This window comes from Lygodium microphyllum, chromosome 4, assembly GCF_053477565.2.
Source record: "Lygodium microphyllum isolate KBCC chromosome 4, Lygodium_microphyllum_v1.1.10, whole genome shotgun sequence".
Taxonomy (NCBI): domain Eukaryota; kingdom Viridiplantae; phylum Streptophyta; class Polypodiopsida; order Schizaeales; family Lygodiaceae; genus Lygodium; species Lygodium microphyllum.
Window position 1 is genome coordinate 146,752,475 of NC_141138.1, and position 72,089 is coordinate 146,824,563.

Genomic DNA, 72,089 nt, shown 5'->3' on the forward strand with positions numbered 1-72,089 from the left:
GGGTAGGGCCCTTTGTTCTTGGTGCTTGATTTCAGTAGAGCTTTCCCAGCACTTTGTGAGGCTCGAATTGCCTTCTATCCTCCTCTTGCATGTATACAAAGTGATGCTTACATCACCTCCCCCACACCCAAGGAGAGCCTCCCTTTTATAGGCTCCAAGAACTTATCTCCTTGGAGAGAGCCTTGAGTGCTAAGATTGGAAAGGTTGATCTTCATGCGAGATGTGGCTGTTCTAGGACCTACTCTGCAGCACCAACTTTGGAATATCTCTCTGTGCATTGCTTAGATGGAAAAACGTCCAACACAAAAGTCGTAGATCTCGCCATTTTTTATACCTCATGTGGGCCGTTTTTAGAGATCGACTATCTATCGCAAGATATTTTAAAAATGGATTCACCATGTCTATTTTAAGAAAAACGCCTTTTTAAACTCTATTCTTAACTTATGGTCCATGCAACCACCTTGAGCCATAGATAAGGAGAGTTTATTAGATTGCCTTAGGCCTCAACCTTAAGATTGACTTTCACACAAAAGCTTATGTCATCTTAGACCTTAGAAAGAGAAAAGCACTTCTCTCCTCACTTCTAGAGGATCACATCTCTTGTCTTTCTTAGTGAGAGAATTACCTCTCTCGTCTTTCTTAATGAAATGATTTCTTCTCCCCTTAATTGATTAAGAGAGAAATGACCTTAAACCTTAACTTGTAAGGGAGAGGATGACCCCAAATGAATGCAATGCTCATTACACACAAGTAAACGTTCCCAGGCATCCCCGGATGCACACATAAATACTTATACACAGTGCTAATGTACTTTCTCTTCTTAGAACTCAATCCATCTTCATTTATGTGTAACTCCTTGGTTCTTGTATATACTCTTATACTTGGTAGACACTTCCTTCCCTCTTCATAACTTGTACTGTATGTACCAAATATCCTCGTCATAGTGCTATCATCACCCCATTAAGTGATGCATTAGGAATACTAGTCTCATAGACATGCTAGATCATTATCAACACTTAAAGAAAAGCGAGTCATTAATTTATTGACATAAATTTACTAAATAGAGAATGCCTAATAAGCAATCAATTTAGTGACATGTATATGGTCCCATGCCTTGTCAGTCCTTCACTAGTGCAAAGGACTTTGTTACATTCATTGATAATTATTTGCATAAGGTCTAGGCATATGCTATTAAGCATAAATCAGATGTCTTATCTATCATTTAGCATTGGCTTGCTCTTATTGAGAACCACTTTAGGTATAGACTAAAATGTCTTAGGTTTGACAATGGGGGTGAGTATGTGTCTAAAAGACTTGAGCAGTTTTGTGATAAAATTGGTATTAAGCATCGGTTGACTGTCGTGTACACCCCACCTCAAAATGGTATTGGAAAGCACATAAACAAGACCATTCAAGAAAGAGTCTATAGTATGCTTAGTCAGATGGGCTTACGGCAATAGTTTTGGGTTGAAGTAGTTACTACAACTGTACATTTGATAAACAAATCCCCATGCACTGTTATTGGTTGTTAGGTTGTAGAGGAGGTATAACCTATCTTGTCCATCTTTTCCTCCTCTCTCTCTCTCTCCCCCCCCTCTCTCTCTCTCTATATATATATATCCACCCATTCTTTCTATTAACACATTTCTCTTTCTCATGCCCTATTTGTTTTTTATTTTTTGAAAATCATGTTATCACCATGTAGGCTTAGACTTACAATGTTAGGTTTGATGTTTTTAAGAGTCTTGCAATCAATATCTAAGAAATAATAGGTCTATGGATTTTTCGACAAAATCAAGCACATGTTATTTGTGTGCGTGTTCCACTCGGTGCCTGTGCTTGCTCTACCTACTTTGCCCGCCTCTTGTGCCTACTTTGCCCAAGCTGCTTCTACCCACCCCTCCTTTATTGAAGTCTCTATTGTCTACACCTCCTCCACTTGCACCTTCCTTGGTCCATTGTCATTTTCACTAACCTATTGCTTTCTACATGCAAGTGAGGCTTTTTGCAAAAGTGGGCAAAAAGTTGGGTGAGGCTTTCAGCATGCAAGTGACACACCAAAACCTTTGCTAACTTGCCCATCAACTTTGATACCCTGTCGCGACTTGGCCACTCTAAATTGAAGGGGTCTAGTGGAGAGAGAGAGAGAGAGAGTGTGTGTGTGTGTGTGCATGTGGGGGGGGGGGGGAATAGACCTCTCTCCAAAAATGTGAGGCATTGAATGGATACACCAAGTAGGATTCAACAGGTTGCAGGTAGTGGATAAACACTATCCTGTGTTCCCCCCGTCACCACTCGTTTGCCCTTTGATGGCTGCCGCCCACCATAGTCCACATGGCCATGCTAATCTTCTTTGTATCTTTCCACTTTTGTGAGATGAGAGAACCATGTATGATGTGCATATTAATAGTGAGCCTGGAAAATAATAACAACAAAACAAAAGGGAGCCCTTCAAAGGATTCTTTTTGAACAGTTATTTCCAAAGCAAAAAAGAAAAGAAAAGAAATAGCTGAATCGGCAAAATTGGCAGGCTTTGATTGATCGAACACTTGTCGAGAAAGCGGCCGCACATGCCCATGAGCGAACAGACAGGACTAGTAGGATAGAAAAAAAAGAGGCATCGAGACTCGAGAGAGAGTGAGAGATATATAGAAGGAGAGAGAGAGAGAGAGAGCGCGAGAGAGTGAAAACCCAATGGCCTGGCACGATGCCGGGCGATGCCCCACTCCATGAAAAAGGCCAGACGAGTACAGCAAGACGGCGAGCTTTGGCATTGCTGGCATAAACGATCTGCGAGCTCGGCCATCGTCGTTGTTCTCGAGGATACACACGAGTCTCATCCCCTGATCATTGAGCAAGAACCGCTGAAAATCGCTTCAATCTCCTGTAATGGATTGCTTCTGGACAAAGAAGAGACAGACATCGCTTCCCCTCAGAAGATTGCCCTTTCATCCTTACAAAAGGGGACACTGTTCCACGAGTATGCTTTTTGATCCTGTCCTCCTGCTTGCTTGTTTTTTCGATTAGTTTGCCATACAATTTTGATATCGTGTCTCGGATTCCTTTTCGCGGCAGAGCTTCATCTGCCATTTCAGTAGTGGGCAGAGGAGAATGCTCGTATTTGGAATGAATTGGTGTCATTTTATTGGTGGCTCTAGATTCGCGAGGATCCTTGCTTGGACAGACTATACGTTGTCTTCAGAACAGTGCATAGAAAAGAGAATCACCATGCAACGACAATATTCTTTATGCTTCACTCTCTACAATGGCTTGAGCAGTGTGTCGGTATCATCAGTTTAGATTGCTTTTTTTTTGCAGCTTTCACCATCCAACTGCCACTTGCATCTAGGAAAACTGTAGGACACCTTCCTTCTTGCAGTGATTAACATGATAATTTTTTTGGAGCTGCACATTGAGGATCATGTCGTTTTTGTTTGACTTTACCTACCTACAGATGAGAGCAGCTATCACAATAACTGTTGGCAGTTATTTGGTTGCAAATGATGTTTTCTAGTCATAGTTTCTCATCCTCAGTGTTCAGTCTTCAAATACTTAATGGGCAGCTTTTGAATGACTCTAGTGTCTGGCTATAGTACTTTACCAAATCCTCTAATATTCGAAAAGCTGCCACTTTCTTTAAGGGAAATGCATTGTAGTGGTGGTCCACACTTCTAATGCAAGATAGAGCACTGTCAACATGGGTATAATTTAAGCAAAATTTTCCTTCAAATTGGTTGACAAGTACTTCTAAGGTGAATATTAGGCGTTGCATTTCCTTCTTCCCCTTTTGAATGTTCAAACTGAGAAACAACATCACGGCTTAATCCCATGTCATTGTATGAAGACGTCCTTGCTGTAATTGCTTAGTTGAATAGAATTTGCACATCAAAGCAAAGCTTTTGACCTTCAAGTAGGTGCCTTGGGTCCACCAATTCAAAGAGTTTGATGGTGTCTTGTCAATGGAACCATGAAACCAATCTTCCTTGGGGGAGAAGGGTGGCAATGACCTGATTTAACACTAATTACAGCAATCACTCAAATATTTACATAAACTGAAATGTAAATGTTACCACTTAATCTTGGACATTCAATAACTGATTGGCCCCAAAACCTGGCGCCCCTTGCAATGTTTCCTAAACTTATATTGCAAATAGATGGAGTACATTGAGATTCTTTAACTTTCTCTCCTAATCCAAATGCCTCTTGCTGTGACAAACAACCAGCAAGCCAATTTACCCCTTGGTTTGCTTGGGAAATTGGCCTTCACCGTGCTCCTTGTTGGGAGACAAATTCAGCCCCAAATTCAAGGTTAGCTGGCTGGCCTCTTGAATCTCGTGAAATTCTCCAATTTTAGTTGTTGAAATTCAAGTCCTAGGCTTGTAAATCTGAGCATACTTCCCAAGGTGGCCATCAAACCCTAATCCCTATTGTAAATTAGGGTCCACAATAGAGATTCTTCAAAATCCTTCAATTGTTAGAATTGCTTGAAATTGTTTAAGAAATTTGGGATTTGGAGAATATGAGAGAATGTTGAGGAGAGAGAATTTTGAGTTTCTTTGCTAGATAATGAGGAGTTGTGGCTTTGTTGGAATAAGCTATACAATAGTCATCTACAACTAGAAGCCCTCAATTTGCTTTTGCTTGGGTTGGATCCAACTATCATTGCTTGGGTTCCAACTATTGTTGCCTGGTTCGTATGGGCCTCAAATTGTTGTCACCTAGTTTTGGGGCTGATATTGATGGTTAGAAACCTCCTTGATCAGCTGCTGCCTACTCCAACAACCTTCTCCTTAGTAGGCTAGACTCAGAATGCTCTCTCTGTCTCTCTCTTTCTTCCACACCCCCCCCAAAAAGCCTCCAATCAGCCTCCTCTTACTTGCACGGGTAAGTTTTGCCAAGTGGCAGTCTCCTACTCTATTTTCCTATAATTTCAGCATTATTAAATTAATTTTCAGAACATTAAAATTTTATTAAAAAAAAAACTGACCAGTCAATAATTAATTTGGCTAAGTTAATTCATCACCCAAGTATTCTTGAGCACTCACTAGCCTTTGGACCGGCATTAATTAATTAATTAATTCATTAATGTCAAGTCCCTAGTGTTAGCACCGATACTTAATGGCTAGTAATGTTTGCTCTGAATCTTCAATGATTTGGTAACTGAAAACAAGGGGCAAATTGGGGGTTTTGGTTGCAATGTCTTCAGCAAGCAATTCTACATCCAAAATGACTGATTTTTTGCAAACCATTGCCACATTGATAAGCCCGCACACACCCCCCCCCCCCCCCAACATTGCAAGCAATCCTGATTGCACGCTGTTAAGACCCAACACAATATACAAAATGATCAATACATTTTCCCAAATAACCAAGCATACAATCATTACAACATATATTATCAATGTACAATTGTCCATACATGTTTCCAAGTAATTGAGCACACTACTATTACTCCATGAACTGACAATGTACAATTGTCCATACATGTTTCCAAGTAATTGAGCACATTGTTATTACTCCATGAACGCAATGTACAACTGTGCAAGATGGTAGTCACTGTACCATTAAACAACCTATCACAACAAGATATCCCCATGGCTATCAAAGTGGTACTCATTGCAGTAGTGAATGACCAAGCACAGCTGTAGAAACACATGTATCTGCCACACTTATCATAGTAAGTCTCAAAGATCATTGTCTACTAAGGCAAAAGGGTACAACAGACCCAATAGCTTCATTCCGATATGCAAATTCCTTATAAAAGCATCCATCTCTTGTCTCAAAGTCAGCCAAGTCTTAATTGCTTTCTCCGTAGCATCAATACATTAATGTTGTGGTGTAGGATGTTGTTTTCCCATTTGGTATGCTTTATAGATATCCTTGGATAGTTTTAGGTTTGGAAGGCCTTCAACCATTTATTGGCAAGGCAACTTATAAAGAGAGTCATACACAAGGTGTCCAGTGGAAGGGCCAAAGGCACTCCTCATTTGTAAGATTCCTAGTGACAACTAGGCCATAAAGTGTATGGAATTTGAAGCCCTCAGCTATTGGCTGGGATAGAAATTGTGATATTAGATAGAGGCCATTAGGCTATATGCCACCAAGAGCAATCACTAAACCAGTCTTGGCATCAAGTACCTTGACTGCGGTCATTGTGTAAAGAAAACTACTCTCCCTAAGTAACAAAGTTGATAGATTGATAAAAGATTCACTTGAAGCTAGGGGACAAAGTATATATCATCCAATGGAGCGAGATTTGGGCCTTTGTTAGTGTCAAATACGATGGAATCAATATAAAGTGCTGCTAGGGTTTGCATTGAGAAAACACAAAATGTATGAACACAATTGACACAATAAATGCAAAAACACAAAACACAAATAGAGAAGAATGAGAACTTTGAAGTGAATGAATCAATGTTGTAAATGAATGAGGGAATGTATAGATGCTTAGAGGCAAAGCAATGGGAGTAGTTGGAGGGTGACGTCCATTGGAGATGAATCGTAAGGGTTGCAAGTATTAAATTAGAGCTGAGATGATGTGGAAAGTGAAAGAAGAGCAGGCTAGAAATCAAAATGCAGCAATCTAGAGGCTGAATCTAGCAAATGGAGCAGTGTAACCACCTAAAGATGACATCAACTGATCTCACTGGCAGCAATAGGAGGCTGGTGGATTGCTGCAGAAGGTAAAGTAGATGATGTCGTGGCTTGTACTATAGTAAATGCAACAAACAAGTTTTGGAAGCGGCTAATCAGTAGGGCGGCTTGCCTGATTTGCAAATAATGTAGTTTGGGAGCTATAGGATGCTTGCGAGTAGCAAGTTGTAGAGGGCAACAACAGTGAATAGGGCACCATAGGCTAGAGGGTGACATGGCATCAGGCACTAGGGCTGGACCGCCACTAAATGGGGAGCTGATGGCTGAAAACCTACAAAAAAAGAATGAACCGAGTGGCTAGACAACCTCCTGTATATAGATGTGGGTCCTCCCAAAATTAGGGTTTTGGCCTATGAGACACAAAAATTTTGGTAATCTTTGAGTTTTGGGGCTGTTTTAATGAGCTAATGAAAATTTAATGTGTAATGTATCTTTTTTAGCATAACACCCCCTCTCAGACCCAAAACTAGAACCAAGAAAGGATTGCAAGCATAGCTTAGCTTGTAATATCTTGAAGTTGTGAGTGTGTGTAACAGAAGAGAAACATGAACACACACACACACACACACACACACACACACACACACACAGAGGGAGGGAGAGAGCAAAAGATGAAGGAAGAATATTGCATTGACTGACGAAGAATGTTGATACAATGGGAATGGATTGATCAATCCCTGCACGTGGCTGAAAGCATTTGTGAGGGTACTAGATCAGGCTGATGACGATGGCAACACCAAGCACGGAGAGTCGGAGTGTGCACCTACAAAATGGAAGATTGAAGATTGAAGAGTGTGTGCGCGCGCGCCAAGTGGGGGATGCGGCTATAAATAGCCAAAACACCAAAAGTCTGGCCGACCTACTCTTGTAGGGTGCCATAAATGCTGGTCATTGAAGAGAAAAATGCTAGAAAAATAGGGGAGACCCCAGTAAAATTCCAAATGACAATGACAATGAGGTGTTGGCAGATTGTGGAAAGCAAAAACTAGCGTAGGAATGCACACATGAAGGCTGATAAATAAAGAAAATGCACCTAAACTGCCAGAGTCCCTATGTCTCCATCAGACTCTAACAGGAGCTCACAACTAGGAAATGACAGATTGATAAGACTAACTTAGGCATGCTAATGCCCCCTCGTAGATTGTGGGAGTGTTTGAAGACCCAACAACCTCATGTGATGAAGCATAGATGGCTTGGGCAAAGGCTTTGTAGAGAGATTTGCTGCATTGTTCTCCGTGGGATAGTAGGCCACTGCTAACTTGGAATCCAGGATTTGCTCGCGAACATAGTGATATTGAACCTCAATGTGCTTCATGCGAGCATGAAACATAGGGTTCTTTGCTAGAGCTAGAGCACTCAGGTTGTTGACACGTAGTTCCGTAGGTGTAGGTTCAGAAAAGCCAATCTCCCCCAACATATGGCAAAGCCAAACTGCCTCCATGGTGATAGAACATAATGCATGATACTCTGCCTTTGTAAAAGAAAGGACCATAGTAGGTTGCTTGTTGCTCCTCCACGAGATAACTCCCGATCCAAGGGAGAAGGCATAACCTGTAGTGGGCCGTCGTGAATCCACTGCACCTGCCCAGTCAGAATCACTTCAATCAGAGAGAGGAATCCCCCGATGATCGCGTAGGATCAAGTCCCCTGTAAATAATGAAGGTGCAAGGTTGCTCTCCAATGCTCTTGAGTGGGAGTCTTGAAGAAAAAAGACAACAAGGCCATAACAAAAGAAATATCCATGCGAGCGTGAATGAGCTAGATGAGGGAGGCAACAAGATATAAGAGGAGCTTTGGTTGCCAAAAGCTTGGACTTTGAATCCATGGGAAAAGAAATAGGTTGGCAATCGGCCATATCGAACTTCGAGAAGTTCGGTTATGTACCTGTGCTGCGAAACTATGCCATTTGATAGATCTTCAAGCTAAGAAAGAAATGTAGGATCCCAAGGTCCATCATGTCAACTCCTGTCACAAAATCTCCTAAGTACGATCAACCTATTGGGTTTTCTTACTTACGCCTCACTTACGCCTACTCACATAGGAGTGTCGGTGATCAATAGGACACTGGGGCATTTTTTACTCTCGGTATGAGAGGTTTTTTCCCCCTAAACTTATTGTCTTATTTTGTATGTGCTTACGCCACACACTTGCGGGCACTTATCGTGTTCGGGTGTGAACACCCCTTACAACCCTAAGGTTTAAGGGCTGTACTTTGTACTTTCAGATTACACTCTTTCAGTCTATTGCATTAGGTGTCGTGCTTCACTCTCACACTGTCTACTGATTTCTGTGCCGAGCTTCGATCCTATCCGGATCTCACATTTGGTATCAGAGCATTGGCTGTGTTTAGCTCAGCTCAGGTTCTGAACAGCTCCACTCAGCCTCCAAGAGCTTCTTGCTCAGTCCAAGCTTTAGCTTCTCAGCTCAACAGCAGGGTCCAGCCTCAACCTTCAGAAAAAGATGCCCTGCCCCTCTGCTTTGCATAGCTGCGCCCTGTCCTACAGCAACTCGACGTGCGTCTTGTTCTGCAGCAGCTCAACCTACTCCCTAGAGCTACCCTGCATTTCGCCAATCCACTTGGGAGCTTGCCCACCAGGCTGCTGCCTGCGTCGTCCCTGTTTTGGCCACGCCTGCCCTTTGGCAATGACATCCAGTACCTTTCCCCGACATTGCCCTGCAAGCCTTCAGCCACCTGCGTCAGGGAACGGCGCCCTTGCACCGCCTGTTGTTCGAAAACGCAGCCTGCACTTGAGAGAAATGTGTCCATCCGCCCTTGACGATGCCTACAGCCACTAAGCCCGCTTGCACCTCCTAACGATGCCTGCAGCCACCAACCCCACCTGCATCTCCTGACGACGCTTGCAGCCACCAAGCCCGCTTGCACCTCCTCCAGCGCTTGCACCTGTACCTGGTTGGCTGCAATTCCAAGGTATTTAAATTAAAAAAAAAAACCTTTTCACTCCAGAATACATCTGTGGACAAGAGGACTTCAGGTACTCATTCAGGACATGTGTCAGAGACACATTTGATGCAAAATTTCTGAGCAAAATTATCAGACATTTTGAGGCTTTTGTGTTCTTTGAGGACATTAGCACATGTACTGCAGTTTCAGTCATTGATAGACTGTTTTGGACAAATTTGGGGCAAGAAATTTTGGGGATTTTGTTGGTACAGGGTTGCTGAACATTGAATGCACCTTGGATTGCGTGCATCACATATAGTTTTGACAGAGTGCACCTCAGTGTACTAATTGTAGAAAGTAATTTCTTGGATTTTTTGGAAATTTTGAGATTTCCAGTTTCATCCAGCATGGACATTGCTCTTTTTTTCTTTTGGTAATTGATTATCGTGGCAAATCAGGAAGGAGATGCCTTTACCTATGTATCCAAGGAGGATAGATTGGATGGAAACAACTACTCACTTTGGTCCTTCATGATGAAGAATGTGCTTGTGGCAAAAAATCTTTGGGATTATGTCAATGGAGAAGAAGTTAGGCCTGGAGTTGTGGCTCCAGCTACTCCTCCTCCAAGAGGACGTGCACAGCGGGCACCTCAGCCTGCTCCACTTCAGCCACTTTCCCAAAGATCAGCAGCTCAAAAAGCATGGGATACATGGGATGCGCAGGCTTTGTTGCTGATTGCATTGGCAGTTCAGTGGTCAATAATCCCCCATATTCGTTTAGTAGCTTCTTCACGAGAAGCTTGGCTAACTTTGGAGCAGATGTTTGCAGGCAAGAATGAGACTCACATCTCTTTCTTAAAGAAAGAGCTAGAGACATTGAAAATGGATGAAGGTGATTCTATTCAGGATCACTTGAACAAAATTCAGGACTTGCATGAGCAACTCATGAATGTTGGTGAGTACTATTCGGATGCACAGATGATATCTACCACTTTGAACTCATTGCCTCCTTCGTACTTGGCTTTTCATACGGCCTTAAACCTCACCATAAGAATTGCCGCACAACTAATTACTGTTCTTCAGTTAGTCAATTTACTTCTAGAGGAGAAGCAAACAAGAAGAAATAGTGGTGTGGATGCCATAGCCTTTGAGCAGGCTTTTATGGCTAGAGAGAAAGGCAAAGGCAGCCAAGTAAAGAATGCTCTGCAGAGTTCTGGGACTTTTGGCACATCACAGGCAAGTAAAAAACAAGGGGGCACGCAAGCCAAAAAGGGCAAATGCCATTATTGCAAGAAGCCAGGCCACTACATCACTGAGTGCAGAAAGTGCATCGCCAAGGAGAAGAAGAAGGAATTAGGAATGTCTGTTTTTGATGCTTCTTCCACTGCTACTGAGTTTGTGTCCTTTGTTGCAGACATGGACTATTGTTTTTACACATGCAATTATGAATTTAGCATTTAGCTCTATTGAGGATGCAGACACTTGGTTTTTTGACAATGGTGGTTCTAGGCATATTACATCTCGCAGAGATTTATTTGCTTCTGTTTGTGTAGCTCCAGTTGGCAAGTTTGTACAGTGTGCCAATAATGCATCATACCCTGTTAGAGGTATTGGGGAAATTGTGCTTACAGCCATTGATGGCTCTATTCTCTGCCTACAGGATGCTTTGTTTGTGCCACGCATAAAGAAGAATCTGCTCTCTATTTCTTCTTTGGCACGTTGTGGATTGTAGGTCACATTTGATGATGACAGATGCATGGTGAGAGACAAAGAACACATGACTTTGGTCTTGACAGGCACTTTATGTCATGGGTTATATGAGTCGGATGCTATTTCAGTTGATCAGTCAGTGTACTTGGCATCCACTCTTACTCCTGCTATGTTACAGGCAGAGTTATGGCATGCTAGGATGGGGCATGTGAACTTTGGTAGCTTGATGCTCTTGCAGCGTACGCAGATGCTAGATGGATCACCTCTACTGGAGAGACCTCTTGAGCACTTGTGCGAAGGATGTATTTTGGAAAAAATGCATTGTTTTTCGTATCTCCGTGATGTTGTTTTTAGAGCAACAGCCAGGTTGCAGCTAGTGCATTTAGATATATGTGGGCTTATGTAGACAAAGTCATGGGGAGGATATTACTATTTTGTGACTTTTATTGATAACTTTACTCAATTTTGTTGGATCTACTCTTTGGTCAAAAAGTCAGAAGTGTATGATGCATTCTTGGCTTTTATTGCACTTGTTGAAAACTAGTCTGGTTGTAAAATTAAGACTCTCCATTCGAACCGAGGGGGGGAATACATGTCCTCTATGCTGAATTCATTTTTGAAGGAGAAGGGCATTGTCCATCAGTACACTACTGCTTATACTCTACAATAGAATGGGGTTGCAGAGAGGAAGAATCAGTCACTCATGGAGATGGCTAGATGTATGCTGAAAGCAAAGAGCTTGCCACATAGTTTTTGGATGGAAGCCGTCATGTGTGCTTGCCATGTTCTGAACAGATGTCCCACCAAAGCATTGAAGAAAATTACACCTTTTGAGGCTTGGAACAGTCGGAAACTTTCTGTTGGACACTTTCGTACCTTTGGGTGCCTTGCATATGCACTCATTCAACAGGTACTCAGAAAAAAGTTGGATAACAAGGCTGTCAAATGCATTTTTGTGGGATATAGTAGTGAGAGCAAAGGCTACAGACTCTATGATCCTGTCTCTAAAAAGGTGTTTATCAGTAGGGATGTACTACTTGATGAAAAATCAGAATTGTCCTTGGCTAGGGTTTGGACACATATCAGGCTGCCCGTGATGTATTTGAAGGGCTGCTGCCCATTACATTTGGTGATTCAGCTGGAGTTTCAGCAAGTGAACTCAATGTTCAACCAATTGCACCTTTGGAAAATGCAGAAAATCAGCCATTGGCTGATCTGAATATTCAGCAAAGTGCTGAAATTGAAATTCAGCAAGAGCTTATGCACAGTCAAGAGGCAAGACAAATGCCTAGATAGTATTTACAGGCTATGAAAGATAGTCATCTGGATGCACCCATGACTGGTTGTACTAGAAGGCAAGCTCGTATGCATGATACTGCGCACATACCATGGAGTTTGTTATGGCAGCAAGCACCCTTGATGATGAGGAGCCTGAATGTTTTGAGGATGCACAACAGAGTGTGCATTGGATGGCAGCAATGCAAGATGAATTGGATTCTATCACTAAGAATCAAACATGGGATTTGGTGTCTTTGCCCTTTGGGAAAAAAGCCATTGGAACAAAATGGGTCTACAAGCTGAAACGGAATGCAAATGGATCCATTGACAAATATAAGGCAAGGCTTGTAGCTAAAGGCTATGCACAGAAAAAAGGCATTGACTACGAGGAGACATTTGCTCCTACTTCTCGCATGACAACCATCAGGTATATGGTTGCTTTGGCTGCCCATTATGGATGGACTGTGCATTAGTTGGATATTAAAACTGCATTTTTACATGGGGAACTTCATGAGGAAGTATATGTACAACAGCCCATTGGTTTTGCAGTTGAGGGATCGGAACACTTGGTTTGCAAGGTGAAAAAAGCTTTATATGGTTTGAAACAAGCTCCTAGAGCTTGGTATGCAAAGATAGATGCTTTCTTGCTTAGCCAAGGATTCATAAACAGCTCATCCGAGTCTACCTTTTACGTATGTAAAGAGAGGGGATCAATGCTAATCATTTGTCTATATGTTGATGATCTCTTTCTTACAGGGACACATGTTGAACAGATTTTAGCATTCAAACAGAATTTGTAGCAAACTTTTGACATGTTAGACTTGGGGTCTTTGCATTATTACTTGGGCATTCAGTTCATACATGATGCTAGAGGTATTAGTTTATCACAGTCAAGATGCATTGGTAAACTTATTGAGAAGTTTGTCTTACAGGATTGCAAGCCAGTCTATACACCAATGGAACCTGGAGTGAAGCAATCATTACATGATGATAGTGATTTGTTTGATATACACACATATACTCTAGCAGTTGGATATCTTATTTACCTATGCAACACTAGGCCAGACATACAATTTGCAGTTTCAGCCCTAAGCAGATATATGCATCAGCCACACATGTCACATTGGCAAGCTGTTAAGCGTGTCTTCTGTTACTTGTAGGGTACTAGATCTCTTGGATTGCTTTATGCCAAGGGAGGACCACTGCAGTTACATGCTTACAGTGATTCTGATTGGGCTGGTGATTATGATTTACATCACTCCACTAGTGGCAATTGTTTCTTTCTTGGCTCGTCTTGCATATCTTGGCTTAGCAAGAAACAGTCCACTGTTGCCATATCGTCATGTGAAGTTGAATACAAGGCAGCTTTCACTACCACAATTGAATGCGTATGGATTAGACGCTTGCTAGCTGATCTGGATGTATCTGTTATGGAGCCTACTCCTTTGTTCGTTGACAGTCAGAGTGCCATTGCAGTGGCATGGAACCCAGTGTTTCATGCACGCACGAAACACATTGAGATACATTATCATTTTGTCAGAGAGAGGCTACATGCAGGTGATATCAGCCTTGTCTATTGTCCTACCACATGTAATGTGGTAGACATCTTTACCAAAGCTCTTCCTCGTGACAAGTTTGAAGCATTTTGCAATGCTTTAAATTTGATCTTCTTTGGTGGCGGAAGATCCTTGTACTCTTGATCACTCTTCACTCCAGGGGGGTTTGTTGGGTTTTCTCACTTACGCCTCACTTACGCCTACACTTACATAGGAGTGTCGGTGATCAGGACATTGGGGCATTTTTTACTCTCGGTATGAGAGGTTTTTTCCCCCCAAACTTATTGTCTTATTTCGCATGTGCTTATGTCACACACTTACGGGCACTTATCGTGTTCGGGTGTGTGCACCCCTTACAATCCTAAGGTTTAAGGGTTGTACTTTGTACTTTTAGATTACACTCTTTCAATCTATTGCATTGGGTGTCATGCTTTACTCTCACATTATCTACTAATTTCTGTGTTGAGCTTCGATCTTGTCTCGATCTCACACAACCTCTTGAGTAGAGCTTCCTGTAATGATAAGACCATCCACATACAAGATGAGCAAAACACACTACCTTGAAGTATAGGTTGGGGTCATGAGTTAATAGATGGAAGTGACTTTGTAGAAAGAAGCGATCAATCCTCTGGTACCAAGCACGAGGAGCTTGCTTCAGGCCATAGAGGGTCTTCCATAATTTGCAGATATGGTCCTCCTTCCCGTGCACAAGAAAACCTGGAGGTTGTGAAACATAAATCTCCTTCTCAAGAACACCATTTAAGAAGAGAGACTTGATGTCCATTTGATAAACAGGCCAGTGTTGGTGGGTTGCAAGAGCCAAGATAGCCTGAATAGTAGACATTCGAGCCGTAGGTGCAAAAGTCTCAAAATAGTCCAAACTTGTCCTTTGAGCAAAACCCTTGGCTACAAACAAGCCTAGCTTTGTGCTTGTCCAAGGAACCATTTGCAAGGTACTTGGTCTTATAGACACACTTCACATCTATCACCTTCCGCTTCAAGGGATGCGGAACCAACTCCTAAGTCAGATTATGCTTGATAGAATTGAGCTCCTCTTGTATGGCCTGATGCCAAATATCTTGTGCAAGAGCCTTCTCAATTGTAGCAGGCTCACTGGCGTGAAAAATCTGTGACATAAGAGCATAGTTCACACAAAGTGAACTACTCTGTTGGGCCTGTAAACAAGCTGATTTGCATGGACTTGTAGGAGTAGGAAAGTGAGAAACACCTAAATTGTGCATGAGCTCTCGGTACCAATGAGGAATTCAAATAGGTTCATCTTGTTGTGAGGGAGATTGAGTAGTCTCCGATACCTGTAATTCACCTATCTGTGGTAGGGACTTTCCCTCACCAAGGAAATGCAAATTCTCCTTATCTGAAGAAGGCTCCCCAACGGCTGATCAGCCCTAGATGACTTTGGAGGGGAGGTTGAAAGGGTGGAAGTATGCGATGAAGTAGTAGCCGCATCTATCAAAGGTAGTAGGGAAGTTGGAGTAGAGGGTGGAGAAGGAGGGGGAGGAGCCCAAGATGAAGGGGTGCTAAGAGGCATCTTGGAAGGAAGGAGAGAAATTGAGGGTGGGGGAGGGTCAGCTATTGAAAATAAAGAACCGCCTATAAGAGAACCATCAATAGGATTCTTGAAGGCCGCAGCCTCATCGAAGATCACATCCTTGCTTACCTCAAGCTTCCATGTCTGTGGGTTGTAGAGTCAATAGCCTTCGTTGTGGTAGTGCTGTAGCCCACGAAAATGAGCTTCCTAGACTCGAGTCAAGCTTGGTCTTCCTCTTCTTCTTGTCCACATGGACAAATGCATCACATCCAAAGATGTGGAAGTGAGACAGGGAGGGATTTTGACCAAAGAAAGCCTCATTGAGAGTCATGTCCTGTAATGTAGAAGTCGGGGAATGGTTGCAGATGTGAAGCGTAGTAGCTACCACCTCACCCCAATGGGTATGAGGTAGACCCCGATACTCCAACATTGATCAAGCCATCTCTAGCATGGTCCGGTTCGCATGCTCCACACCATGCTTTGAAGGTATGTTTGGATGGGTATACTCCACCCGAATGCTACGATCCCTGCAAAACTGAGAAAAGAGGAGGAGTAAACTCTGCACCATGATTTGCTCAGACGCTATGAACTTTGGAAGTAGTCTGTCTCCACAAACACCTTCCACTTGTAGAAATGGGAATATGCCTCCCTTTTGTACTCTAGAAAATAAGGTCACACATAACGATTGAAGTCGTCTATAATCAACATCAAATACTTGGCCTTCCCAAGGGAGGCCATGCTTATTGGTACGCAAAGGTTAGTATGAACCAACTCAAGCGGGGTAAAAGCCCTTCTAGTGGCAATTTGGGGATGAGGCTGCCTATGCTGCTTGCCACTCAAACAACTAGGGCACAATGTGTGAATAGGAGGTAAATCGAGAAGTCCTTTTTGAGAAACCACATCATTCTGTAGAGTTTCCCTTCATTCCTTTTTGGGTTTTAGTTTTCAGCCCCAAAAAGGATTTCTAGGATCTTTTGAGAGTGTCAAAGTGCCGTACAAGAGACTTCAATGGGCGAGGCTCAAGATAGTTCGTGCTTATATATACGGCACATCCCCTATTCTCAGCATTTCACCATAATCACTTCTACTTTCACTCACTTCGTGAGACCGTCATCGCTCTGTCCTCTCCTTCCACCTTCTCCATCCTTGTTGCCAAGTGCCAGTCTCGAGCTTCCTTGGGCTACGTTCATGGTGGTAGTTGCTTCTTCCTCTCCAGCTCGCGACCATCCTCTCATCGTGGCGACAACGCCTTGAGGGTGGATTTCTTGCGTTTGACATTTTCTGCCCTCCTCTCGTTGGCATCTACTGCCATCATCCAAGCCTCAAATTTTCAGTCTCTGTCCTTTGCATTTGCCGATTAGGAGGCTATATCCATTTGCATTTGCTGAATTTGGTGTCTCCAACATAGTTAATGACCTTCATCTCCACCCGGCGCTAGCATTTGGGCGGTTCTCTCATGTGTTCAGCAGCTCACACCCTCTAGCCATTTGCGTTTTGGTTTCTGGCTACTTTCTAGCCATCAGGCGTCACTCTTCCAGTTGGTGCTTCCATCTTCAGAGATTGCCTACATTTGCATTTTTTGGTTTCTTGCTCTTTCGTATTCTCTGGCGTCACCCCCCAACACAACTGGCGTCAATCTTTAGGTGTGCGTTTGTAGACTTAGAGGCTCCTCATTCTCTGACAATGGTCTCCCTGCTCTAGGTATCACCAGTCATCTTCCGTGAGTTTGTAGATTCAAAGGCTTCTTTGGCAGTCTCCTTGCTCCAGGGCATCCTTTGTGCTATGACACTCTTGTATCAGATTTACTTCATTATTTCATTTCATTCATTTGAGTTTCTCTTCTCTCCTCTTCTCAGTGTTTGTCATACACACTCTGTGTTCCTCCTTGCAAACCCTACTAACTTTTTGGTTGCCGAGTCATTTCTTGATAGTCTCTCCACCATCTTTTGCTGAGAAGCTTGTTGTATAGCGTCAAAATTTAGATGACCATAATGAGCATGCAAAGCAGCCCAAGCTCGTGGGAAGACATTGTGGCTAAGGCTGTGAGCGTGTAAAGCCCACCCTCTTGGGAGCATGTCCAAAGAATGACACTTGTAGAAGCATCCTCCATTGTTACTGCATCCTGGGTAAATATCACGTAGGTACCAAGCTTTCTAAGACCATGAGCAGATAAAAGGTTAAAACTTAAATCTGGTATATAGAGAACTATGGCCGAGGGAATGGAAACGGTAGAATTGTCACTAATGGTGATGGTGCCCCTTGTGGCACTTAGGTCCTGAAGCTAATCCTGTTTGTAGGTCATGTGAGAAGGCCCCATTGTCAATGAGTTAAGGCTTCTCTCGGGGGAAAGAAGCGAGAGCTGTATCCTCCTTGGCAAATACATGCATAAAGATAGACTTTGTCATTGGGGGGAAGCCTTCTTATCCTTCAAATCCTTCTCCTTTGGCTTCAAATGGGAGTACTTTTACCAACACTTGTCCTCGAGATGAGTGCCCTTCCCACAATGTGGGCATTTGGGCTTCTTCTCTTGCTCATCCTTCTTGTCCTTGGCCTGTGTCTTCTTCTTCTTCCCTCCACTTGCACTTGCAGTAAATGCCTTGGTGGTGTCAAAACCACTAGCCCCAACCTCTTTGAGTCACTTGTCATGCTCCAAGACAAGCGGTGAAAGCTCCTCTTGTAAGAGTGTCTCATGGGTCCTCGATGTGATAAGGCTAGTGTAGAAGACATTGAATGGAGAAGATGGCAGCCAAGTCAAAAGGATCATAGCCATATCTTTGGAGGATATCATTTGACCAAGAGAGGCAAGCTCACCCCTCATGTCCTCCATCTTCATGATGCGCTCCTTTAGAGAGGAGGAGTTATCAATTGAGCATCTGCAACTTCTCCTCAAGGGAAATCTTGTGGATAAATGTCTTATGCTGATACAAAGATACAAGCTTTTTCCACACTTCCATCACGGTCTTCAACCTATGAACACACACGAGGGCAAAATTCTACAAACTCATAAAGATAAAGGATCGGGCTCGAGAGTTGAGCCAATCCCACAAGGTTGCTGGTCCATAGAAGTCCCATTAGTTGAATCCTCCTTAGGACGGGGGATAGAATTAGAAACAAGAGCTCAAAGATCGAAGGTGTCAAGTATGCACTTCACCTTACACGACCACAATGAATAGTTGGAACCATCGAGTTTGTCTTATTTTGGTAATGGAGGTAAGATAGGCACCTGCACTGAGGGTATCAAGGACGACATCTTTAGTGAGGATGAAGCCTTCTGTGATACATGAATAGAAGGGGGACGTGTACGAACGGGGGACTCCTCTTGCTGACTATAATTGGGATAATCGCATCTTTGTTTAGAAGTGTGTCTAGAAAGAAGCTCCTCCTTTGAGTCATCAAAGCATGTGAATAGGTAAGACATCTTCAATCCTGCAATCATCCACAAAGCTATGTTTGCCAAAGAAAGGCTGTCACCTACCACTAGAAGAGGGTCGCATGCATCAGGAAGCTATCGCCTATAAAGCATAAATTTATGTTTGTTGCAAAACGTAGAATATAGGGGTCACCTTATGACTGGATATTGTCACCCAGTCTTCAGGATAAGTCGCCTGGTTGCAAGAAAGGTTGTCCTATTGAGTCACTGTGCTCCGAAGTACAGGAAAATAAGGATGGACTGCCCCACTACCTTTATATAACAAGCAAAATGATCCCACACTACTAGAATAAGTGCCTAGGGATTCCTAAGAGAGTGTGTGTGTGTGTGACAATCATATGGAGAATATGTGGAGAGAGAGAGAAGATAAGTAAGCAAGCAAGACAAGCAAAACCAACATGCAAGCATAGGGAAAGAGTGCCTTCAGAGATTGCCATGTGCAATGTCATGATTATGATGGATCCAAAATTGACCACTCCAAGGATGAGTGAAAAGGGATAAATGCACATAGATGCATGTTTACATGAACATAATGTCGATGCATGGGTTAATGCAAAGGAGAATACAAATATTCATGCTCATGCAAAATGCGATGCAACGGTGCCACTAAATAGTGCTCTCGTAGAGGAATTGTTCACTTGCCCAGGTGCCCTTTTACAACCACGTTATCTTGACAGTGCGGATGAAGTTACAAAACATAATACATAATAAATAAATGTTTGAAAGTAAAAAATTGTAAACATTATCACTGTTACTATTAAGAGAAGGAAACCGCTCCCTCTCAAATTGAAAGAAGTAAGAGGGAAGCGCTTTCTCCTCGTCAATTTGAAGAAGTAGAGGAGGGTGTATCTAAGCTGATCCGTGGTAGAAGATACCGGAGAATTGGCCAGTTGACCACCTTGGTTAAAATATCTACAAAATTGTTGCTTGATGGTACAAACTCTAGGTGAATGGGGCCTAGCTCAACCTGCCCTTTGGTGAAATGGTAGTGAATTGCCACGTGCCATGTTTGAGGGGAGATGATAGGATTGCCCACAAGGGCAATGGCACTCTGGTTGTCGTAGTAGACAACTCTAGGCGACTCGCAAGGGAATTGAAGTGTAGCCAACAAGTTCCTCAGATAGATGGTCTCTGTAGTGCCATTGAAGAGAGCCTGATACTCCATCTCGGCTGTGGAAGCCGCCATCGTCTCCTCCTGCCTATAGCTGGCCCAAGAGATGGGTGTCGTGCCCAAGGTGTAGAGGTAGACTCCATGAGAATGTCGGGTGTCAAGATCTCCCACCCAGTTAGAATCAGTGTATCTTTGCAAGCATAAACCATGACCATAAGTTAGTTCAAAATTATAGGTACACCTTAAATATCTTAACACACGAAGACAAGCAATCCAATGAGACCTTCTAGGTGCATTGAAATACTGACTAAGCAAACAAACTAAGAATGCAGGATCTAGTCTAGTATGAATTAACCAGAGTAATTTTCCTACAACAAAACGATAGGTATGAGCATCGAAAGGTTGACCGAGGTATCCTTCTGCAGATGGATAGTGGGATCTAGAGAATAGCCCACAAAAATCAAGAGAACAACTGGAGGGGTGAGCTTTCTTATCTTGTTATTAGGGTTGAGGATGTATATTGAAGTGTTAATAACCTCGACCCAAAGGCGCTTAGGGAGCTCTACTACAAACAGCATAGAGCGTGCGCCATATTCAGGACAATCCGGTTCCTATGCACTACGACTCCATTCTGTGCAGGGGAGTTGGTAGAGGTGAGTTGGCATGCAATGCCTTGGTCTTGTAGAAGCTCAGAAAACTAGTGGAAGGTAAACTCGCCACCAGAATCACTCCTCATAGTATCCACATGACGACTAGTCTAGCTATGAACCAGTAGCATCCAAGCACTGAAATAAGTAAATGCATTGGACTCGTGCTTGAGGAAGTATACCCACGAAGATCTACATGAATGAGCCTAAGAGGTTCCGTAGCTCGAGTGATAGACTGTTGAGGAAAGGGTGTACGATGCTGCTTACCTAGCTAACATGCTTTACAGACCTCTCGAGATAATTTTAGGCGTGGAAGGCCCTCAACTATCCCTTGATGCGACAACGAGAGTCATAGCCAAGATGTCCTAAGCAAAAATGCCAAAGACGCTTAGAGTCTGTGCGCTCTTGTGTAGTGGCCAAAGCCTGGAAGCAATGGAACTCAAATCATCGGCAGTCGGCTTGGTAAGAAAGTGGGTCATGTGGTAAAGGCCATTAGGCTGTGCCTTGCTGCAAGCACTCACTAAACCAATCAGAGAGTCTAGGACCTGGACTGTGGTCGCTGTGAAAAAAACTGCTCGCTCCAACTAGCAAAGTTGCTGAATGAACAAGTTTACTCGAAGTTGGGGGAGATGATAGACATCATCCAGCGAAGTGAGATCTGGACCCTATTCAGTGGGAAAATTGACGCGTCCCCTCTAGGGGTCATGTGATGGGTAGCTCCCTTGTCCACAAGCCAAACATGTACTGACATGCTTGGTTGTGAGGAGTGGGCCTTTGTAGGCACCTCATCAGGAGGAGGCAACTTGTAGATGTGAATGAGATTGGTTTGATGTCTCTAAGGAGACAATGTGGGTCTTTGTAGACCAATCAGATAAACCCTTTGGCGTTGAGTAGTTCACCGATTGTGATAATAGACCGGTGTAGCAATGTGGGTTTCGGCCTCTCCGTTGGCCCTGCTGAGGATTGCCACCACCTTGCTTCCCTTGTTGGGGATTACCTGATTGGGGTGTGGGCTTCTGATTCTTGGATTTGGGCTGTGTGCCTCGTACCTTAGATAGACACTCCTCGTTATAATGACTAGCCGTTTGATAATGTTGACAATACCTATTCTTTTTAGGTACATTCTGCTATCCCGATTTAAGTGTGGACTGATTGTTTCCTTGGGATTCACTAGCCCTGTTTTGATTTTAATTTTGATTTGAGTCTTGAGTGCCCTTGCCCTGTTGCCCCCTTTGAGAGGATGCCTCAAGAGCCGCCTCTATCTAGGACAGGTTGTGAAATTGATCGAACAACCGTGCATAATGCAACAACTGACATTGTTGACACTCAAACACATAAAATGTGGGCATCTTAGGCTGTGAAATCAACTGCTGCACAAAACGGAAATATTTTCTTGGTAGCTTGTTAAGGAACAGGGTAACCTGATCGTTAGAGGACTTAGGAGCCCTAGTGGTTGAGAACTCGGCAAGGAGATACCGATACTCAGCCAACTTGACTTTCAAGTCATCCTTGTCGGCGATTTTGAAATTTGGAGCTCATGATCCAAATTGACGCTATGGGTCTTATCCTGAGCCACATAGTGGCCAGTCAAGTGTGCCCAATTGTTGAGAAACCCTTTACCCGTGTTTTTGCATTTTGTGTTTAGGGTTTGCAGCCCCAAAAAGGGGGCCCACCCTAGACAGACTGTGCCTATTTATAGGCCACTCTCTCACTCATTCTTTATGGCTGATTCATTCAGTCCGTCACCTCCTCTCTAGTCTCTCGACTACCCTCACACCCCTTTAGGACATTGCGGTTCGTGGTTCGTGGTTCGTGGCTGTCTTCATCATCTTTCTTATGCTACGGCACCCTTGTTCCCTTGTATCACATTCACTCCATGATTCAGAACTTCATCATTCCATTCATTAGAGTTTCTTCTCTCTTCTCTTCTCTTCTCCATGTTTGCCGAGTTCACTTCATGTTCCTCCCCGCAAACCCTATTGTCTCGCTAGTACGTCATCTTTTGACATGGTATCAGAGTTGGATCTGCTCAAATACCGGCAAATATCCTCCACTCTAGTGACGGCAAAGACTGGTGGCGGGTTTGGCATCCACTTCTCTTCTTCTTCCGCTGCATCAAAAGCTCGTTTTTGTAGGTTTTAGGTGTTTTCAGCTTGCTGCTCACACCCCTTTCGTGGAGGACATCGCAGTCTCAACTGTCCCTTGCTGTCATCTATAGTTTGGCGCTTGTTTCTAGCCTTTCACTCGAAGTTTGCAGCTGTTTACAGCAAAGCGGCTGTTGCTGATCACTCTTCATTCAGAAAACAATCTCATTTTTGCAGATTTTAGGTATTTCAGCTTCGTAGTTTGCAGCTGTTTACAGCAAAGCGACTGTTGCTGATCACTCTTCATTTAGAAAACAATCTTGTTTTTGCAGATTTCAAGTATTTCAGCTTGTTGCTCATAGCTCGGACGCGGAGGGCATTGTGGTCCAAGCTGGCAATTGCTGTCTATAATAGTCTTGTGCCTATTTCTAGCCTATCACACACTGTTCGGAGCTGATTTCAGCATGTTGACTGCTACTATGCACCTCTTTGTGTTGGTAGCATCCTCCTCCCACTGGCAGCTTGCTTCTAGCCCTTGCATTGCCCTCCCACCCCTAGCGGACATTGTGGTTCGTGCTTCACACTGCCCTCACACCCCTTGAGGCGGACATTGCGGTTCCTGGTTCGTGGGCTGACCTCTTGCACCTCTTCCTTCTTTAGCAAGGCACATTAGTACCTATGGCTTCTTTACCAAGAGATGACCAGACTATTGGGTGCTTCTACTATGGCATCACCGGACACACCACCGATGCTTGCCGACTTTGACCTTTGCTCCCCACCCCCCCCGGAGTATATGCATCTTCCACCAGGCACTCCTCGTGCCACCTCTCCTTTCTAGGCCACAGAGATAGTTTTGCATTGGCTATCGGAGTACTATGCTCAAGACATTAAGACGCATCCGATGCGCATTAATTCCTTTCGAGCACAAGGATCGATTGGCACTACGATCTTCTGGAGATCGTCACAATGGCAACGACAGTCTTCTTCCACCTATTTTCGGGTACAGTGGCTACCACGGCCCACGGTTCTGCAGCCCGCTCCATCGAGAGAGAGTGATTGTTTGATACTGTCTCCTCATCAGTCCTTTCCTTTGAGAGACAGTGGCTGCTTGACTCCTTCCTTTTCTTCAGCTTCCCGGTTTGCTCCATTGAGAAGAAGCAACTGGTGCCCATTCATTGCTCAGACTGAGTCCCACCCTTCTCCACCCTCACCTACTTAGGTTCGAGAGGCCACCTCTAGGAGTTCTTCACCATCCCAGATACCTTCTTCGGCACGATCGGCGGCACTTCCTTTGTGCTCAGACATTTCAGAGTCCGTGATGTATGAGTTTTTGGATTCCCTATCTACCTTAGAGGGGGATTCAGAGGGGGCTGATCTTTCTTTGCCCTCCGAGGGGAATCTACATCTATTGCGACTTTAGAGGGGGCTCCTATTCCTCCAGTTTCAAAGGGAGTCCCCACCCACCGCTCAATCCTTCGCATACCTTGGCGTAGGCCTTTTACCTTCTTCTACCCTTGGATGGGGTGGCTTCCTTCCAGTGGTCATCTCACCTATTGATACCCAGGATCTTGAGGATCTACCTAGATTGGAGCCTTGGAGGTTCAGATGTGACTTGACGGCGAGGTCTTCGTATTCCTTCTTGCATGGATGCACGGAGTTGGTGGCTTCTCTCTCGAGGTTGAGTTTTGGGTTCTCCAGTTCACTCTGTCTACTGTTCTTTACTGCAGAGGTTACCTTTTAGGTGGAAATCTTGGATCTTAGGGATCCTCTACATCTTCTTCCTCCTCTTCTTCTTGCCTTTGTCACTTGGTTAGTATGGAGCCAACTCCTGAGATCGAGTATGGGCATATCCTTATGGTTCTCGGCACCACACAAAGTCGGACATTCCTTCTATGCATTGCATGTTTTCATCATCTTTGTACTAGGGCGCTTGGGCAAGTGAACAATTTCCTCACAAGGGACACTATTCAAGTGGCACTTGTTGCATGAGTATTCTTTAGCATGTAGCATTGCATCTCCATCTCACTCTTCTCTTGTTTCCCTTTTTGGGCCTAAGAGGGGGTGTTGAGAAACCCTTCACCCCCACAGTTTGCGTTTTTGCGTTTTGCATTTAGGGTTTGTGTTTAGGGTTTGCAGCCCCAAAAAGAGGTGCCACCCTAGACTGACTCTGCCTATTTATAGGCCACTCTCTCACTCATTCTTTACGGCTGATTCATTCAGTCCGTCACCTCCTCTCTCCAGCCTCTCCACTACCCTCACACCCCTTCAGGAGGACATTGCGGTTCGTGGTTTGTGGCTATCTTCATCATCTTCCTTGTGCTACGGAACCCTTGTTCCCTTGTATCACATTCACTCCATGATTTAGAACTTCATCATTCCATTCATCAAAGTTTCTTCTCTCTTCTCTTCTCTCCTCCATGTTTTCCAAGTTCACTCAGTGTTTCTCCTCGCAAACCCTACTGTCTCACTGGTACGTCATCTTTTGACACCAACCCTCACGGGATAAGTTGAAATGCTGAAGTTGAGAGTGAAACTCAGGCAACAAGCCCTGCATAAGTTGACAATAGCAGAGGCATTACGAGCCTTTCATGAGGGAACGACTTTGTATGGAACAAGGGCAGGATCAGGTTGGGATTCCAACCCTTGTAATAAATCCCATAGGTTCTGAGAGTTTAAGACATGCCTCATCAAATTTGACCAAGTGGTGTAGTTTGGCTTGTTGAAATGAGTCTTGTCATCAAATGCATGCTTGGTGGATGAGGAACTAGAACCATGAGGTGTCTGGGAAGATGGAGAAATGGGATAAGGTGGAGGATAAGATGGTTGTGGTGGTGGTGGATAAGAAGTAAGAGAGGGTGAAGATGGATAGGTAGAAATGGGCTGTTGATATCCAGTGAGTGCCGATTGCTGTGGAGGTATCGAAACGGACATAGGTCCATATGATACCGTAGGTATAGGTGGAGGCATTGGGACACGATAGCCTTGTCCAAATGTGGGTTGGGGCACTACATAATGATCAGATGGTTCACTAGGTAATGTCATAGAGGCCCTTGTTTGAATGTTGGGTTGGAGCACTACATAATGATCAGATGGTTCACTAGGTAATGCTATAGAGACAAATTGCGATACCAAACGATCCACACTTGAAGAATGCCCTGGAGGGGGAAAACTAGAAAGTGTGTGTGTGGGAGGATGAGCTCCCATCACAGGGACACCACCCGAATAAGAGGGAGGAGTTCTAAAGGGGCTGTGCCTAATGGAGGACCCCCCAGTGTGGGGTGTTGTAGAAACATAGATGCACTTACTGGAGGCTAAAAGGAATGTGTAGTGAAAGATGGAGGGATAGGTAGGAGCCTAAATGGATTTGTGGTGGATAGTGTTGTGGGAAACATCGTAGGTTCCTTTTGTCCATTAACTGCATTAGATGAAGATACACCTACTCCATATAAAATCATTTGAAGGAAAAGAAAGGATAGGAATACTTATAAGTTCTTCTTTTAGCTTCATACCTAGTTTTGAGTTCACAAAGAAATACCTGTCTTCCTCATTACTCATAAATCAAAGCTTGTTTTGAAGAGTCCCCTCTTGATGAGCATCTTCTGATCCAACAAAAAATACAGAATCAGTCGGCATAGAATGTGAAATAGTAAGGTTTGTATGTGGCATTGTAGAAAAGAAGTACTAGGAAAGTGATGTGTAATCCAATTATCCAAGCCAGGTTCCACTTGTGGATGACCAGTTCATAGTGGAGATTCCGAAGGTCTTGCAAGATTATTAGTTCTGTGCATCAAATGTAAAGGAGAAGCTTAGGCTTATCTTTAATCTCTTGTTGAGCCCTATGCATAAGGATGAGATCATACTTAGTGGCAGAAATTTGATATGGTTTGTGGACTCCATGGTAGTCCGATGGTTCTCCGCCCATCATAGCATCGAGAAACGTTAGAAACGTTTAGAAAGGAAACATCAGAAACATGTTTCGTAAGTTTCTTTCAAGAGGTGGTAAAATAAGAAACGCGGGTTTTTTTATATAGGGATTTTTAATAGTTTGATTGGGGAAAGAGGTTCTAAACCTCTATGAAACTCTCTCTTAAACAAAGAATGGCTAATTGAGCTTGAGTGATAATAGAGTCAATTGAGAATAATGCATTATACATTACATATCCATGATCCATTATTGACTTGTCACTTATGTCAAAGTTAGGTCTTTGGACAAGCTATACTATGGTTAAGAACTTAAACATGATTCATACATATTATATAAAGAAAATTGAAATTTACATGTAAATAGCCTATCTATAATATGGACTGAGTCAAGTTGCAACATCATGATTCTCATTTCAAAACAAACTGACAAAATGTCAAAATCGAGAATGAATCGTAATATATCATAAATAACTCATAAATGAGACTAAAGTCATATAATATTCAAATCTCAAGACAAGAATAGATACTAGATTGACAAAGTCCAATAACTAAACAAAATCACAAGAAAATAAGTCTCTCATCCAAAATATTGAGCCCTCATGAGTCATTACACATCATCATCATGATGTTTAACATTGCCCAATAGTTTTTGTCAAAAAAACCATGTTTTGGGTTCCAACTCACCAAATAAATAAAAATAAATAAAAATGCCCACGTTTTTTACTCTTAGAAACGTTTTGTACTTTAAGAAACGTTTTGTAAGTTTCAAATGTAAAGAAACACGTTTCTTAGCTACTATGCCGCCCATGTCAGATCGGGCAATAGCAAGCTAGAAGGCCCATTCTTGATCGTTTCTATCCATGTTTGGCTCTGGAGATTGAAGCAATCTTGTAAATGTGTTTCAAGTCATCTGACCCTTGTATTGTTCCTGCTTTCGTAGATGAGCTTTCCGATCAAAGGCCACGGTTTCTCAAAGAGTACCGAGCTTTGATAATATGTGAAGAAATGCCCTAAATGCAAAAAGCATAAAACCAATCGTATGACAAAGCAAACTGATAAACTTAGAACACAGTTAGGTTTAGGGTAACTCAGAGACTGAACACAATGAATAATAAAGTAAATGAATAATGAATATACAGTGCTTATGCTGCAAACACACTATGCAGTGAATATTGAACCTTGAACTCTCATATCTCTAGGATCGAGGCAGAGGTTATGAGCTATAGATTGTGTTGTACTCCGAATGGATTCCAAATCGCAGCAAAGACAGCCTTTGAGTGTCGAACACCAGTAAATGCAGCCAAGGAAGTCTAGATTTGATGCAGATGGTGTAAAGAAATACTCTGATATAAAGCACAAATAAATATCGTACAACAAAGCACAAACTGATAAAAGAACACAGTTAGGGTTAGGGTAACTCAGAGACAATGAACACAGAATATAACTAAAGTGATATAACTGTTGGATATACAATGCTCATGCAGCAAACACACTATGCAGTGAATGAATACTGAACCTCGAACTCCTGTATCTCAAGGATCAAGGCAGGGGTAATGAGCTGGAGAGTGTGTCGTACTTTGAACGGATCTCGAATCGTAGCAAGGCAGCCTCCGGATGTTGAACACGAGCAAACGTAGTAGTGAGAAGCTAGATTTGATGCAGATGGCAGTGAGGAGAGAGAAAGACTAAAAACGCAGGCATGATAGCCTGTAGGAGAGAGAAAGCTGCCAAATGCAGGTTGGATAGCTTGACAACAGCCTGCAGAAGCTGGGCGACAGTTGGAGGAGAGAGAAAACTGCCAAACGTAGGCTGCAGATGACGTTGTAGGCAATACGACAGTAGGTCTGTGCAGGAACAGTAGTTGCCTGGTTGGGATCAACTCCAAACTGCGAAAAGAGGGCTGGAAATCAGGTGCCAATTGATGTAGACAGCAATGGACAGCTTGGGCTGAGATGTCCTCCGCATACGAGATGTGGGCAGCAAGCTGAAACACTTGAAATCTACAAAAACGAGATTGTAGACTGAATGGAGGGTAGCATATGTATTTATAGAAAGTTTGGGTCCTCCCAAGTGGGTTTGTGCTTATGGGACACAGAAACTCTCTAGGATCGCGTTTCTTTTAAATAAATAAGGTTTCTTCATTAATTAAGCAAGTTTTGGGACTGTTCAAGTAAAGTTAATGCATTTTTAGCTCAACACCCCCTCTTAAGCCCAACAACGGTGCCACGAGAAATATCTTTTACCGCAAGGCATTCCATCCCAAAGCAGCCAAAGGGACAAAGGGTGTGCTTCGGCTGCCCAGTGGCCTACTAAGACTACAGAGGTGATGATTATCTTACCAAGGGAGCCCAAGTGATTACCCTAGAGAGGACAGGGCATTGAACAAAGGGTGTACGTCGGCTGCCCAGTGGTCTACCAAGCCCTACAAAGGCGGATGGAATCATCTATGGACTTTTTTTGTTTTTTGTTTTTTTGAATTTGATAGATTTAGCATTAAGTGTGGGTTCCAATTAGTTTTCGTCCTATTGAGTATGCGTGCCCTAAATGCGAGAGTGATAAAGCATGGTTAGATCCAAGACCTTCACAAAAACAAGCATACTGTCCCTACCATTACTGGGTGTCGGTAAAGAAGAATAAGTCTAAGGTACGGATATAGTAAATATGTGAAGCAAGCAAGACAAGCAAAGCAAGTAAGCTACCTAAGGAAAAACTGCCTTGGAGATTGCCATGGGTAATGCCATGAATATGGTGGATCTAGAGTCGACAACTCCAAAAGACCTAAAAGGGATAAATGCGCACAGATGCATGTTTACATGAACAGAATGCCAATGCATGGGGCAATGCAAAGGGCGATGCAAGATGCCATGCTTACGCAAGATGCAATGCAACGGTGCCACTTGGACAGTGCCCTCATAGGGGAATTGTTCACTTGCCCAAGCGCTCTTTTACAATCAGATCATCTTGACAGCGTGGATGAAGTTACAAATGTCCATAATACAATACAGGAATGAATGTCTAAAAACTATAAGCATCATCACTGTCACTATCAAGAGTAGAAGCCGCCCCCTCTCAAACTGGAAGGAAAAGCAAGAGGGAAGCATTCTCTCCCCGTCAAGTTGAAGAAGTAAGGGAGGGTGTACCCAAACTGATCCTGGGTAACAGGTACTGAAAAATCACGTGGTTGACTGCTTTGATCAAAAGATCCGCAAAATTGTCAGAGGTGGGCACAAACTCTAGGCGGATATGCCTAGCTCAACCTGCTCTTTGGAAAAATGGAAGTGGACTCCCACATGCCTTGTCCGTGGAGAAATGATCGGATTGCTCGCAAGAGCAATGGCACTCTGGTTGTCGTAGTAGACAACAGTGGGAGAGTCGCATGGATAATGAAGTGCCGCTAGTAAACTCCTCAGGTAGATGGTCTCGGTGGTGCCATCGAAGAGAGCTTGGTACTCAGCCTCAGCCTTGGAAGCCACACTGTCTCTTGCTTACAGCTTGACCAAGAAACGGGAGCTGTACAATTACTGACTAAGTACGCTAACTGAGTAAGCTAAATCTGGCCTAGTGTGAATTAACCAAAGAAGTTTTTCTACAATAGAGCGATAGGTATGTGCATCGAAGGGGCGTCCTAGGGTAATTTTCGACAAGTGGATAGTAGGATCAAGAGGCATAGTCACTGGTTGTGTCTGATCTGAAGTGTGTTGTTCCACTATAGCTGAAGTGCGTACTTTTGTTGTGACACAAAAATGCATCCCCTAGAACAAACGACCTCCATCCCCAAAAAATAAGACAACAAACCAAGGTCTGTCATCTCAAAAGTAGCACTAGCCTTTGCCTTGATATATGCTAGGGTAGCAGAATCCAAGCTTGTGACGAGTAAGTTGTCAACATATAGCAGGATATAGCTAATCCCCTCTGCAGTAGATCGAACATATAAGTTCAGGTCATAAGGGGTAGAATGGTATCCATGAGTTCATAAGAACTCATCCATCCTATGGAACCAAGATCGTGGTGCTTGCTTCAACCCATAAAGAGATTTCTGCAAGTGGAATACCTTATCCCTCAGGTTTCCTAAAGGAAAGCCCGACGGCTGCTCCACATAGACTTTCTCCTTCGAATAACCATTCAAGAAGGCACTCTTGACATCCATCTGATATATCGGCTAACCATGGTGAGCGGCTAGCGCGAGAAGCAATCGGAAAGATGTCAACCGTGCAATAGGAGCAAAGGTCTCTTCATAATCAATGCCATGCTTTTGTCGAAACCCTTGCACAACAAGGCGAGTCTCGTACTTATCTAAAGTCCCATCAACTTTTAGCCTGGTCTTGAAAATCCACTTTGTCCTGATGACTTTCTTGTGGCTTCGAAGATCCGCCAATGCCCAAGTCTCATTTCGGTCAATACTCTCTAGCTCCTTCTCCATGGCTTGTCGCCATGAGGGTGTTAAAGAGCATCCTGCCATGTATTCAGCTTAGAATGCGCTATGTAATCGGCTGTAAACAACGATGCAAATGAAGCCTAAGGAGCAAACCGGGCAGATCTTCTAGGTCTCTCCGGAGTGGGATCTAGTGAGGAGCAGGAAGTAAACTACGCTCAGTAGACATGATCTCCGATGATGTAGAAGGAGGAATAGGATCGGAATCCTGTGCAGAGGATTGTACAATTCCCTCTCGTAAAAAACGATGTCCCTCCTAATGATCACCTTGTTTGTTCGAGGATGAACAAACTATAGGCTTTTGCTTCACATGAATATCCGACAAAAATAAGAAAATCAGCTCGGGGAGTGAGCTTTCCTATCTTATCATCAGGTGTGAGTGTGTAGGCATGACACCCGAAGACTCTGAAGTGGAAAATAATAGGTCGAGAGCCAAAAACTGCCTCATACGGGGTCTTCTGAAGAAGAGCTGCAGTTCAGTTGAGGATGTACATCGCGCTCAGGAAGCTCTACTGCTGCGAACAACATAGAGCGTGTCATTTCCATGACTGTCTGGTTCCTACTCTCTATGACTCCATTTTGAGAGGGGAAGTTAGTGGAGGAGAGCTGGTGAGAGATGCCATGCTTCAGTAGAAACTTGGAAAACTCATGGGAGATAAACTCACCACCGCTATCACTCCTCATGCAACCAACACGACAACTAGTCTGGTTATGAACTAGCAGCACCCAAGTAGAAAATAGGTAAAAGCATCGGACTTATGCTTGCGGAAGAACACCCACATGTATCTAGAATGATCATCCACTATAAAAAAGAAGTATGACGCACCATTCAAGGCGGCAGTGGATGGCGGCCCACAAAGATCAACATGAATCAATCTAAGAGGCTCCTCAGTATGATGTGTGGACTGCTGAGGGAATGGAGTACGGGGCTACTTTCCGAGTTGACAAGTTTTATAGTCATCGCGAGCTAGTTTTAGGCGGGGAAGGCCCTCAACCAGCTGACAGCAGGATAACTCATAAAGAGAGTTATAACCAAGATGCCCTAAGCGAAAATGCCAAAGACACTCATTGTTCGTCGGCTCTCGAGATGTGGTTAATGCTTGGAAGCTATGGAATACGGAGCCCTCGGCTGTCGGCTCGGTCAGAAAGTGTGTCATGTGGTAAAGGACATTAGGCTGTGCCTCACTGTGAGCAATAAGTAAACCAGTTTGAGAGTCAAGGATCTCGACTATGGTTGTTGTAAAGAAAACTGCTCGCCCCAACTGGCAAAGCTGCTGAACAGATAACAAGTTTATCCCAAGCTGTACATTGTCCAGCGAAGCCAGATCCGAACCCTTGTCAGTGGCAAAACTAATGCTAGCTTGAGCTTGAATCTTGATCGAGGAGTTGTTTCCTATGCGAGTTTGGTTGAAGGGCTCGAGAACGGAAAATGTCCACTATAGGAATCATATGATGTGTAGCTCCACTGTCCACAATCCAAACAGGAGTCTCTATGGAGACGATGTGGGCCTCTGGAGACCAGTCAGACAAGCCCTCTGGAGTTGAGAACGTTGTCGATTGAGATGGCTGAGCGGTGGCAGTATGAGTTTGACCTTTAAACTGCTCCTTGCCATCACCCTACCTCCCTTGTTGGGGGTTGCTCGATTGAGGGGCAGGGGTTTGAGACTTAGATTTGGGTGCTGTGCGTCTGGCCTTTGAGCGACACTCGTCATCAAAATGACCAGCCTTTTGACAATGTTGACAATACCTATTCTTTTTAGGTACATTCTGCCGCTCTTATTTGAGTTGTGATTGGGAGTTTCCTTGTGATTCCCCGGATTGATTTTGTTTTTGATTTTGAGGGAAGGTTTGATTTTATTTGCCCTTCCCTTGTTATCCCTTCTGAGAATGAGCAACAAGAGCTCCCTTTGAGGAAGAGTTCATATGAAATTGATCGAACAACCATGCATAACGCAACAATTGGCACTCAAATTCATAGAAAGTAGGCATAGTAGGCTTTGAAACTATACCTTCCACAGAATTGAAGTATTTCTTGGAAAGTTTGTTCAAAAGCAATGTGACTTGATTCTTAGAGGACTTGGGAGTCCCCATAGTGGAGAATTCGGCAAGAAGTTGTCGATACTCAGCCAACTTGACTTTCAAGTCATCCTGATCAATGGTTTTAAAGAGTTGGAGCTCATGGTCAAGATTCATACAACGGGTCCTATCCCGAGCCACATAGCATCAGTCAAGTGTGCCCATTGTTTTTACGCTAAGTCAAAATGCTAAAGCTGAGAATGAAACTTAGGTAATAAGCCTTGCATCAGCTCGACAATAGCGGAGGCATTTCTAGCCTTCCATGAGCGGACAACCTCGTATGGAACAAGTGCAGGATCGGGTTGTGGTTCCAACCCCTGCACAAGATCCCATAGGTTCTGGGAGTCAAGGACATGTCTCATTAAGTTTGACCAAGTGGTAAAGTTTGACCCGTTAAAACGAGTGTATCATTGAAAGCATGCTTGGTAGAAGATGAGGTGGAACCATGAGGTGTCGGGAAAGTGGGATAAGATAGAGGTGGAGGGTAAGATGGTGGTGGTGGGTGTGTTTGATAGAAAGAATGAGAGGGAAAAGGTGGGTAGGCAGAAATAGGCTGGGAGTGTCTAGTGAGTGCCGATTGATGCGGAGGCACTGAAACATGAATGTTTCCATAAGGTGCCGATAGAGGTGGAGGCACTGGGACACAGAAGCCTTGTCCAAAGATTGGTTGGGGGACAACAGAATGACCAGGAGGTCCACTAGGTAATGCTATAGAGGCAAGCTATGGTATCGACTGATCCACACTTGGGAGAGACTGGGGGGGATACCTAGGTTGCAATGATTCTGAAATTGTGTGAGAAAAAGGTGGAACACCTGACTGAGGAAAGGATAAGGTCCTAAAGGTGGTGTCTATGTTTCCATAACTCCCCGGTGCGGTGTGATATGTAACATGAGGTGTTTGATAGAGGAATGTAAACGGTGTAAAAGGAAGTGGAGAAGCAATGGAAGAATGTGGTGGGATGGGTGGGTTTTGAATTTGTGGTGTGAAAGGTGTAGATGCATTTTGTTCATTTTTATCGTTTAATGATTGAAAATGAAATGATGATGATGATGATGCACCATGCAATGTAGAAATAGAAACACTAAATTCATTTTAATTTTGAGAAGTAAACTGAAAAGAAGGAAGGTTAGAAGAAGAGGTACCTGGTTTTTTCTTATAATCCCCACGATGTGTGTTAATATACAAGAATTGGTCCTCAAGAGAACCTTTTCCATAGTCAACAAATCGTACCCCTATCTCCCTCATGATTTCTACCAGTATATTGCAAAGTAGAAGAGGTAAAAGACAAATGAAAAAAAAACAAATCTAAAGTACCTTGCACCGGAGTGGACGGAAGAGGATGGAAGAATGGAGTATACTTCGGATCTCTTTCTTCAATAGGGGGCCCCATCCTTGAGGGAGGTCTCGACGACCCTGCAATATCATCAGATTTATGCGCAACATCTGAAGAGAGAAATTCATACATACCTTCATTGAGTAGCTTCTCTTGAAGGGCAATTGTTCGATCGAGCTCTTTAATCTTCTTTCGTCTAAAGTCCATGATCACATGATATTCTTCAGTGGAAAGCATGAATAGCCTTTCTTTTGTGTTGTCAGAAGTGTCTTCTACCATGTCGGAACTTTGTGGGGCAAGCTGTTCTGCCTACTCTCGCTCGGTTCTCAGCATAGGTTGTTTTGGAGACTGAATTGGTGTTGATGTGTTCGAAGTCATTTGAACCTATTGTTGTTGTTGCTTCTTGTGGAGAGCTTTCAGATCAAAGGCCTAGGTTTCTCAGAGAGTACCAAGCTCTGATACCATGTAAAGAAATACTTTGACAAAGAAGCATAAATAACAATCGTACGACAAAGCACAGACTAATAAAAGAACACAGTTAGGGTTAGGGTAACTCAGAGACAATGAACACAAAAAATAACTGAAGTAATTTAACTGCTGAACATACAATGCTCATGTAGCAAACACACTATGCAGTGAATGAATACTGAACCTCGAACTCCTGTATCTTAAGGATTAGGGCAAGGGTAATGAGCTGGAGAGTGTGTTGTATTCTGAACGGATCCCGAATCGCAGCCCAGATTTTGAACACTAGCAAAGGCAACAGTGAGAAGTTAGATCTGATGCAGGCGACAGTGAGGAGAGAGAAAGACTAAAAATGCAGGCTACAAGAGAGAGAGAGAGTAAAAACGCAGGTAGGAGACCTTGCAAGAGAGAGAGAGCTGCCAAACGCAAGCTGGACAGCCTAGTGACAGCCTGCAGAAGCTGGGCGACAGTTGGAGGACAGAGAAAACTGCCAAATGCAGGCTGCAAAGATGACGTGGCAGGCAGTACGGCAGCAGGTCTATGTAGGAACAGCAGTCGTCTGGCTGGGATCAGCTCCAAACTGTGAGAAGAGGACTGGAAATCATGCGCCAACTAATGTAGATAGCAATGGACAGCTTCGGCTGAGATGTCCTCTGTGAACAGGGGGTGGGCAGCAAGCTGAAACACCTGAAATCTGCAAAAATGAGATTGTAGACTGAATGGAGGGCATCAAACGTATTTATAGAAAGTTTGGGCCCTCCTAAGTGGGTTTGTGCTTATGGGACACAGAAACTCTCTAGGATCTCGTTTCTTTTAAATAAACAAGGTTTCTTCATTAATTAAGCAAGTTTTGGGGCTGTTTAAGTAAAGCTAATGCATCTTTAGCTCAACAGATGGCAATGTAGGAGAGAGAGAGACTCAAAACGTAGGTACCTGAGGAGAGAGGAAATTTGCACAATAGCTGTTAGGTGTAAACGCAGTAGACAGTGGTGAGAGAATGCCAAGACGGTAGCTAGAAAACCAAAACGCACTTGAGGGAAAAGATGATGGCGACATCAATCAACTGTAGGCGACAGCTCTTGGAACCTGGCAAAAGTTGCAAACACGTAAAGAAGGCTAGAATCATGCACCATATGGTAGCAGGTGGTTGGTGGAAGCTCTGACCATGATGTCCTTTGTGAACAGGGTGTGGGCAACAAAGTTATGGCTCGTAAAACTTGTAAAGACGAGATTGAGGGAGAGTGGTGGGCTACAGAAAGTTTGGGGCACCCAAACTAGGGTTCTACATGTGGAATATAGTAACTCTCTAGGATGGTGTTTCTTTTTAAAATATGAGGTTTTCTTCATTAATTAAGCATGTTTTGGGGTTGTTTAAGTCAGGCTAATGCATTTTAAGCTCGACAGTTTTTTGGGTTTGTTTGGCTTTGAATGATACTTGTCGCTTAGGATGCTTTGCACAATGTGATGCATAGTAGTATGCTACTTGATGTGAATGTGAATGTAGTAGCAACTGTTACTTGGACAATGTCTCTCGTGGGAAAATTGTTCAATTGCCTAAGTGCTCTTTACAAAGATGATGAAATCATGGAATGTAAAGGAGAAGATACAATAGAAGGGGGAGAGGGAAGGCCGATGTGGACGACAAGTGCCAAAACATGTAGAATATCATTAAAAGGTAGGAATCCCCTCTCAACCATGGATTTCAATGCTAAAGGAGGAAGAGGAGCCTGATGCTAGTCTTCACGTAGTGCCAACAACTATGGTGATGGATGGAGAGGAGGATTGCGCATCCTAACTAGAAGAATAAGGTAGAAGTTACGGCCATGATAGTATCAAGAGAGATGCGGCATGATCCATCTCGGGAGGGGAAGCCTTCGTACTGGTAGAAGAGTAAATCTCCTAGGAAGATAAAAACATGAAAAGAATGGTGCGCGTCCCATGTCTCTAGTCCAATAAGAACCAGTGCAAACCTGCATGTTAGCCATACATTGAAATACAAAAGTGTGCAAGAGAGATGAGAATATGCAAAATAGAGGTTAGTAGTGAGATGCTCCAAAGCAAAACAAAATAGAAAAGTAAAGCTAAATAAGAAAACAATGCAATGAGTGTGTATGTATGAGTGAATGCAACGGAAGATTGAAGAAAGAAAGACCAAGGATGTGGCCACCATCGTGTATGTCCATTAACCGGTCACTGCCAATGAAACAGTTGATGAGGAGGTGAAGTGGTCCTAGATAGAGGTGCAAAGGATGGCCTAGGAATGGATGCCAAGAGTGCAATGTGTGAGTAGCTAGAAGACCAATTAGCTAATCCTTCAGGATCATTGAAAGATATAGTTTGTTGAGGCTCTCCATGTTCCACATATCCAATGGTCATTGGGGTAGAAGGAACAAATGGGGCAGTAGCAAGAGGCGTAGCCCCACTGGAATGTCCAGCAAGAGAAGAGGTTGTGGTAGCGGTTTGGTGAGGTTTTTTAGGAGGAAGACCTTGGGCCTTGGTATAACACTTCTTGTCCACATGGCCCGATCTTTGGTATAACACTTCTCATCCACATGGCCCGATCTTTGATAATGAACTTGAGACACGAAATCCATATACCAAGACACAAGAGTGTGTACAAAGGCACAGGCTGTGGGAAACCAACAAAGTGCTCCGAGTCTTCCTCTCTACAATAGGATGCAATGGTGCTTTTATCAAATACAATAAAGTGGAGAAGACGTGTAAGGCCACAGACCTAGAGGACATGAAAGCCCAAATCTAAAACATGAAGGACTTTCTCTATTGAACTTAAAGATGGATAGGTAGTATTGATTTGGTGCCTATACCATAATAGACACCTATAGTATATCACCTACGATGATGGAGCCCACAAGGGAATGGGATCTTGGATCCAATCACACTTGTGACTTGACCTGAAGCACTACTTTCCACAAGCCAAGGCCGCTCAGAAGACTAGCAAACTAAGGGAGAGTCCTCCATATGATGGATGTGAAGATTGACTCAGTTGTAATGGTGGGAGCAAATGTGGATGAAGAGGTGGGTTGCTTCATTCCGTCCTTTGCAGTAAGGTATTTCTTCCAGCACCTCACCTCAAGGTGTGAGGTTTGCCCATAGTGAGGGCAATTTGGTAAGCCCTTTTATTGTCCTTTGTGAAAATCAAAGCTGAAAGAAGACTTCAATTTTATTTTCTTCTTCTCTTCTTCTTTTGTTCTTTCCTTGATGACGATGTGACACATCTTGCTCAAGAACCATGGTGACTAACTCCTTCCATGTGATGCTCTCCCAAACAGTAAAGGTGAAGAGGCTGGTATAGAAGACATCAGACTTTGGGGATGGTATATGTGACAATAGGGTCACAACCATGTCATCCGTCCTATTGAGAGATGCAAGATCAAATTGATCCTCTTGATCCTCATGATGACAATGATCTTGTAATAATCCTCCTGATTTTGGTGGTGATAGCAATTGGAATGCTGGTCTTGCCAGTTTTGGTTACCACTCTACTGAACTCTCAGTTCACCTTGCTAAATATATTGATCTGCATGTGTATCCTTCAAAAACTTGCAATAAGAACAAGAAGGCTACTATCACAGATGCTCAAGCTAGAGAAGGCCTTCGAGAAATTTCATGCAAAAGACTCTAGAAGATCACTTGTATCATCACTTATGCCAACACTTGTAACATATCTTATATATGTGCTTAGTCGGCATTGCTTATGTCAGTGCTGATGTCATCAAGGCTTACATCATCAGCTATGCCATTGATGCTTGTGTCATCACTTATGTCAGCACTACCCTAGAACCTTCCACTATAAAGAGGGGTCATGGGCTACAAGCCCCTCATTCTTGCCAACACTAGTTGTGAGGCTCCCGCTAGGTAAGCCATCTAGTCTAGTCTTGTTTTGTCTATCTAGTCATGACAATGATCCTCATAGTCACAGCAATTGGATCGCTGGTCTTCATGTTTTTGATTGTTGCTTTGGTGGTCCACATAATCTTTATTTAACTCTGGGTCCACCTTGCCAACACGTATTGGTCTGCCATGTGTATTCTTCAAAACTTGCAACAACAGCAATAAGGTTGTTGTCATGGATGCTCAAGTTAGAGAAGGCCTTAATTCTATCTAGAAGTTTTGAGAAATTTCACGAATAAGATTTTGGAATATTGCTTGTATCATTACTTATGTCAACACTCGAGCATTTCTTATGTCATTGATCCTTGTGTCATGGCTTATGTTAGCACCACCCTAGATGCTCCCCTCATAACCTCCTTAGGTTGTATTATGAATAGAGTTCTTTGGCTACAAGTCCCTCAATCTTGCCAACACTAGCTATGAGGCCCCTGCAAGGTAAGTCCTCTATAGTTCAAGTCTTATATCTGGTCGTCTTATTTTGTGTTGTTTCTTATCCAAGTCAAGTATTGTATCTAGTCTTGTAATCAATCTTGTTATAATAAGGATTCAAGTTGTTGAATTCTTGTCTTGTAAGTTGTGAGAGCAAGGTTCGCCACTCTCGAAGAGCACTTGTTGTGGTCATAATAGCTACTAGATGGCTTTGTGCATAGCACTTGGTGATGAGACCATGTGAGAGTGAGCAATAGAAGCAAAGAAGACAAAGAGAAGAGAAGAAAAGAGAGCATGAGAGAAGAAGCAATACAAGGCTGTGAAAAGTCAGCCCCTGCATATGTGGATGGCACGCTAGTGATGGCTATGGTACTGAAGCCAGGATAAGAAATCTGATGAAGGGAAGATAACGACAGTAAAGTGGCCCCTATAAGTAGGGAGGATGGGAGAAATTGGCTGACCAGCAGCCTCAGTGTCTAGAAAAAGCTGCCAGCATAATCTGCTGCCATAAAGTGGTGGAGTGATTCAGCAAAGTGCCGCCCTGCCATTTGCCACAAAAGGGTCTGCCTACCCACAAAAGTTGTGATGAACATCTACCTATGCAGGAAATGTGCTGCCCAAGGTGGAATGTGCATGAACAACAAAAAGGAGATATTACTTGTTGTAGGAGAGGGCCAAGAAAGCTGCACAACATGTTGAAGAGGATAGAAGAAGTCATGGACAGGATAGAGAAACCTGGCCTTCCACATGTGCCTATGATGAAGGCTGCTGCTAAGACAGAAAGACTAATGGATAGAGACTGTGTCATAGCTTTGGAAGTTCTTGTTTGACTTAGATTGAGGTGCACAAGCAAGAGATGGGCACACAAATAGACACATGAAAAACACGTTTGCTTACAACTATTTGGTAAAATTTCAGAATTATTCACCAATGGATGTGAAGTGGATGGAGAAGGGTAATATGCCAAATTCACCTGAGATTTGGTAAAATTTCAGAATTATTCACCAATGGATGTGAAGGGGATGGAGAAGGGTAATATGCCAAATTCACCTGAGATTTTGCAGATTTACCTCAATGCATTCTAGTTAGAGCCAGTTTCAGTTGTGGGTCTTTCAAGCTCAGCAGAGGGCATGTCTAGAGCATTGTTTGTTGCTCGAAAAGGGAGTAGTACCTCTGCTACCCCCATTATAGACAGGCTTAGGTATCTAGGGGTCACTTCATCACACTTTATGTTTCACCTCAAGTACTACTTGCTGCCAATACATTTGCTTTGTGACTTCTATGATTGATGTTCTAGATGCTCAGTTTTTACAAGTTGTGTATGATTGCTTATGTAAGTACTAAATATCATTTTGACAAATGTGGTTTCAATAAATTAATTACATGTTGGGACATGTTTATGGACAATCATAAATCAAATCTTATGTTGGGGCATTGGACAACATCAGTTTAGAATACATGTTGTGACATGTTTATGGACGTGTTGAGACATGCTTATGGCAGAGCAGCAGGCATACTTGTTGCTTGAGTCATTTTGTCACATATTTGATTTCTAAAATGCGACATGCTTATGATAGAGTAGCAGACATGAATGCAGTGCAATAGAGGGCGATTGCCATTGTTCACAAGAGGGGGTTGTTAGGAAAATTAGCATTAACTTCATATTGTCAACTACATTTAATTAATGAACTTAAATCTAGAAAATCTAAAATTTGACATCCCTAGCTCTTGGCATGTAAGAACCTTGAATTGGAGTGAGGGATAAAAGCACAGGACAAGAGCAGGTTGCAAGACTTGATTAAAGCTTTGGGATGATTTTTCCTCAATGCTATGTGAAACTTTCAATGAAACTGAACATTTGAAGCTTATAAATTAGTTTTGGTCATCCAAGGAGCAGCTCACTTATGACAAGTAGGGCCAATAGATCGTCTTGTGGCTTTACCAGATTTAAGGACATTTGGAATGATAGACTTGTTATTATCCCACTTCATATCTCTCCTCTTAGCTCTCACAAGTTAATTGCAGCAGAAATTGCAGATTTTGGGACAGAATTTCTTTATTTTCAGCTTGGAGAGGTGGGTGGCAGCCATGTTAGGGTTGGGCAGCATCGTGATAGCTACACAAAGTTTTGGAAAATGATAGCCAGCTATGGAGGAGAGAAAAGAGAGACAATGAGAGCGTTGAAGCAAAAGAGTAGTGTACTTGTTGAACTGAAAGAAATAAGAATGAAAGGTACAATATAGGTCTAAGATAGACTTAGCTCTAACTCAACTAGAGTTAACTGACTCTAACTCTAACTCTAAGAGTGGTGATACAACTTATAACTTTTAAAGACCTAAAGACTCAAACATTGGGCACTACCCATAGAATTGGTGAATTCTAACACCCCCTTGTAGTGCCAACGTGGTAAAATATAGGAGTGATCAATCACCAAAGGGTAGCAAGTTTAAGGACTTGCAAAAAGCCTCAAACTTCTCACGAGGTAGTGCCTTGGTGAAAATGTTTGCAACATATTCCTGTGTAGGAACATACATCAAGCTGATCTCTCCTACATAGCATCTCTCTTTGACATAATAGTAATGCAACTCAATATGTTACGTGCGAGCATGAAACATAGGATTTTGTGCCACTGCAATAGGACTCTGACTATGAGAAAGAATGGGTGTAGGACCCTCCATTGGTAAATGTAGATTGGCCATCAATCTGTGCAACCATACACATTCCACTGTTGCCGTGAAGGCTGTGTTGTACTCAGCCTCACAGGACAAGGTAGCTACTATAGGCTGTTTCTTGCTTAGCCATGAAATGCATGAACGGCTCAAAAAGAAAGTGTCTACTAGTACACTGTCTAGCGTTTGCATCATCAATCCAATTTGAATCACTGGAAGTCTGTAATTGCAAGTCTCCCCCCCGGGAAATGATAATGCATGTGATCGAGTACCTTGCAAGTATCTGAAGATCCGCTTAACAACTTGCCAATGTATAGTCCGTTGGCTATGCATATACCTGATCACGTGAGATACTGTATATTGAATGTCAGGGCGTGTGTTGCAAAGATAAATAAGACAGCCAACAGCTTGGTTATAAATTGTAACATTAGACATCTCTTCACCATCATGCATAGACAACTTTAAGCCTAGCTCCATAGGAATGCACATAGATTTGCAATCTTGCATATTAAACTTATGTAGCAGCTTATTCACATATTGTGATTGTGACATGATGATACCATGTTGATCCAATGAGTAGCAGTGTGGGAGCGGTGACCAGCGCGGAACGGGCAGGTGGCATCATGCGATGCGGCTGACGGGTCAACAAACCCCCCCTCTCCCTTGGGGTTTTTTTAAATCAGAAATCCGTTTTAAAAAAAACTGAAATCTCTTTAATTTCTGAATGTCCCCTTGTCTTAACGGGGGTTCGTGCATTGTATGCACAGACGTTAAATCTGTGCAAATTTGAGCTCGGAAATTTGGGGCTTTTCCCAAATTTGATCCCGTTTGTGCCTAGCAGTGACATTCGTGTCAGAAATTGCAGACATTGTGTGTGGTGACCTCAATCAAATTGGGGATTTTGCCAAATTTGTCGGAATTTCGCTCTTTCAAGTAAAATTTCCTCACATTGGACCTTGAAATATTGGGGCTTTTCCTATTTTGATAACATTTTCTCAGTTGGGACAGATTGGCTGACATTTATGCACTGTTGAACTTGGAATTTTGGGGTTTTGTGCAGAATTTGGTGAATTTCTACAGTGTTTGCCCTTGTGGTGGCTAGTTTATGTATAAACAACAGAGATTTATTACTATTTGAGAAAGAACAGCAGTATATTTGCTGGTTCAGCTTGTGCTTCTGCAGTTTAGTGCATTTACTCGTGTTCATGATAAAAATGGCTACAACTTCTTCTAGTTCAGACATCAAGAGTTTGATGGAAATCAAACAGTTTGATGGTCATGGCTTTGACCTTTGGAAAGACCATATGCAGGGCATATTGTTCTTAAAGGTTTGTGAGGATCCTTTGCAGGAAGATAAACCTGCACAAATGTCTGATGCAGATTGAGCCAGAGTCAACAAAAAGGCTGTGGCTTATATAAAGATGGGTATCATTGATGACATTTTGACAAACATTAAAGGTTTAGATACAGGTTATGCAATATGGGAGAAGCTGAAAACTACCTATGAGATCACCACACCTGTTAATCTGGTGCATTTAATGCACAAGTTGGTGAACATGCGACTGGATGAGTCAAAGCCTGTAGCTGAGCACTTGAGTGCATTTATTGGCATTTTAAATCAGCTCAAGGATGCAAATTTGGATTTTGATGATAAGTTGAGAGCGATCTTTTTTATCATGACACTGCCTGATTCTTGGGAGACCTTGGTGGTTTCTCTCAGCAATAACCCCAATCTCTCATATGATGGTGTGAGGGGTTTAATCTTGAATGAAGAAATTAGATGTATGGCTAGTGGAGAAGGCAGCAACGCAACTTATAATGTAAGAGGTAGGGCTGAAAAGAAAAATGCAAAAGTTGGACAGAGAAACAGAAGCAAGAGCAAAGGAAAGGAAAATAGTGACATTACTTGCTATCACTGTGGTCGGAAGGGCCACAAGAAGCCTGATTGCAGGTACTACAAGAAGGAACAAGAGAGAAAGAAGAATGCAAGAGACAAAAAGAAGAAAGAGGATAAGATAGATGCATCTAAGGCAAGGAAAAGGCCAATGTGGCCTCTAGTGTAGTCATAGAGGAGCTCTCAAATACTGAGGCTGATGTATTATGTGCAGTTGATTATGATGCTCTTGTATGTCACATGCAAGATATGCAAATTACCAAGGCAGATGTGATTGATGCACTTTTTTCAGTTGATGATGGTGTCACTTAGACTTGGATTGTAGACTCTGGTGCCTCTTTCCATGTAACTCCTTGTTTGGAATGTTTTGCTATGTTCAATGGAGCAGTTATGGAAAAATATATCTTGGAAATAACCATGCTTGCAGCATTGATGGGATTGACACTATACACTTGTCTTTAGACAACGAGCAAGAGCTTGTGTTGAAAGATGTCAGATATGTGCCTGGCATCAAAAAGAGTTTACTATCTGTTGGTCAGCTTGACTTGCATGGTTACACTACACTGTTTGGTGGTGGTTTGTGGAAATTGAAAAAAGGTTCCATGCTGATTGCAAAAGGAACCAAGAAGGGCACTTTGTATTATTTGCAGTGTAACGCTTTGAATGGCAAGTTCCTTGTAGTTGCTGAAATTGGTTGTCATTTGGAGTTGTGGCATAAGAGATTAGGCCATATGAGTGAGAAAGGACTTGATGTCCTTACCTCTTTGAAGAGAGTTGATGAAAAAGGCTCTAAACTTAACTTTTGTAATGGCTGTCAGTTTGGAAAGAAAATGAAAATTTCCTTTTACTTTGGTGTCTCTTGTAAGTCCAATGTTTTGGACTTAGTGCATTCTGATGTATGTAGTATGCCCGTAAAATCGTTGGGTGGTGCTGCATATTTTCTCTCCTTTATTGATAATTGTTCCAAGAAGATTTGGATATACTTGCTGAAAAAGAAAAGTGAAGTGTTTGCTGTTTCTAAAACTTTTCATGCATTTGTGACCATTCATACAGGTAGAAAGCTAAAATGCTTGAGAACTGATAATGGGGGTGAGTTCACATCTATTGAATTCAAGTCCTTTTGTGACTTGCATGGTATTAAGAGGGAGCTTACAGCCCCTTACAGCCCTTCTTCAAATGGGGTGGCTGAAAGATATAATAGGACTTTATGCGAAAGAGTGTGGTGCATAATATCCACTGCTAATCTCCCTCATGAATTTTGGGGAGGCACTTAAAACCGCGGTTCACATTTGCAACCGCTCTCCAAATAGGTCCTTAAATAATGGCATCCCTGAGGAGGTTTGGTCTAGCAAATTGGCCTCATATGACCATTTACGCATATTTGGCCACAATGCTTTTGTGCATGTTAAAGATGAGCTGAGGAACAAACTTGACCGAAAATCCACCAAAGGCATCTTCATGGGCTATGGTGATGAGGGTGAATTTGGCTACAGTGTGTGGTTACCTTAGTCCAATAAAATTATTCGCAGCTGTAATGTTGTGTTTAATGAGGCAAAATTGTTGAAAGGTACTTTAGCCTCTAATGAAGATACGAAAAATGTCAAATTTCAGAATTTGCAGCCACCTATTACTTCAGATGATGAGCCTCATGGTGCTGTACCACAGGCTGAAACTGATGATCAGCTGGTTATTTTTGAGCCAGATGATGATGGACAGCAAATAGAAGCACAAGGAGGTCATGGACAGCAAGATAGACTTGCTGATTATGAAAATGCAGGTGCTGGTAATGAAAATGAAGGTGCTGTACAGCATGAACAATATGCTGAAAATGGCTTACAGGAGCCAATAAATACTGAAAACAACATACCTCCATATGTAGACCCAATTCTTAAAAATGTAGATCATTGGGTACGTAGGTCTACATGCGTAAGAAGGCAACCACATAGGTATGACACCTCCTTGCATTATGTGGTGCTTACAAATGAGGGTAAACCTCTTACATATAAAGAGGCCAAGTCATGCAAATTCAGCAGTAAGTGGGAGCTAGCTATGCAGGAAGAGATCAAATCTCTGTATGCTAATGATACTTGGGATCTTGTGTTATTGCCCAAAGGAAGGAAGCCTCTTCCAAACAAATGGGTTTAGAAAGTAAAGACCGTTGATGGGAAACCCAAGTACAAGGCAAGACTGGTTGCCAAAGGGTATGCAAAGAAGGAAGGGATTGACTTTCAAGAGGTCTTTTCACCTGTTATGAAGATGACCACTGTATGTGTGTTTTTTTCTCTCACTGCTGTATTGGACTTAAGAGTTGTACCAAATGGGTATAAAAACAACTTTTCTGCATGGTGACATTGATGAGGAAATCTACATGAAACAGTCCGAGGGCTTTGTAGTTCCTGGAAAAGAGCAGATAGTGTGTAAACTAAAACGCAGCTTGTATGGGCTGAAGCAAGCACCACAGCAGTGGTACAAAAAGTTTGACACTTTTATGCTCTCTCGTGGGTTTACACGCAGCCATGCAGATCATTGTTTGTACATGAAAAAGGATACAGATGGCAGCCCCATCATACTTGTTTTGTATGTGGATGATATGTTGTTAGCAAGGAAAATAAAAACTAGCTTGGATGCTCTCAAAGATTAGCTGAAATCAGCTTTCTCCATGAAAGATTTGGGAAATGCAGAGCATATTTTGGACATGAGGATTTGCAAGGATAGAACGCAAAAATTGTTGTTTTTATCTAAAGAAAAGTACATTGAAAAGGTACTGGACAGATTTTGTTAAGATAAAGTTGTGGATAAGGATAAAAGTTGGATAAGATAAGGACAAGTCAGTATGTGGACAAAAGGATCTCATAGATATCTACTTTGTAAATATCTTAGATATTTAGAGATAAGGCTTACCTACCTCATTTAATGTACTTTGTATATATACAATCACTAGCAATGAAATGCTTAATTGTAGTTCACTACCTTTTCTATATTGTCTCTATCTCTATCTCTTATTGTGCACATTATCCTCTTATCTTCAAGTTCCTGGTTTTCACTACATGGTATCAGAGCACTAGGTCCTATCTTTCTAGCTTATCATATTCTCCTCAAATTCACAAACTACTCGTCCTCCTTTACTCTCATTCTTCCAATGGCTCTCATTAATGCCACCACCTCCTACAACCGACACATCAAGATCGACAAACTCAATGGCAGCAACTATCAAGTGTGGAAGCTAAGGATGGAACTTTACCTATCTCAAGTAAATCTATGGAATATTATCAATGGCAAGGAAGAGTGCCTTGAACAAGGAGCAGACAAGGAAGATTGGATGCAAAGAGATGCAGCTGCGAGAATGGAAATACTTATCCATTGTAGAGATCGCCAAGTACAACTAGTAAGAACAATACCCACTGCAAAATTTGGGAATTCTTCAACAATACATATGAACACACAAATATTGTTTATCAAATGACTATGTTTAGAAAACTAACTACTGCTACTTTTCATGAAGATCAATCTGCCACTAAGTTCTTAGAACAGTGGCAATCTTTGCTAGATGAAACCATAATATCTGGTTTGGTTATCTCAGAAGAATTACAAGCCATGTTTTTACTTTATTCTTTGCCTCTATCTTGGAGAGCCTTTATTACTACTCAAACTTCCACTGATAAACTTAAGCTTCAGCCATTGATTAATAGAATCAAGCAATAGCAAGTCATGAGAGATACTCTTTCTACTTCTTCAAATCAAGAATCCAAGGCTCTAGCTGTAACTGCTTATAACCCAAAACATTTTCACAAAAGAGCTCAACAGTTTCATCAAAAGCCCAAGTTTCCTTCTTAGTCTAACTTCAAAGGGATTCTTGGTAATCCTCAACATAAGCCTAACTCTTACCAGTCTTTTCAATCCCTATCCTCAACAAGAAACCCTCATTATCATCTCATATGTAATGCTTGCAAAAGGCAATGTCATATGGAAAAGGATTGTTGTAAAAAAAAAAAAAGATTTAGCAAATATCAATCAAAAGGTCAGGCTCACTTTGTTAGTATCGGCAATTATGACGTAGAAGAAGAATCAGAAACAATCATCAGCCTAGCCACAAGTTTTTGGGTACCTTCATTCAACTCCAAAGAAGAATATACATGGTTTCTAGATTCTGGAGCTACTCATCATATGACTTTTCACAAGGAATGGCTAGTCAACTTCAAAGAGATCTCTACTCCACTCTGTGTTGCCATGGGAGACAACATCATCCAACAAGCTCAGGGCTACGGCACAATTCAAGTGGAGCTTTCCTCCAATCACATCATCAAGGTACATAGAGTCTATTATGTTTCCAATCTCAAGAAAAATCTATTAAGTATCAGTGAGCTCACTTCTCAATCCTCTCTCACTGCTCACTTCTATAAAGACCATTGCATCTTAGAGCTACTCTCACCTTCTCTCAAACTTACTTGCCCCAAAGAAGGTCAGCTTTATACACTTGGGTATTCACTACTACAACCTTATTCAAATGCTTCAGCTAACTCTACTTCACTCACAAGTCTACCACAAAATGCACTCCTATGGCACTCTAGGCTTGGTCATGTCTCTCAGAATGTTCTCCAACAACTTATTCACAAGAAGCTTGTTCATGGCATTCCACCTTCTCTCTCTCAACTTCCATTTTGTCAAGCTTGTGCTCTCAGTAAGGCCACAAATTTTCCTTATCCCAAATCTTACTCCATTACGACTCAACCACTTCAATTAGTACACTCAGACATTTGTGGTCCAATAAATCCTGTATCTCTCACTGGAGCAAAATACTTTATAGTACTTCTTGATGATTATTCAAGATATACTGTTGTATATTTTCTCACGAGGAAGTCACAAGTCTTCTCCAAGTTTCAAGAATATAAGGAAGCAGTTGAAAATAAGCGCGAGTTACAACTCAAAGCTCTTCGTACCGACAACGGAGGAGAATATACTTCAAATGAATTCGAAGATTATTGCAAGGCCTTTGGCATTCAACATGAGCTTACCATACCACATCACCCATAGCAAAATGGAGTTGCCGAAAGAAATAATCGTACACTACTCAATACTGCAAGAGCTATGCTATCACTAGCTCGTCTGGGAAAAGACTACTGGGAGGAAGCAATTGCTACTGCAACATATCTTCAAAACAGGTTATATTCCAACTCCCTACAAACTAATACTCCTTACGGGTTGTGGTTTGGTCACCCTCCTGACTTATCACATCTTAAAGTCTTTGGATGCATTGCATTTCTTGTCAATCAAGATCACAAATCCAAGTTTTCTCCTAGAGCCACACAACTTATCTTTACAGGATATGGAGAGCCACATGGTCACAAGGCCTATCGCTTCTATGATTCAACTGATAAAGTCTTTATTTATGGCCGAAGTGCCATCTTTTATGAAGATAATCTTCTTCCATCCAACACCATAACATGTCCATCTCTCACACTTTTTCCCGTCAAAGAATCCCCGACATTAGATATGCCTCATACAAACCCAAACATCACTTCAACAACATCCTCTCCATCCAGTTCTAGCCACACCCGCTCTTCACCTTTTTCATCAGTCTTATCTTCTTATAAAAGTTGGAATTCCCTTAAAACATGTGAACAATCCTTATCTCCAAAGGATTCAAACCTTAAGGACAAAACCTTATTAAAACCTTTAGGAGCTATTAAAGCTCCACGCCGTCAACCAGCGCCAATCACGGCTGTTGACGGCGCGAAAAACACTCTTGCAAACAGCGCTGACCGTCAAAACGCCATGCAGGAGCAGCGGCAACACGACGACACACAGCTGTCACCTTCACAAAACGATAGACAGCTCATGGATACCTTGACCAATCCCAGGCCACAAGCTCCTCCACAAAACGACAGGCAGCAGGCCCAACACTACATTCCAAACGGCAGCATTTGGTGCAATCTGTCAACTCCAATAATCCTTTTGCAAGCCAACAAGCTGCCATCATTGGCAAAATCAGATCTCAATCTTCACTTCAAACTCATACTCTCAATCGTCCACAATTTGGAAGTTCCCAAGAAAATCTATATAAAGATCAAGTTTCCATTCAACAAGCTTCATTTCCTCATGAACACTTGCCTCCTCTCCATGCCTCTAATCCCAACTTAGCTCCATCCAGTGATAAACAAAAACCTCGAAGGTCTGCTCGCATAGCCACAATGTCTTCGACATCAAGCAATACTTCTCCTATGGCTCTCATTGTTACAACTCTACGGCCTCCATCTCCAGCTTCTCCATCAATACCGATTACTCTATTCAGTACATCCGACTCCGACACTGAAGAGGTACAATCACAATCAACTCCATGCTTCAAGAACTTATATGATCTTCATCTTCAAGCCAACATTGCCTTTGGCCAAGCTTGAAACTCACCTCCAATCACTATTCCCAAAGCTCCAATTTGTCCTACTGTTACTCAAGCACTTCAAAGTATTGAAGCCTCTCAATGGCAAGCTGCAATGCTTGAAGAATACAAAGCTCTACTTCACAATAACACTTGGAAATTGGTAACCCTTCCTCCTGGAGAATCTACAATTAGCTGCAAATGGGTACTTTGCAAAAAGCTCAAACCAGGTGGCTCCATCGACAAGTACAAAGCTCGACTTGTGGCTCGTGGTTTCGAAGAAATTGAAGGCCTCCATTACGGAAGTACATTCTCTCTTGTACTTTCTTTGTCCTCTTTACGGGTATTACTCTCCATGGCAGCTCATTTTAAATTAATTCTTCACCACATTGATGTTAAGACTGCCTTCTTGTATGGTCACTTAGAAGAAAAAATCTATATATCTCAACCACCAAACTTTGTTGATCCAAAATATCCTACACACGTTTGTCTACTATATAAAGCTCTTTGTGGTCTAAAACAAGCACCTAGGCAGTGGTACACTCGTATTCGTTCTCACTTACTACACCATGGCTTTTGGAGGCTAGAAATAAATCACAACATTTATACTCTTCTTCAAGGCAACATTGTCATTATCTTAGGTCTCTATGTTGATGATATTTTTATTCTTGCCAACACTTCTCATGCAATGTCCAAAGCCAAATCTATCATATCTTCACAGTTTGCTATAACAGAGTATGGTCCTATGCATTACTGTCTTGGTATTGAAATTGAACAATCAACCACATCCATCAAAATGCATCAATATACCTACATTATGTCTATTCTCTCGTGTTATTCCATGCTAAAATGTAATCCCATGGTTACTCCACTTGCCCAAAATCTACAATTGAATCCATCCTCCTCCCATTCTCTTTCAATTGATCAGGCTCGTGAAATGGAGACCATTCCTTACATGGAAGCACTTGGATATCTCCGATATCTAATTACTTGTACCCGTCCAGATTTATCTTATGCAGGACACATTCTCTCCAAGGCCATGCATCAACCCACTTATGAACATTGGAAGCAGCTCAAACGGGGCCTTGCGATATCTAAAAGCAACATCAAATGTGGGAATTTGTTTTACAAAAGACAACAATGATTTTCTCTTACGAGCCTATTCCGATGCAGATTGGGGTGGTGATCTTGCTACCTGAAAATCTCTCATTGGTTTTATCATTACTTTAGCAGGAGGTCCCATCTCTTGGATTACCAAACAACAATACTCCGTTGCACTTTCTACTACTAAAGCCGAATATGTGGCATGCAGCATGGCAGCCCAGGAAATAATTCATCTGAAGAAACTCTTGGAAGACATCAGTTTTGGGTATCAGTCTCAGCAAATTCCAATCTTTACCGACAATAAAGCATCAATCTCTGTCATTCAAGGACCAAAATTAAGCATTAAACTCTGCCATATTGATATGAGATATCATTTTGTACGTGAATTAATTAAAAGTTCCCATATCATCCTTCAATATGTACCATCATGTGACAATGCTGCTAATTTCCTCACCAAATCAGTTTCTCACTTGAAGCACAAAATTGCCATGCAAATCCTTTGCATGATTTGATCGAGAGGGAAAAACATTTAGCTGAATTGATGAATTGAATGTAATTTTTTTTTAAATTTTCTACAGATATTTATGGAATCCTTTTGAGGGGGGATGTTAAGATAAAGTTGTGGATAAGGATAAAAGTTAGATACGATAAGGACAAGTCAGTATGTGGACAAAAGGATCTCATAGATATTCACTTTGTAAATACCTTAGATATTTAGAGATAAGGCTCACCTACCTCATTTAATGTACCTTGTATATATACAACCACTAGCAATGGAATGCTTAACTGCAGTTCACTACCTTTTCTATATTGTCTCTATCTCTATCTCTTATTGTGAACATTATCCTCTTATCTTCAAGTTCCTGGTAATTACTACAGATTTAACATGGTTAAAGCTAAGCCTTTTGGGGTGCCCTTACCTCCATGTCTTAAACTTAGTAAAGCCAACAGCCCAAAAGATGACGTGGAAGCCAATGCTATGAAGGAAGTCCCTTATGCATTAGCTTGTGGCTCTCTTATGTATGCTATGGTTGCTACTCGTCCAGACATTGTTCATGCAGTGGGACTTGTTAGCAGGTTTATGTCAAATCTTGGCAAATCACATTGGGAGGCTGTCATGTGTATTCTTCGATATCTAAAGGGTACACAAAGAAAGTGTACTTGCTATGGGCAGGGTGCACTTAGTTTGCAGGGTTATTGTGATGTAGACATGGTAGGTGACTTGGACACTTGTAGGTCCACTAGCGGGTATGTCTTTACAGTTTTGCTGGTGGGGCCGTTTCTTGGTGTTCCAAGTTGTGGAACATCGTAGCACTGAGTACTACTAAAGCTGAATACATATCAGCCATTGAAGCTTCTAAGGAAGATATAAGGTTGAGCATATACTTGCAGAGGATCTCGGCATGTCTATGGGTACTACAGTATTGGGATGTGATAGCCAGAGTGCTATTTATCTGGCTAAGAATGCCATGTATCATTCACGCACAAAGCATATAGATGTGCAATATCACTTTATCAGATAGATTCTGGAAGATAGTCTAATCACATTGATCAAAATCAAAACACAGGACAACCCTGCAGATGTTCTCACTAAAAGTCTAAGCAAAGCTAAGGATAAGCATTGCATACGACTAGTGGGAGTTGGTTAGAGGTTCACTTCAGACCTTTAAGTGGGAGGTTGTTGGGATAAAGGTCCTTTTTCACCTCCGTATATAGTACATGTGCATTATTTAGTTGTACATGTGAATGCACCCTTACGTGCCCCTAAGTATAAATACATTTTACTCTTTGTGTACCAATGCATGTTGGTACACCCAAAATCGAATCGTACCTTCACTCTCTCTCTATCACTCTCACTCCTCGAATTGCTCCTCACTCCTGCAATTGAGCTCCAACAGAAGAATCATAACTGTAGGTAAAAAATGCATAGTCCTTTTCCACAAAATCGGCTGAAGCATCACCATTAGTAGATTTGTTGGCTAATGTCTCTTGGATAGCCAAACTGGGGCCCTTTTTCTTCTCTTTGGCTAATCTCTTACGGCATTCATTAATATAGTGACCTAGCTTCTTGTAATAAGGGCATTTCTTCTTCTTTTTAGACTTTGCTATGTCTTGGATGGCCTTCTTTGATGGCTGTCCAACATCACCTTTTTGTTGATTTTTTGTATTTTGCTTGACTTTTCCTTTGCCTTTTAACTTGAAAAGCATAGCCACATCTCGTGAATGCAATGCAACATTCTTTTGAGTTTGTTCCGCTTGCAACAAGAGGCCTTTTAACTCCACAAATGCAAGGGGCTGTTGCCCCCCTTCAAAAACAACATCAAAGAGGTGTGGAAACCAAGATACGACTTTGGAAGAGAGTTCAGTGTGATGTTTACTAATTTAGCATCCTGAATGATTTCATCCACATTGAGGAGCTATTGCACAAATCTTGTATGTGAGTAAGGTAATTTGTCATGCTATCACCCTTATTCATATTCACATTGGCTAACTCTCTACAAAGACGGTAACGTGCTGCAAACATACGCTTAAGTACATCTCATGTTGATTTTGAGATCTTACAAGATCGAATGTGTGAAAATGTTCAATCTTTTCACTGACAAGGCAATCAAAGAAAGTGCATGTGCATCTTTTGAGTCCCATCTCCTTTGATCCTTGGTAGGAGGGGGAGGAGGGGCAACAACACCAACAACTTGTCCTCTAGCGTTACCCTGAGGTATTTGAGGTGCAAGATCTCCTAGTCGTTGCAAATCACCTACCACATAGTCCCACAAGTCCTTCACTACAAGAAGGTTGCAGACCATAAAACTCCACAACGGGTAGTTTGATTCATCAAGTTTGTCCTCTTGAGTGAAGACACCAAGGATGTTGCTCTGATCATTAGTTCCCTGACGTGCCATGCTATTAGTAATGGACAAAAATCTACTGCCAAATACTTCTCTATTGAAGTATAGATTGTACTCCTCAAAGTATCTAAAATCCCCTCGAGATTATGCAACAAGTACCAAACTGTCACACAAATGTCAAAGTGTGCTCAATTTGACCCAAATTAGCACTCAATAATCAAGAAATAATAGCAATGCACTGTTGTACCACATCTGCCTCGTAATGTGTGTCCTCAAAAGTACAAATTACAGCAACTTAATGCTGATTCTTACCAAAATTGATTGAATTTTCTTGAAATTTTTTGCTCAATCTGACTATAACAGTAATTAAATGCTGTTGTACTGCTTGTTTGTTGCCTTTGAATGCGTGTTAAGCAAAAGTCCCAAATTTTTATCTAAAATCTCAAAGAGCTTGAAGAAATTTGTACCTTACAGCTTGAATTTTTGCAGTAATTTTGATGCGTGCCAACAGTGAACAACTACTGGAATCTGCCTCATGATGCATGTTGGAGCCTCTAGGACAAAAAGCCCCAAATATCTTGAACAAATGTCGATGAAATCGTGCAATGTCAGCATTTCCAATGAAGATTCGCACATGGGATTGCAAATCAAGCAAAAGCCCCAAAATTTTTGGTGGGAATGTCAAAGAAATTGTGAAATTTTCTTGAATTGGTAGTCAATTTGAACTCGGGGAGCGAAAATTGACAAAAGCCCCAAATTTTGGGTGGCACGAGCTGAGATTCAGAAAGAGATGGCCAAAATGGATAGAAAATTGCGGAAATTTCAAAAAAAAAACACCAAATCTGAAAATTAAGGCTTATGCACTTTTTAGGGTTTGCAAAAAGCGCAGGCAGGGCTGAGAATATGACAGGCAGAGGTGAGAAAATAAGGGCAGAGCTGAAAACAGCAGCAACTCCTCTAAAACAGTAGCTCCGGGGGGCTATGTGCAAGCTGTGTGCGGGATCGTGCATAGGGCTATGCGCAGGCTGAAAACAGCAGCAGCTCGTCCTTCTCTTCCTCCGGCAGAGAGCCAGCTGATAGCAACAGGAACTTAGGTAGGGTGGCACTGGCTAACGGTGGCTGAGAACTGAATTTGCGCGTAGCACCTTGCTCTGATACCAAATGTTGGAAAATGACAGCCAGCTATGGAGGAGAGAAAAGAGAGACATTGAGAGTGTGCTGAAGCAAAAGAGTTGAGTGTACTTGCTGAATTGAAAGAAATAAGAATGGAAGGTACAAGATACAAGGAAGGTCTTAGATAGAACTAGCTCTGACTCAACTAACTCTAAGAGTGGTGACACAACTTATAACTTTAGTTGTGTTCACACTAAAAACTGAAAAAGAACTAAAGACTAAAACATTGGGCACTGCCCATAGAATCGGCAAATTTCAACACAATGCTTGTGTGAAATGGTAGATTAACATGAATGCATGGTGATCAGCTCATGTATGCTGTTTGCACCTTCCCATTGTGAGGATTGACTGATTGGATCTGTCTACTATTGGTGTCACTTTCTCTTCTTAGCCATCTTTTCATCAAGAACACTTTGGGACAATTTAAGAAATATTGCAAGGAGCACCATGGTTGGGGCCAAAAGATATCATTGTGCATGACTCTAGCTCGCATCTGTGAGTTGTTTTTTATTGCGGATTGGTTGTTATCATTAAGTGTATCCAAATTTCAGGTTTCTATTGCCTGCAGCCCTTTGGTATTATGGAAGGCCAGTTTTGAAAACTTCCTCAGAGCCAAAGTTGATGGTGAAGAATAAGAAGAGAGTAGTTGATGGTGAAGAGGGTACAACAGAGTGTGCAGAGAAAACACAAAGTGTACAAACAACTACACAACTAACAAATGAACTTCAAAAATGAAAGATGAATAAATGAGTGGAAACTCGATGAACTAAGTATGTATAGAAATGATTCCAGGAATGCTTAAGGAGTGGAGGGCTGTTCAACAGCTTGTTTCTCAAGGGAGTGCATTGAAGGATTCTGAAGTAGAGATTAACTTTATGCTAAAATCTGAGGTAGCTTAATTTCTGGAGCTTTGTCCAGTTAATTCATTGCTTTTATTCTTGTTGAGATCACTGAATTGTTTATTACCTTTATTTATGGCAGTCTGCTAGTTGGACAACACACACTTGTTCACATCTGTCTTTCATCCTTCCAATCATCTTCACTTCCTGTGCCCTCACTGCCAGTATTCCACTTTTGCTAATTGTCTTCATCTTCTCTTTATTGTTTCAGCATCTTTTCACTCTTTTCTTGCCTGTTTGTGCAGTCTGATATGTTGCTATCATTCTATGCATGGTAAATCTGTTGCATCAACAAATCATACAAGAATTCCTGATTTAGCAATGGTAGATATGAAAGGCAAAGGCCTCTGGTGCAAGTGAAAGGAGAAAATGGGCTTAAAAATTTTTCTGCCCACACATCATTGGTAAAAAAATTCCACATTTCATCAGGTTATATGCAATAATCTAAGTTGTGAGAAATCTCTTTTCTTGCAGTTATGTTGGAGTTGACCTAAGTGGAAGTAGGGACCAATCCTCAATAGGTGTGCAAAGAGCTAGTCCCATTGTGAAAGCAGAGAATAGTCCATGTGTAGTGCATCTAATCTGCATATCCAGCAGTTGCACTTGCAAATTCTGTAAAGGTTACTGCAATTGAAGTCTTTATTGAGGTATACCCACACATAAGTGAGCTGGATTCCTAGTCATGGGGTTCTGCTTTTATGGATTTATCATGTGGGAACAAACACAACTAGACTTCATCAGATTTCCAAACATCAGTTGTCTACTGTCATTGCTGAGGGTGAGACACTACCCCCTGTTCATGAGATATTTCAAATTGCAGCTTATTTCTTCCTAGAGGAAAGCTTCCAGAATGCTGAGCTGTTTTAGAGTGCCAGGTGAACTGACCATTAGACCTGCAAACTGGTTTTAGTGCCAGCTGGCCTGATTCGGACTCTTACCTTAAAGACTGCTCCTATCCTTGAAAAGCAGTGGTACTGTCAAGACTGTTTTACAATGACTATGTACTACTTACTGCTATGCTTGAAAATGGATGCTTTTTAAGTTAGCAGCTATGGCTAAAGATGGCATATGCTTTCTTTGTGAAGTTTATGTAAAAGCTTTGAAATACAACTTTCGTTTGCAGATTATATTTCATGTGAAACAGTGCAAACAAATGCTTCTAAATCGTTGTAGACATGGACCTTGAATGTGATAAAAAGTAGGGCTTTTGCTGATGTTTGACTCTTGGTTGTCTTTGTTGCAGCTCATACAATGGATGGAGCAACAAAAGTTGCAGCATGCATATTATGGTCAAGTGCACTTCTCATTTTTCAGTTGATTCCCTTGACAGAAGGCCTGGAATATCGAGCTTTGAGAAATGATAATAGGAAATGCATGTTCCATGACAAAGATGCATGCAAGACAGCTGAAAAAAACCAGTGTGAGTGGTGTGAATTGCCTCAGGAGTGTTACCATAAAGAAACTGTGAAACAACTAGGCGCTAGTTGTAATGGGTCTCAAAGAAGGCAACTCAAGGAGGTGCAAGATTGTGCAGACATATCTGATAAAGAGAATTGCCTTTCCTTTGACCACTGTAGGTGGTGCAAGAGTAGAACAGTAGATGATGGCTGTTTTAGAGCTTGGGAAGCCAGAAGACTACCCATCCAGGTCTTTGATTGTACAAAGCAAATGCAATAACAATCCGTCCTTCCTTTCTCTAAGTAGTGTAGATGGTAGGTATTCAAGTTTTCATGGAGGCAATGACAGCTCACCTCACACTTATCATACCTCAATTATGAGACATATTCAGAGTCAGTAGTGACGTCATCAGCTGCAAAGCTGAGCTTTTAGCTGCTTTGACCTGCTGAAGTGTATCTTTGTCATGGAAAATGCTGGCAGGGAGGATTTTATGGTTGGTTCATGGATAGACTCCAGGCCATTTCTCATTAGGCTAATCATTGAACATCTCTCATTATGCTGGAAAATGTTCAGAGGTGACATATACTTTTGAACGGAAGCAGAGCACTACAATTTTCCCATTTCGGAAATATAAAACTTCAGTTCTCAATTCTTTACGCCTGTGCTGTGCCTTCTTCCAGAGTTTCTCCATTTGTGGTGGTTCTTTCTTAATGGTTTCTAATCGGCTAAATGCCCATGGTAAGCTAAGTTCAACATCTGAAATCTTCAATATTTCATGGGTGACTTCCAAAAGAATCTCGCAACAATAGGTTATCTCAAGATCTCCAGTAAGCTCGATGGAAAATGAAATGCAGAATAGGTAAAATGAATGTTTCTAGTAATGTAAAATTTCACACTAAACTAAAGAATCAACTGCCAAAATTTTTCTTAAACAGACAGCCAGTGGTGAGAAACTGCTCAACATCCTGTGATTCTCATTAGAAGAGCAGTAGAATTATGTTGTTTTGTTTGAAAGACCTGATCTACTATGTGGTTCTTGTTTCTACCAGTGTTTTTTTCCACTCATTCGCTGTTTTAGCTGGCCTCTCTATAAGAAATGTTTGTCAGCTTTGCCCAAAGGAGCATATGCTTCTACAATGATTATTGGCATACTGGATCATGGGTATCAAAGATAAGTCTCTTAGGAGTGTATTAATAGATTTTTCTTTGGAGAAACAAAAAACATATATCTTTGCCATAAAATGACAGTGCCACTCATTGCTTTAGTATGCTGCTGAGTAACATCATCTACTATAGAAACTTGTTTGAGAGAGAGAGAGAGAGAGAGAGAGTGTGTGTGTGTGTGTGTGTGCCCCAAGTAGAATAAAGAAACAATAATGCCAAAGGAAACATCTAGCTAAGAAACAAGTAATAACTTGAAAAACTATAAAGGCACTAGGAATGTGATATAATGTGAAATTGATATGGATATCACTATTATTCCAAGGTATGTCTAATGGGTCTATCCAACATGGATAGAATTGTTGATGTAGAGCTACTTGATGATGTGCTAATATTGTTTCTATCCTTAGATCGTGTGTCTAGTAGAAAGGTGTTGCTCACAAGAGAGCTATTAGAGGAACCATAAACATGATGTCTGTGTGTGTGTGCATGCGCATGCGTGCGTGCAATCTCCATTCTCCTCGTAACTCTAATAGACTAGTATCAAAGTGGTGTCTGGGAGTCTCCAACTAACATTGCCAGTAGAATTCATCATAGTCTCTGTTTGAGATGAGATTCAACATGCACGAAGAGGTCAATAAATCCTCGAGATAAGCTTGAAAGGACTTACTTTGCTCCATCCTTAAATCTAAGATTTTTTAAAGCTTTGTTTTTAGAAAAAAAAATGTTACACATGCATTTTTGTCTTTTTCAACAAATTTACATTGGTGGTTTAGAACTTACAAAACAAGTCAAGGCTTATAGTGTTCATTGTATAGACAATGTATACAAGTTACTAGGCATTGTTATTTTCACATTTTTGGATTTTATTGTTGGTTGCTATTAGGATTGGTTGAATATTGATGCATTGGCCAAAGCTATTATTATGTTGCACTTGGCAGAATCAATATGTTGATGATGGATGGTACTACTATTGCCTCTTGCCTTAATGAAATCGATGATGGATGGTACTACTATTGCCTCTTGCCTTAATGAAATCAATATCATATTTAGTCAGGTGCAAGCCTAAAAGTTGAAGTTTGAAAATGAGGTTAATACAATCTTGTTGTTGTACTCCTTGTCTCATTATGAGATGCCTTTACGATAGAAATTAGTAAATCAACTCTAGATAATGTGCTGAAGTTAATGATGTTGTGGATAGGTTGATAATTGAAGAGATACGTAGAAAATTCAAAGATTAAGGTAGAAATGTGTAAAAATGTTGGATCTAGAGCATGGCAGGAGCTATGGAGGTTGGAAGGTAAAGACTAAATTCATGTTGACATGGACAATGAGTAGACAATTGTTACACAAGTGAATTAGGTTCCAAGATAGAAGCTTGGACTCATAAAAACAATCTTGTGTATTTGACTGACAATGACACTAACTGAAAGAGGAAAGTATCATGATATTGTATTTATCATTATGAAAGCGATAGTCAAGTATAATGCTTTATAGAAGTCGGGTTATTCCACTCTCCTCACTGTGCATATGGGATTCATGACATGTCTTCCTGGGGCATACATAATTTGTCATTTCTCAATACCCCCCCCCCCCCCCCCCCCCCCGAATGATGAGTTCCTACACTTGCTGACTTGTGCCCCCCCTACATGATGACATGGCCTGGGAGACTAGCTCATAGGCAGTCTAGTCAAGTTAAAGCTTGAAACTTTATATCTTTGGCAAGGGTTTTTACAAAGCAAATATACTAAGGGAAAAATAGAGATCCACTATGGGAAAAACATATGAAAGATACAATGAAAATTCTTTAGAATAATATGTCAGAGTTGTTGATGGTAGCAAAAGTATCTTCTTCTTTTTCTTCTTCCTCATTCATGAACTAGTTCTAGTGGTGATCATTCTACATCTGCTATGCTCTTTTCTTGTGGAAACATTCACTAGTCATATGGCCAGTATTGCCATAGTAATAACATATAATCCGATCCTTCTTGTTGTTGGTGTTGAGTCCTTGATCACAGTCTCTTGCTCCATAAGTGCCCTCGGTATATAAGAGACTATTGTTGGTGGTGTGTTCCTTTGCATCCTTACTTTTAACTTTGCTTTCTCCATCAAGTAGTGAGTGCTCAATATCCTTAAGTGAGAGACTTGGAATATTACTTAGGGTGGACACAAGATTCTTATATGGATCCTTATTTAAACTTGCAAGTAGTATGGCTATTGCTTCATCTTCATCAATATTCTTATTAAGAGTTGCAAGTTGGGTCTCTAGGCTCTTGAACTTGTTAATGTGTATGGCCATAGAAGCACTATCTTTTAAATCCACTTTATAAAATTGCATGAGTAATTTTACCTTTGAATTCTTTGCTTGGGTACCAAAGATCTTATTAAGTTCCTTCCAAGCAGTTCTAGCATCTCTGATGCCAGAGATATGATGTAGCACATCATCACTTAGTCCCCAGGCAATGATACATGATACCTCGTTATTCATCTTCTTCCATTCTTTGGTTTTTTGTAGAGCTACTGCAAGGATCCCACTTTTTGAATCTTCTTTCCCGCCATCTGCATCACCTTCATCATCTTCAAAGACACTTAGATAGAAAAAGGAGTGAGTTGCTTGACTTTTGTATAACAATATATGTGGATCTACACTTGCAAAGTCTATAGAGGGGTATCTTATTTTATCACATTCATTTATAATACAACTAAGAAAGTGTGGGTACTATGGGTAGGGAAGATGAGGATTTTATAAATTTCAAAAAAAAACATTGCTTGTAGAAAATAAGTATAACAAGAGAATTTAGTTTCTTTGAATTTATAATGGTGGAGAATATATCAAAAAAGTTTGTGAAGCACTTGGGATAAACAGGGAGCTCATTGCACTTGGTTACCTTACCCAAAATAGTGTTGCAAAGTTTATGAATAAGATGATAAGTGAAAGGATGTTGAGTATGCTATTTAATATTGGTTTTACTCAAGGATTTTGGGTTGATGCTATGGTGACTGCTTACATTTGATAAATAAGTCGCCTAATACTATGTTGTATGGTGGCATGCATGAAAAGACATGTTTAGTGGGCAAGAAGCCCTCTTATGATTACTTAAAATTATTTGGATGTAAAGTTTATGTATATGTATCAATGGAAAGGCGTAGTAAGTTAGAGCCAAAATCCACTAAAGAGATTTCAGCCTAGGGTTGATTATGTGATATTGGAAAATTGTGGGGAGCCATCTTGCTACAAAGAGACTATGACCCGTGATGATGGGCTTACGTGGGAACTAGACTTGGGAGTTAGTTCCTTTGCCAAAGGATAAGAATGCTTTTCTATATAAGTGGATTTACAAATTGAAGGTTGAAGGTTGATAATGCTAGGCTAAAGTACAAGGCGTGTTTGGTAGCCAAAGACTTCAAGTGTGAGAAATGTATGGACTTTGGTTAGATATTTTGTTATCCTGTTGAGCATGCAACGTGAGCTACGTATTTTTTGAATTATGATGGTTTTGGAAAATGAGAGCCGAGTTCTTTCTCGTGAAAATTCTACACACTATTTTTGAAAAACCCAAGTGAGTCCATAAGAACATTCTACACACTATTTTTGAAAAATTCTACACACTATTTTTGAAAATTCTACACACTATTTTTGAAAAACCCAAGTGCATGCAAAATGGGTGGACATGGAAGAACTAGAGTGGAATTGATACCTAGAAAAGGGTGAAACCCTAACCAAATGTGTATAAAAATCATGAGAATTAATATAGGAGCTATTCATGCTTGTGGCACTTTGCTCCTATCTTCTTTTATTGTTCTTGTGAGAGTGTGGTGGAGAGGAAGAGAGCGAGTAAGTGTGAGAAAGTGAGAAACAAGGAAAGAAGCTTTCTCCCTTCTTACCCATCTACTTCTTCTCATTTCATTGTGTTGAGTATAAAGGGAGTGAGCCTTGAAGTGAAAGCGCATAGAGCAAAAGCAAGAGCTATGGTGGAAGAAGCAAGAGTAAGAGAGAGAGACACACAAGATGTGGGAACTCCAACAATCACAATATGTGATCGGCCTTCCCTTTATTTAAATGTCACTGAAAGAACAAAGAATGAAGTGACAGTGATGGGTGCCCACCACTTATAGTGTATAAGTGTATGGGTTTACAGATAGTGTCAGTGTAACTAATACATGGGCATCTAGACACAGGTGTCTTTACCTCCAATAACCTCCCACTTAAAGGCAAATGTGCCCATAGTGAGAGGAGAGAACAAGAAAAAAGTGACAACATATAAATGTACGCAAGTATAACAAGATGAGGAAAAACATAATCTCATCCAATGCCCATCAACTTCCTAAGGAAGGTAAAATGCTCCGTTGTGATAGACTTTTAGTGAGCATATCTATAAGATTTTGGCTAGTTAAGATCTTGACAAGCTCAACGGACTTGCCCTCAATGATCTCTCAAATAAAGTGGTAATGCACCTCAATGTGCTTCATCTTCACATGGAAGATCAGATTCTTGGCCAACTAAATAGCACTCATAGAATCGGAATGCAATGTAGGAACCGCATCACTAGTGCCAAGGTCTACCACCATATAGCCTAACTAGAGAGCCGCCTTGCAAGCCTCAATGGCTGCAACATCCTTTGTCTCTGTAGTAGATAGGGAAATGCATTTTTACACCCTGGACATACAAAAAACAACATCTCTAGCAAAGATGAAGACATAGCCAGAGGTGGACTTCCTGTTGTTTGCATGTCCTGCATAATTAGAGTTAGTGTAACTTGGTCACCATGACCAATGCACATAGTTATTGTTGTTACAATATAGGCATGAGAATTCACCCTAAGCAAGGGTATATGAGAGTAAATGGATGTGAATGGCCTTAAGGGGCAGGGAAAACCCTAACCCTAGCTTGGCAGTGGCTATATAAACAGCCTATGGGTCACTATCAAGTGTGAGACAGAGTGTATCCAAGTTGTACTTTGAGCAACTTAGTAAGCAAGATTTTGTTCTTGTACTTTGAGCTCTCATCTCCCTCTTATGCACATTCTTCATGTTGCAAATCTGATTTTTTCCACATGGTATCAGAGCCTCCTCTGATCCTTTTAGCTTCCTCTAACCTCAACTTCACTAAGTACACAAGAAAAGCTTCATTCTCTCATCTTGAACCTTCAACCTCCATAGCCAGCTTGACCCCTTGACCTTGGAGAACCTGGGGAAGCTAAAGGAGAGCATTTCAACTCTTGACTTCAACTAAGGACTTCTTCCCCAACACAAGCACTTCATCATGGTATGTTAGATGTAGGGATTAGTTGGCGTGGAAGGTGACATTGTGCAAATCATCAAATCAACGCAGATCTGCAAATGTCAACTCCTAGACCTCAGCGCGGCCTGTAGATGCAGCAATCCTTCCAACCACCATAGGACTTTCAAAGCCCTCCCAGTGGGCTATCTCCCTCTAAGAGGGTTTGGTGAAATTCTTCGTGTGGTGGCTACAATCAACCAAAACCTAACTATCTATTTCTTGGCAGCCATAGCTAGGAAGCTTTAAGCTTTTTCATTCTTCAAAATTTTCAATGTCTAAGCACTAACATTGATTCTAATCACTAATTGATTTTCTCCAAAGTTAGTTGAAGGTTTGAAAGCTCTATTTCAAAGTTCTTACCCTCGATGGATATCTTTAATTCATTAAACAATCCGCATCTTACATCTCAAGTGGCATAAATCTTGAGATGAGTGCTTGTAAGCACTAATGTTGCATTTTACAATCATGCTGCTAGCTGGATATTAACACAATCTAGTCCTTTTATCAGAAAATTAAATCCATCAAGTGCTTTATAACATTTATCTCTTCTTGCTTGGTTGTAAGGCTATGTGTACACCTATAAACACATAGACCATATCCCAATATTAGTCTGCTAGTACATAAGAGATATGAGTGTTATTGTACTCTCCTTTGATTCATCCAAGAGCATAGAGTTGATCAATAAGCCATGCTCCACTAAGTCAAGAAGAGCCTGAAGTCCAGTCAAATCTCACCTTGTTAAAACCTAGAAAAACAATAAAGCCTAAATCAAGGGTTTCTTGAAGAACAAGACCTCCTAAATCCTATCTTGAGATATTTCATATGTATGATTTCCAACTGTTTTCAACTCTACAACTCTAAGACTCGGCTATCAGTTCTGCTATTTGGTTGTACTTGGCCACCTATAAAGGACTAGACACTGTCATTACTTAAGGCAATTCGTAAGACCTTCCTATAATGGCCATTGTCTATGCAGATGTAAGGCCAAAGAGACTATTAGCCCTTCATAAAAGGGACCAAAGTAATTGACCCATCCAATCCCCTTGATGTAGAAGATGATAAAAGGACTTAGGCCATTATCATGCTTCATTTAGATGAATCTTTAATTCATCATATCGACCAACTCTCCAATGCCAAGGAAAAGTGGGATGAGCTTGAAAGGCTTTACGGTGCTACAGGGAAGAACTCCAAGATATTTCTCAAGTTTGAGTTTTTCAGCTTGGAATACAAATCGAGAGAAGATCTAAGTAAGTTTATTTCACATATGAAGGGGCTTATGGCACAGCTTGCCTCCATTCAAGCATCCATCCATGATGAAGATGCCATTGCCATCCTCCTAAAGTTTGTGAAGAAGGTTTTTCCAACCCTTGTAACTACCCTAACTAATATCCCGAACCCAACTTTGGCAAGTACCATCTAGTCTTGCCTAGATGAAAAGAAGAGAAACCATACTGAAGGAATTTCAGCAGTCACTTCCCATGAGCAAGTGTTAGTCCATGCCGCTTCTACTAAGTACTCCTTCTGTCACAAAAAAGAGCATATTGTAAGCAATTGATGGAAGAAATACCCTGAAAAATGAAGTGCAACAAATGCAAAAATACAGGGCATATTACCATTATAAGTGTCCCAGTGTTCCGCCAGTATCTAAGGAATTGGAGACCAACTTTGCCTCTCAATCCACAGATGACTAACTCTTTTGAGTCTTGTAACATCCTCTACCTATGAATATCCTTGTAGCTTGATTTATAAAGGCATCCCATTTGATTGAGGGGGGGAACTTTAGCATGTCTTGTGATGCAATGCCACCCTGGCATTGAGAGGGGGTGTTACAATATAGGCATGAGAATTCACTCTAAGCAAGGGTATATGAGGGCAAATGGATGTGAATGTCCTTAAGGGGTAGGAAAAACCCTAACCCTATCTTGGTAGAGGCTATATAAATGGCCTATGGGTCACTATCAAGTGTGAGATAGAGTGGCTTCAAGTTGTACTTTGAGCAACTTAGTAAGCAAGATTTTGTTCTTGTACTTTCGCTCTCATCTCCCTCTTGTGCACATTCTTCATGCTGCAACTCTGATTTTCCACAGTTGTGCCCTTCAGGTACCTCATGATACCCTTGATGGCATCCCAATGTCGTCGACTAGGTGTAGCCATATAGCATGCCATGACTCCTATTGCAAATGCTATGTCAACACGAGTGACTATCATAGCATATATCAAGCTGCTCATTGTAGATGCATAAGGGATCTTGGCCATCTCAGCCTTCTGCTCATCAAACTGCGAACAATTGGCCTGACTAGTCTTCATGTGAGAAGGTAAAGGATAGCCAATAGGCTTAACATCCTGCAGATGAAAACACTCATGGACCTTTTGAATGTACTCCTTCTACAACAAGTAGAGTGATCACACGTAATACGCATCCCAAGAATATGTGAGGCCTGTTCCATGTCCTTCATCTCAAAGCTCTTCTTGAGCTAACCTTTCAAGGCTTCCAACTCATCATGAGTACTCCCCGCAATCAACATATCATCCACATAGAGAATCAAAATCATAAGATTACCATTAAAATTATGACTAAAGCTTTTCTCCACAAGATGTCGGGTTCAGCTCCTCAATGCCGATGCAATGGCCCTATGATATCAATTGAAGGGAGTGAGCCCTTGAGTGGAAGCATGGGGGCGAAAGTAAGAGCCATGGTGGAAGGAGCAAGAGCAAGAGCAAGAGAGAGAGAGAGAGAGAGAGAGAGAGAGGATGTGGGAACTCCAATAGTCACAATGTGTGACCAACCTTCCCTTTATTCAAATGTCACTAAAAGAATAAATGATGAAGTGATACTATGATGGACACGTGCCTATTGCAGTGTATAGGTGTGCATGTATGTGGGTACTATCAATGTAACTAATACATAGGTAGCTAGGCACAGGCGTCGTTACCCCCAACAGAGTACATGTGGGCACAAGAATGTGAGGCTGAGAGTGTGAGAGGGTGAGGGACTTATGTGTGAAGCACTCCTCTCTCTTCTTCACTATTCCCCCATGGTTGGCTTCAACAAAACAGTGTGGGCAGCAACCACCAGTTAATATTCCTATGCATGGACAACCTTCCAATATGGGCAACACTCATTTTCAGCCTCAAGGACATTATTTCTAGCCACAAGGTTATGGTATGCAGTATGGACAACAAATCCCATATGCACAAGAACTTGGAATAATAAATTCCCTAGGCAATGTTCAATTGGTAACTCTTTTGGATAGCAACACCATAATGGACAGCAGCACTACAATGGGCAGCCACCTCAATATGAGAGAGAGTATAAAGAGAAAATTATCATTTCAAATTTCAAAGGAGAGAATCCTTTACCCACGGAGTTGGAGGAGTGGTTTGACAAATTGGAGATGTACTTTTCCCTTTATCCAAGGCCTAAAAATGCCAAAGTGAAGTTTGCAGCCCTTTATTTAGAAGGCTATGTACATACTTGGTGGAGATATATGACAAGAATCGGGCATGACTTCTTATCTTGGGAAGCACTAAAAAATGCTATGATTGAAGTTTTCGTCTCTCCCATTGAAAAAGAGCACTTGGAAAAGAAATGGTATGCCCTTGAGCAACGTGGTCTCTCGGTTAGAGAGTATTCAAATCAGTTTTTAAACCTCTCAATGTATGTTCATGGAGTCTCCGATAGTGCCAAATTGAACAAGTATATATTTGGTTTGGAGTCTACCTTATCATTCGAAGTTGGAGCCATGAAGCCTACATCTTTGCAAGCTGCCATTCAATTGGCTGAGCGTTATGGACAGAAATACAAGAGTTTCTAGCCAAAAACAAGGCATTTATTTTAGCCTACACATTCCCCAAAGACATCAGGCCATTATGGGCATGTAAGGCTGATTTTCAACATGGTGGGAAGCCAATAAATGTTCATAGCAATACCTACAGCAAGATACCAACTTTCCCCACTGTTTATGGACCAAAGCAGGGTAGCAATTTTAGATCTAATGCTAAAAATAAGTTTGATGGAAAAAGGACTGATATTAGTGCCAAAATTTTAGCCCCTATCCAAGGCAAGCATGTGTCTAATGACAAGCTCAAAGAAATGTATGCCAAAGGACTATGCTTCAAGTGCGGGGAGAAATGGTCACGTGATCATAAATCCAAGTGCAAGGCTAAGAATTTGAAGGTTAGCATGATTTATGAAGATGACTCTGATGCCGAACCTATTGAGGGGAGTCTTGCACAGCTTGAAGGCTCTACCGCTCAAGAAGAGATGCATGAAATTGAAGAGAGTATCCATGATGAGTTTTATGACCCAATGGATGGCTTTTTTTTTTATCCGGGCAGTCATTACATGGATGGTTCATGGACTAATTTACATCCTTCAATATGTTCCATATCAAATGATGCATGGAGTGGTTCAAGAGGGGACAATACCTTACGCCTCAAAGGCCAAATCAAGGGAAGGACCGCTCACATGCTCATTGATACAGGCAGCACACATAGCTTCATCAATTCCAAATCACTCAATGGGTTGAAATTGAGTACACATGATATGCCTTCTTCCCTCAAAATCCAAGTGGCAAATGGAGATTTTGAAAATAGCAATCAATGCTTCCCAAATGTTCCTATTACTCTATCTCCATTGTGTATTACATCAGTGAGTTTAATCGCATTAGAAATGGGTCCCATTGATATTATACTTGGCTGCAATTGGCTGAAATCTTTGGGCAGATTTACTATGGATCTTAACAAGCTGGAAATGGAATTTCAATGGTGTGAATAGCAAGTAACTCTACATGGTGTTCAAAAGAAGAAAATGGAGGTGATTAGCCCCAAGAACATTAAAAAGGAGATAAATGCAAAGGCATGCATATTCACTATTCTTCTTTCAAAGATTGATGAGGATCAGCCCTCTCCTCCTACCAATGACATAGATCCATGTCTTTGCAAGTTGCTGAAGGATTATGATGATATTTTTCAACCACCTACTTCCCTTCCTCCCAAAAGAGAAGTGGATCATCCTATAGACTTACTGCCCAACACCAAGCCTATTAACAAACCATCATATCACCTCTCCAAACTGGAAAGGGAAGAGATAGAGCACTAAGTGAAAAAGCTATTAGAAATGGGTCTCATCAAGGCAAGCCAATCGCCTTTTGCCTCTCTGGTCCTTCTTGTAAAGAAGAAAGATGGCTCTTTTCGCATGTGTATCAACTATCGCAATCTTAACAAGGTCACTATCAAGAATAGGTATCCAATACCTAGAATAGATGACCTCCTAGATGAATTGAAGGATGCTAAGGTGTTTTCCAAGATTGACTTGAGATTGGGGTATCATCAAATATGCATGAAGGAAGGGGATGAGTTTAAAACAGCCTTTAGGACAAAAAGAGGCCTCTATCAATTCATGGTTATGCCTTTTGGTTTATCCAATGCTCCAGCCACATTCCAATCTCTTATGAATAAGATACTTCAGCCTTTGCTATTTCGGACAGTTTTGGTGTTCTTTGATTACATTTTGATCTATAGCAAGAATAAAGAGAACCATTTACAACATGTAAAAGAGGTCTTCGATATATTGAGGAAGCACAAACTATTTGCCAAGGTGACTAAGTGTTCATTCATGACAAAGGAAGTTGAATACTTGGGTCATATAGTGGGAGAAGATGGAATCAAAGTGGATCCTAAGATGGTGCAATGCGTCAAACAATGGCCTACTCCAACTAATGCCACTTCTTTAAGAGGCTTTCTTGGTTATCATCTTTTTACTGTAGGGGTCATGTTGTAGCTCCTCTTACCGATCGGCTGAAAAAAGAGGCCTTCTTTTGGGACAAAATCACTGACAAAAGCTTTAATGAGCTGAAGCAATTGCTTGTTTCAACACCAATACTAGTTTGCCCTAATTTTTCCATGACTTTACCATCTACGCGGATGCTAGTGGTATAGGTTTAGGGGCTGTTTTGGTTTAGGAGCATGGTCTCATTGCATTTGAGGGCAAAAAATTTGATGATAAAGAGAGGGAGATGCATGCGTACGAGCGAGAAATGCTTGCTATTCTACCTGCAATCAAGAAATGGCATCATTATCTCTATGGAACACATTTTAAAGTCAAAAGCAATCATAGGGTATTGAGGTATTTTCTCTCACAGCCCAACCTTTCTCCCAAGCAAAAGAGATGGCTGGCTACCTTGCAGCAGTCATATGATTTTGAAATAGCATACATGGCTGGAAAGGATAATGTTGTGGCTGATGCATTATCTAAAATGTGGACATGCAGTTTATCTACAGTGTCTACAATTTATAAGGATTGGATAAACAACATCCAAGAAGAATATGTGCTGGATGAGCATGCTATCTAGATTTTACAAAAATTACAGCAAGGACATGATGAAGAATTTCCAAATTTCAAAGTGCATAATGGACTCTTATGGTTTAAGGATAAAGTGTACTTGGTTCCTAACAGTAAATTCAAGCTAAAAGTGCTCCATGAGATGCACTCATCACCAATGGCTGGTCATTTGGGTCTTCTCAAGAACCTTTGACAAGGTCCATAAAAGTTTTTTTTGGAAGGGTTTATGAAAGGACGTCAAGGAGCATGTATCTAAGTGTTTAGAGTGCCAACAAAATAAGGATTCCACCTTATTACCAGTCGGACTCCTTCAGCCTTTACCTATTCCTATGAACAAATTTACCAACATTTCCATGGACTTTATAACGGGATTACCTACTACTAGTCATGGATGGAATAGTATCTATGTGGTTGTTGATAGATTGACTAAATTAGCCCACTTTATTCCAACCAAAATACAATATTCAGCAAGGCAAGTGGTTGAGAAATTTATGGAAGGTGTGTTCAAGCTGCTTTTCTCACTCCTAGTACAAAATTCATGAGCAACTTTTGGAAAATTCTATTCTCTTCTATGGGTACTTTTCTCACTCCTAGTACAACCTATCACCCCCAAACCGATGGGCAAATGGAGAGAGTCAATCACTTCATGGAAGTGTACCTTAGGCATTATTGTAATGACACATAAGCTTTATGGGATCGTTGGATCCACCTTGCTGAATTTTGCTATAACAACACGTATCACATGAGCATAGGTATGTCCCCATTTGAAGCACTTTATGGGTACAAAGTTCAAATTCCATCAGTTTTGTTTCATGAAGATATTAACCCCCAAACAAAGAAAGAGTTGGAAAGGATGGAGATGCTCATGAGACAATGCAAGGACAGGATAAGGAAAGCACAAGAAGTAATGAAAGCTTATGCCAATGAGAAGAGAAGACATTTGGATTTCAAAGTTGGAGATTGGGTGTTTCTTAAAGTACCCAAGACACAGTATTCTTCATTGAAGGGTGGAAACACTAAGCTTGCTCACAGATTTTATGGACCATATTTGATAGTGGACAAAGTTGGAGAGCTTGCTTATAAGCTCCAACTACCTTCCTCCACTAGAATACATGATGTATTTCATGTTTCACAGCTTAAGAGTTGGACCTGATGTACAAGTATTGGAAGAGTTACCACCAATGGATGAAGCAGGACTTGTCATATATGAACCTGAAAGCATTATTGAAAAGAGAGAAAAAGTACTCAAAAATCGTACTCTTACTGAGTACCTCATTAAGTGGAAGAGTCTTCCTATAGAGGAATCTTCTTGGCAACCATCCACTTATGTGAATGATTTTCCTTGGCTATTACAGGATGATACATGACAGACTGTGCATGGACTGTGGAGGGACAGCTTGCTGTGAGATATTAATGTCGGTAATAAAATTGTATTGACTTTATCAAAAATTGATTT

General features: G+C 41.6%; 1 protein-coding gene across 3 annotated transcripts; it reads left to right on the plus strand.

Annotated features, from left to right (window-relative positions):
• Positions 1 to 2,561: 2,561 nt before the first annotated feature.
• Positions 2,562 to 56,441, plus strand: LOC148037746 (uncharacterized). Of its 3 annotated transcripts, XM_087676706.1 has the most exons (3): positions 2,562 to 2,980; positions 3,159 to 3,281; positions 56,120 to 56,337. In XM_087676706.1, the coding sequence occupies exons 1-3, from the start codon at positions 2,718 to 2,720 to the stop codon at positions 56,184 to 56,186; spliced, it is 453 nt and encodes a 150-aa protein (XP_087532832.1). In that variant the 5' UTR covers positions 2,562 to 2,717; the 3' UTR covers positions 56,187 to 56,337. The 3 variants fall into 3 exon arrangements, 2 of the variants coding, with proteins under 2 accessions (XP_087532832.1, XP_087532834.1); XR_015690693.1 differs by lacking the exon at positions 56,120 to 56,337 and having other exon boundaries at positions 3,076 to 3,214; XM_087676708.1 differs by lacking the exons at positions 3,159 to 3,281; positions 56,120 to 56,337 and adding an exon at positions 56,344 to 56,441.
• The last annotated feature ends 15,648 nt before the right edge of the window (positions 56,442 to 72,089 follow it).

Excerpts from the sequence above, each read along its gene's own strand:
- LOC148037746 (XM_087676706.1), top strand. The coding sequence starts at position 2,718 with ATGCCCCACTCCATGAAAAAGGCCAGACGAGTACAGCAAGACGGCGAG. Across the intron at positions 2,981-3,158 it reads AAGGGGACACTGTTCCACGA|ATTCGCGAGGATCCTTGCTT; the intron begins GTATGCTTTTTG and ends TGGTGGCTCTAG. Across the intron at positions 3,282-56,119 it reads TACAATGGCTTGAGCAGTGT|CCCTTTGGTATTATGGAAGG; the intron begins GTCGGTATCATC and ends TATTGCCTGCAG.